Here is a 72,089-nt window from a genome sequence, read left to right as displayed (position 1 = left end):
CCTGGCACACAACCACCGTGCAAAGCACCATATAGGCATAACCAGATAGAGCAAAAAGAAATCCAGAGTCAAGTTGAGGAATTACTAAATAGAGGTTTGATTAGACCTAGCAGTTCTCCGTTCGGTGCACCTGTACTGTTAGTCAAGAAAAAGAATAATACCTATCGTATGTGCATTGACTATCGAGCTTTAAATAAGATCACTGTAAAGAATAGGTATTCTATTCCTAGAGTTGATGACCTTATGGACAAGCTGCAAGGATATGCTATATTTAGTAAAATTGACCTTAAGTCTGGTTATCATCAGGTGAGACTAGATAAGTCTGACATATTCAAGATTGCATTCAGAACACAGTTTGGTCATTATGAATTTTTGGTCATGCCATTTGGATTGACTAATGCACCTGCTACGTTTAGTAGAATGATGAACCGTATATTTCTGAAATATCAGTATTGTGTAATTGTTTTCTTTGATGATATTTTGGTGTTTAGTCAAAATGAGAAAGAACATTATGAGCATTTATCATTGGTTTTTCAGTTATTGAAAGAAAATCAAATGTATGCAAATCCTGAAAAGAGTGAATTCTTTAAAACAGAAATTGAGTATTTAGGTCATATTGTATCATCTGATGGAATTAAAGTTGATCCTAAGAAAATTGATGCAATATTGAATTGGCCTGTACCTAAAAACGTGCATGAGTTAGCTCATTTATTGGTCTTGCTAGTTTTTATAGGAAGTTTGTACATAATTTTTCATTACTTGCTTTACCATTAACCAAACTTCTGAAGAAAGGAATTGTTTATCAATGGACCGAAAATCAACAGAAATCCTTTGACTTACTGAAACATGCATTAACCCATGCCCCTGTTCTACAGTTGCCTGACTTTAATAGACCATTCTTTCTAGTAGTGACCGATGCTAGTGGATCAGGAATAGGAGCCGTACTTATGCAAGACAATCATCCTATAGCATATTCTAGTTGTAAGCTGAAACCCTCTGAGCTGAAATATTCCACATACGACAAAGAACTATTCGCAGTTGTACAAGCATTAAGACAGTGGAAACACTACTTAATGGGTTCAGAATTTATGATTAAGACCGATCAGCAAAGTATTAGACATTTACTTAGGCAACCTCAAATCTCTGACCGTCATATCAAATGGGCTTCCTTTATTCAAAGTTTTCATCCTATCATTCAATACCAACCCGGAAAAGAAAATGTAGTGGCTGATGCATTGAGTAGAAGACCTGCCATTCATCATATTTCTGTCATATCTTTTGATTCTTTGATTGCTATGAAAGATACATATCACCAGGATATTACTTTTCATGCTGATTGGAATAAATTAGTTCAAAATAATTTCATTCCTATTGATTCATTGTCATATAATGATGGATTTATGTTTTATGAAAAGAGATTGTGTGTTACAATTCCATTCCGATCTTTTGTTTTGAATGAAATTCATTGTCCCCCATACCAAGGTCATAGATGTATTATATCTACTTTACGTATGTTAACTGAAGATTTTTATTGGCCACATATGGTTGCTGATGTATCTAACTTTGTTTCTGAATGTTTGATTTGTCAAAGAGTTAAGAGACATCATGGTAAACAGTATGGATTACTTATGCCTTTGTCTATTCCATCTAAACCTTGGGAACAAATTTCTATGGATTTCATTACTGGTTTACCAAATACTAAATCTAACCATGATATGATTTGGACAGTTGTAGATAGATTTAGTAAACAAGCATATTTTATTCCATGTAAGAAAACCTTAACAGCATCACAAGCAGCACAATTGTTTTTGAAAACTGTTTTTACTAACCATGGATTGCCAAAAGTTATTATTTCAGATCGTGATTCTAGATTTTGTAACAACTTTTGGATTACTCTGTTTGCTAACCTAGGCACGAAGATTGATTTCTCATCTGCATTTCATCCAGAAACTAATGGACAAACAGAAGCTACTAACAGTACCATTCTAGATCTTTTACGTGCATATACTATCTCTAAACCACAGACATGGGATACTCATTTGCATTTATTATAGTTTGCATATAACAATACACCGCACACATCTACAAAGAAAGTACCGTTTGAAGTGATTTATGGATATAGATTATTTACACCTGTTGCATCTTTGTCTAATAGAATTCAAAGTGCTGATGATATTGCTAGTATGCATAACAGTATTTTTGATGAGGTTAAAGATATGATTGCTAAAGCCCAGCAATCATATACCAAACAAGCCAACAAAAAAAGACAAGCCATGAATTTCAAAGTTGATGATTATGTTTGGCTGAGAATAGAAAAACGTAGACTACAAAGTGTAGATAGACATCCATTAGTCAAATTAGCTCCCAGATTCTATGGACCATTTAGGATCATTCATAAAATTAATGACAATGCATTCAAGTTAGAATTACCACCTCATTGGAAAATTCACAATACATTTCACATTAGTTTATTGAGACCCTTTAGAGGCCAATTACCTGTACACCCTGTTTATGAAAACCCGCCTTTATTAGAGGAAGAGACTGAAATACTTGAACCAGAAGCTATCATAGACACTGACTTTATGACCACTAGAACTGGCCGAAGGTATTCTAGATATTTAGTTAAATTTAAGAACCATCCTATAGAGGAAGCATAATGGATGCACGCTAGAGACTTAAATGCTTTCCCCACTCTGTTAGCTCCACATTGAGCTAATAGCAATTGAGGTCAATTCCTATCCCACCCGGGGGGTATGATGCCAGGAGGCATATTTCACGGTGGATTGCGTGCCACGGTGGATTCCGTGAGGTTTTATGGTGGATTCCGTGCCACAGTGGATTCCGTGAGGTTTTACGGTGGATTCCGTAAACTTTGATGACTGGGGCTCATACACAAAGTGGATTCTTTGTGCGAGAAGTTGATGGGGATGCCTGTCCTTTTTGGGCGTTTCATTAATTTAGTGTGTACATGGGTGATTCCATAGCGGATGATTCCATGTTGAGGATCTTACTATGTTTAGAAAGATGGTTGGTAACTTGATCTATCTAACCATAACAAGACTCGACTTGAGTTATTCAATGGGAGTGATAAGCCAATTCATGCAAAAGCCTTGCAAGTCACATTTGGATGCAATGATGAGGAGAGTGTTGATGTATGTGAAGAAGACAATTAGTTATGGCTTGTTCTATGAGAAAGGAACCAAGCCTACATTGTTTGGATATATAGATGTAGACTAAGCAAGAAGTATTATGGATAGGAGATCCAGTAATGGTTATACTTTCTTATTTGGTTCTGCCATGGTAAGTTGGACCAACAAGAAGCAATCTAGAGTTGCTCTATCAAGTATGAAAGCAGAGTATAGAGGTGTAGCATTGACAGCATGGTTGAGACTACTTCTATCTAATACATGGATTGGGATAGATGGTGGAGTTATCATGTATTGTGATAACATGAGCAGCATTATTTTGGCAAAGAACCCATTCTACCATGCAAGGATTAAGCATATTGAAGTGCACTATCATTTCATCATAGAGAAAGTTATGGATAGAGAGATAGACTTGGTATACATCAAAACCAATGACCAAGTCACACACATTTTTACCCAAGCATTAGGTAAAGATAAGTTTGAGCACTGTAGAAGTGCACGGGGGGTACTGTATTTGCAAGCTCATTCTGAGCTTGAGGGGGAGTGTTGAGAAATAGAACATAGGGTAAGCATATATCCTATGTATGCACTAAATAAAAGAGAGCCTATGTGTAAAAAGACTTTACAATCAAAAGGTATCTATCACTTTAGTAAGATATCTTATGTGTATCCTATTGAATGGAAAGTAGAGAAGAATGCAAATGAAGAAGAAGTGCTTGTGCCCTTGTGCTTGGATAATATATTCACTTTGGATCTTGCTCTTGATAGTTGTTGTAATGAAGCATTCAACCAGGAAAAGAAATCTAACTAAAACTGAAGTAGACATAAAATAACAAAAGAACTATTGCACCAAGACATCTTGCCATGTATTAATGATGAGAGTTCCAAAAATACATGACAACCATGGCCGATGCTTCATCTAGCAAAAAAGAAGCTAACGTCAAGAAAGTGAACAATAAAATTTTGTGAATGAGCCAAAAGATCTATTCTCTTAGCCTCTTGCCTTCTTTATCCTAACTCCTCCTCTCCAAAGTTAAGGGTACATTTACATAGGCAAGGGCTAAATTTACCAGGGCTGGAAATTACAATGTATGGAATTAGCATGATTCCAAAGTAAAAAAATATCAATGTATTTTCTTTTATGACAAACCATCCTGTCCTAAGATGGTTTTATCCTCAAAACTATTGAAAAGCAGAGTTGCAGCATTGGAATGTGTGCACAAGAGGGAGAAAGAGGATCAAGTACAAGAACAAGTTCTTGTTTAATAAGTTGCTCAAGGTACAACTTGGGTACACTCTATCTCACATTTGATAGTGACCCATAGGCTGTTTATATAGCCTCTGCTAAGCTAGGGTTAGGGTTTCCCCTGCCCCTAGGGCTGTTCACACCCATCTGCCCTCATACTCCCTTGCTTATAGTGGGTTCCTATGCCTATCTTCTAACATCCCCCCTCAATGCCAGGGTGGCATTGGATTACAAGGCATGTAAGATGTCCCCCCCCCCCCCCCTTCTTGGGATGCCTTTATAAATCAGGCTTATAAGAGTGTTTTAGATAGATGATTTAAAGAGTCAAAACAATCGATCTTCAGATGGATTGGAGGCATAGTTGGCCACCAATTCTTTGGGTATATCAGGAGTGTTGGGGCATTTACTAGTGATATGCCCTGTCTTCTTGCATTTGTTACAGTTCATTTTCTCGGGATACTTTTTCCAATAGTTGTTTACAAGATGTCCTTTTTTCTTACAGAAAGAACATCTAGTGAGAGCTTTATGTACCAATACTTGATCACGGGAAGTTGAACATGCATGACTGTTGCTGCTTTCTTTGTGGTTCCTCTTTTCTTCATCCAAACAGGATTGAATGGTACTTGCCAATGTAGGATCTGGAATGTTGGTGAGAGTGTTTACAAGAGTAGGAAACACCTGTTTTACAGCTTTTAGGAGAATAGCAATAGCATCTTCTTCATGTATTGGAGCTTCTACAGAGGCAAGCTGTGCCATAAGTCCCTTCATGTGAGAGATGAATTTTCATACAAAATTGCAATTTGAAATCAAAATTGCAATGAAGAGAAAGGTTGAAAATCATACAGATGTAATATTTCAAAGTATGACTCTGGTGGTCCTTTCTTATGTGCAATCTTCTTCCGAGGTTTAATAGTCTTTTTAGGTCTTAATGAAGTAAACCTAGACTGGACTTCAGGCTCCTCCTTGTGGTATGGCTTACTGGATGAAGCTTGTGTTGGACAAGGTTTGTCTATGATCTCAATGCTTGTTGTTGCCGATGATTCTGAGGAGAGTACAATGACACTCATCCTTTTGATTTCATTGACTAGTGTACTTGAAACAAAGTCACTCACGATATGCAATACACTTCTAGTGTATGATGGTCTATGTGTTTATAATTGTACACATAACCTGACAACAATATACGAAGAGGAATAACACTCACTAGATTTTAGTAAATACCTAGCAAGTAAATGATTAGATGATTAATGATTAGTGTTTAGAAATACTAATGTCAAGCTTAGTGAAATGCTTGAATGAAAGTAGGTTGAGATTCGACTTCCCACGGCACTTAGTGATGTCCATCGAGCATGTCCGATAGCTTTTAGATTTCAAATAAGCTTCAGAGAAGATGCTTTAGTGATTAGAATCACTGTTCAATAAAGCTCAGAGTGAAAAAGTGAAAATGCCAAGCTTAGAGCTTACTGGCTATGGATTCCACAGGATACACAGTTAGGGTTTGTTAGACATCTCTCTCTGTAGGGAAAATTTCCAGGAACCCTTGTAGATGAGGATAGCCCACTAGGGGGGCTATCAAAGCCCCAAGATGGTTGCTGGGATCGCGTCGCCTGCTGCGTGCAGAGTAGTACGGATTCCGTGCTGTCAAAAAAGTGCGCCTGTTTTGGAAAACACACAATGTCAGCCACCGCGTTGACTAATGTCCTCCTCTGTTGTGCTAGGCCGAGTCGCCCTGAGTTGCTGAAGAGTTCCTCAGAAGGAACCATGACCTGAAATGGCCTCCTTTGTCCTCCCCAAGTCCTCCATCAGAGGTGGGTCTGGTTTGGCTATGGAGGCAAGAGGTAAAAGATGAAGATGATGGACTATCTTATGCACTTAGTGAGGCTGAGGGTATAGGAAGCTGAGGGGATCAGAGGAGGCTCCGATACCATGTTAGAAAGTAGAGTTGCAACATTGGAATGTGTGCACAAGAGGGAGAAAGAGGCTCAAGTACAAGAACAAGTTCTTGTTTAGTAAGTTGCTCAAGGTACAACTTGGGTACACTCTATCTCACATTTGATAGTGACCCATAGGCTATTTATATAGCCTCTGCCAAGCTAGGGTTAGGGTTTCCCTTGCCCCTAGGGCTATTCATACCCATCTACCCTCATACTCCCTTGCTTATAGTGGGTTCCTATGCCTATCTTCTAACAAAAACGAAGGATAAATTGACCACATCCAAACCAAGGATGATAGTAATCATGTCCATGTAGCTCCGTTATGATAGGAAAGCACTTTCCAAATAAGAGAGACCTTTATATATACCAAACTGTGAGTAAACTCGTTGTTGTCCAAACAGGGATGATTTACAAAAACTGTCATAACTTTTGATAGAGTGGTCCAAATGACATATATGACATATAGAAATGAAGTATACAATCCCTAGTATCACCCCATAACGTCAAAATCAATTTTTGATAAAGTCATGACAGTTTTATTGCCAACAGTAATATCTCACAGCAAGTTGTCCCTACATAGTTTGTCATGTATCATCTTGCAATAACCAAGGGAAATCATTCACATAAGTGGATGGTTGCCAAGAAGATTCCTCTATAGGTAAGCTCTTCCACTTAATGAGGTACTCAGTAAGAGTACGATTTTTTAGCACTTTTTCTCTCTTTCTAATAATACTTTCAGGTTCATATATGACAAGTCTTGCTTCATCCATTGGTGGCAACTCTTCCAATACCTGCACATCAGGTCCAACATACTTCTTAGGATATGAAACATGGAATACATCATGTATTCTAGTGGAAGAAGGTAGTTTGAGCTTATAAGCAAGCTCTCCAACTTTGTCCACTACCAAATATGGTCCATAAAATCTGTGAGCAAGCTTGTTGTTCCCACCCTTTAATGAAGCATAGTGTGTCTTGGGCACTAACACCCAATCTCCAACTTTGAAGTCCAAATGTCTTCTCTTCTCATTGGCATAGGCTTTCATTACTTCTTGTGCTTTCCTTATGCTGTCCTTGAATTGTCTCATGAGCGTCTCCATCCTTTCCAACTCTTCCTTTGCTTGGGGGTTGATATCTTCATGAAACAAAACTGATGGGATTTGGACTTTGTACCCATAAAGTGCTTCAAATGGGGACATACCTATGCTCATGTGATACGTGTTGTTATAGCAAAATTCAGCAAGGTGGATCCAACAATCCCATAAAGCTTGTGTGTCATGACAATAATGCCTAAGGTGCACTTCCACCCAGTGATTGACTCTCTCCATTTGCCCATCAGTTTGGGGGTGATAGGATGTACTAGGAGTGAGAAAAGTACCCATAGAAGATAATAGACTTCTCCAAAAGTTGCCCATGAATTTTGTATCCCTATCTGATACTATTCTGATTGGCATACTATGCAGCTTGAACACACCTTCCATAAATTGCTCAGCCACTTGCCTTGCTGAATGTTGTATTTTGGTTGGAATAAAGTGGGTTGATTTAGTCAATCTATCAACAACCACATAGATACTATTCCATCCATGACTAGTAGTAGGTAATCCCATTATAAATTCCATGGAAATGTCGGTCCATTTGCCCGTAGGAATAGGTAAAGGCTGAAGGAGTTCGACTGGTAATAAAGTGGAGTCCTTATTTTGTTGGCACTCTAAACACTTGGATACATGCTCCTTGACGTCCTTCCATAAACCCTTCCAATAAAAACTTTTATGGACCTTGTCAAAGGTCTTGAAAAGACCCAAATGACCAGCCATTGGTGATGAGTGCATCTCATGGAGCACTTTCAGCTTGAATTTACTATTAGGAACCAAGTATACTTTACCCTTAAACCATAAGAGTCCATTATGCACTTTGAAATTTGAAAATTCTTCATCATGTCCTTTCTATAATTTTTGTAAAATCTGGACATCATGCTCATCCAGCATATATTCTTCTTGGATATCATTTATCCAATCCTTATAAATTGTAGACACTGTAGATAAATTGCATGCCCACATTCTAGATAACACATCAGCCACAACGTTATCCTTTCTAGTCATGTATACTATTTCATAATCTTATGACCGCAAGGTAGCCAGCCATCTCTTTTGTTTGGGAGAAAGTTTGGGCTGTGAGAGAAAATACCTCAACACCCTATGATCACTTTTGACTTTAAAATGTATTCCATAGAGATAATGATGCCATTTCTTGATCGCATGTAGAATAGCAAGCATTTCTTGCTCGTACACATGCATCTCCCTCTCTTTATCATCAAATTTTCTGCTCTCAAATGCAATGACACCATGCTCTTGAACCAAAACAGCCCCTAAACCTCTACCACTAGCATCCGCGTAGATGGTAAAAGTCTTAGAGAAATTAGGGCAAACTAGTATTGGTGCTAAAACAAGTAATTGCTTTAGCTCATTAAAGCTCTTGTCGGCGATTTCGTCCCAAAAGAATGCCTCTTTTTTTAGCTGATCAATAAGAGGAGCTGTAACATGAGCATAATTCTTCATAAACCTACAGTAAAAAGATGATAACCCAAGAAAACCTCTTAAAGAAGTGGTATTAGTTGGGGTAGGCCATTCTTTGATGCATTGCACCTTCTTAGGATCCACTTTGATTCCATCTTCTTCCACTATATGACCCAAGTATTCAACTTCCTTTGTCACGAATGAACACTTAGTTGCCTTGGCAAAGAGTTTGTACTTCCTCGATATATCGAAAACTCCTTTTACATGTTGTAAATTGTCCTCTTTGCTCTTGCTATAGATCAAAATGTCATCAAAGAACATCAAAACTGTCTGAAATAGCAAGGGCCGAAGTATCTTATTCATAAGAGATTGGAATGTGGCTGAAGCATTGGATAAACCAAAAGGCATAACCATGAATTGATAGAGGCCTCTTTCCGTCCTAAAGGTTGTTTTAAACTCATCCCCTTCCTTCATGTGTATTTGATGATACCCTGATCTCAAGCCAATCTTGGAGAACACCTTAGTATCCTTCAATTCATCTAGAAGGTCATCTATTCTAGGTATTGGATACTTATTCTTGATAATGACCTTGTTAAGATCGCGGTAGTCGATACACATGCGAAAAGAGCCATCTTTCTTCTTTATAAGAAGGACCGGAGAGGCAAAAGGCGATTGGCTTGCCTTGATGAGACCCATTTCTAATAGCTCTTTCACTTGGCGCTCTACCTCTTCCCTTTCCACTTTGGAGAGGTGATATGGTGGTTTGTTAATAGGCTTGGTGTTGGGCAGCAAGTCTATAGGGTGATTCACTTCTTTTTTGGGAGGAAGAGAAGTAGGTGACTGAAAAATATCATCATAATCCGTCAGCAACTTGCAAAGACATGGATCTATGTCATTGGTAGGAGGAGACGGCTGATCCTCAATCTTTGAAAGAAGAATAGTGAACATGCATACCTTTGTATTTATCTCTTTTTTAATCTTCTTGAAGATGATCACCTCTATTTTCTTCTTCTCAACACCATGTAGAATTATTTGCTGTCCACACCATTGAAATTCCATTTCCAGCTTGTTAAGATCCATAGTAAATCTACCCAAAGATTTCAGTCAATTGCAGCCAAGTATAATGTTAATGGGACCCATTTCTAATGTGATCAAACTCATTGATGTAGTGCACAATGGAGATAGAGTAATAGGAATATTTGGGCAGCTCTTGCCCTCCCAGAGTTTATACCCTGCTAATTCTGCCCTGAACACTACAGATTCCTTCCCTGGCGTTTCCTATGCAGTTACCTTTGCATTTACTCCATTTTTCCTTTCGTTTCCTGTGGTTTTCCCCCTGTTTCACAGCAGCAGCCCTCTGCCTCTTCGTGTGTGATTTCCTACTGCTAATCTATCCTAAACACAACCTGAATCGAAAGCAAAACACTGAACTAGTTTCTCCATGTTTTTCAATCATTAATAACCAGATTATTCCAAAATACTTACCTGTTCTGAAGATCGAAAACACCCGACTTCCTACTTATCTCAAGCTCCGTTTCGGGGATGAATACCCTACTTCGATGCTCGATATGAGGCGCGCAAGTGCTCAAGCTTGAATCCGTTTGTCCCGGCAACGGAACCAAAATGTGGGAGCTTTCACTCAACCGCCAAGACCCACGGACCGCTTATTGTTTAAAGTGTTCCAAGCGAGCTCTAATGGCTATCTCTCACCTAGCCGACGCACCGTCGATCCTACAAATGCAGTGAACTTACCTTGATGCTCGATCGAGTACCCTCCTCTCTCTTGCACTCCGGTAGCTCCACGATTCTAGATGCTAGCTCAAGCATCCTCAAGCCTCCTCCATCTCCAAGCTCCATCCTCCATAGCCGCGCGCGCAAGAGAAGAGAAGAGAAGAGAAGAGAAGTAGAGGAGAGGAGATGGTGAAGAGCTTCACCCTCTTGATCCCTCACTCTCACACACACTCACTCCCTCACACTCTCACACTCCCTCTCTCAAGAGCACACACAAGCAAGAAGGAGAGAAGAAGAGAGGAAGAAGAAGACTAGTTTTGCCACACACCAAAGAATGAGCTCTTCGTTCACTTTTCAACCTTATATACAAAACCCTACTTCCCTTTTGGGCGGTCATCCCCTTTTCCCTTTTTTACATGGCCGGTCATAGCCTAGGCCCTGTTTTCCATTGTCCTTTTATCTTCCTCGTTTCCTTTTCACCGCCCTTCTACATTTACATATTGCACGGGTGAGAGCCCGGCACTCTTTTACAAGATTTTAGGGTGCGCTTTTTTATTCAAAAATGCGCATTTCCCTTTTTGTGTTTGCCTTGGACTTTTAAGGTTGTCCTGGCGCTTTTGGCCTTTTCTCCTTTTCTTTCTTCAGTCGGGCTACCTTTTTTCCGCCTTTGCCCTTCATCTTTTCCACTTTCTTTTGCTTTCTTCATGTTGGGGTTAACAGTTCAACATTAGAATCATCTTCAAAAATCATACTGACCTTCAAATTCTTAGCCTTACACTTGGACTTATGGTCGGGTGACCATTTCTCCCTGCACTTGAAGCATAGTCCTTTGGCATACATTTCTTTGAGCTTGTCATTAGACACATGCTTGCCTTGGATAGGGGCTAAAATTTTGGCACTAATATCAGTCCTTTTTCCATCAAACTTATTTTCAGCCTTAGATCTGAAATCGCTGCCCTGCTTTGGTCCATAAACAGTGGGGAAAGTTGATATCTTGCTGTAGGTATTGTTGTGAACATTTATTGGCTTCCCACCATGCTGAAAATCAGTCCTTACATGTCCATAATGGCTTGATGTCTTTGGGAACTATGTAGGCTGAAATAAATGCCCTATTTTTGGCTGGAAACTCTTGTATTTCTACCCATAACTCTCAGCCAATTGAATGGCAGCTTGCAAAGATATAGACTTCATGGTTCCAACTTCGAATGATAAGGTAGATTACAAACCAAATATATACTTGTTCAATTTGGCACTATGGGAGACTCCATGAACATACATTGAGAGGTTTAAAAACTGATTTGAATACTCTCTAACCGAGAGACCGCCTTGCTCAAGGGCATACCATTTCTTTTCCAAGCGCTCTTTTTCAATGGGAGAGACGAAGACTTCAATCATAGCATTATTTAGTGCTTCCCAAGATAAGAAGTCATGCCCAATTCTTCTCATACATCTCCACCAATATGTGCATAGCCTTCTAAATGAAGGGCTTCAAACTTCACTTTAGCATTTTCGGGCCTTGGATAAAGGGAAAAGTACATCTCAATTTGTCAAACCACTCCTCCAACTCCATGGGTGAAGGATTCTCTCCTTTGAAATTTGAGATAACAATTTTTTCTTTATACTCTCTCTCATATTGAGGTAGCTACCCATTGTGGTGCTACTGTCCATTATGGTGTTGTTGTCCAAAAGAGTTACCAAATGAGCCTTGTCTAGGGAATTCATTATTCCAAGTTCCTTGTGCATATGGGGTTTGCTGTCCATACTGCATACCATAACCTTGTGGCTGGAAATAATTTTCTTGAGGCTGAAAATGAGTGTTACCCATATTGGAAGGTTGTCCATGGTACCCTTGATGTTGTCCATGCATAGGAGTATTAAATGGTGGTTGCTGCCCATTGTTTTTTTTAGGCCAACCATGATTGGATAAAGGGCTTGGCCTATTAGGTTGAACTTGAGTATGAGGATTGTGTTGTTGTTGTCCATAGGAGTTTGGGGCTGAATTCACATGCCCTTGTTCATGCCCACCAATATTTAGTTGAGGATAGAATTGTTTATAAAATGGATTGCAACCGTGGATGTCCCCTTCATGCCTAGAGCTTGCTTGAACCCTATCGTGTGGATCTTGCCCATGTGGCCGAGAATAGGCCTTTGATTGATGGGGCTAAGGCTGAAATGAAATGGGTTGTATAACATCTTTAGCCTTTGATGATTCCCCAATTTAAAATTGTCCTACCACCTTTGGAGTAGAGGGTTTGGGTTGCTCTTCAGCCAAAGGAGGGTTTGGAACATTGGGACCAGCTGTAGACAACATATTTTCACTAAAGATAGTCACTAACTTGTCAATACCCATCCTCATACCATCAAAGCCTGATTTAATCTCTTTAATATCATTTGAGAGTTGTTGTAGGCTGTTAGAGTTCATGGAAGCATGGGACATCTCAACTCCATTCATTGGTTGATTTATAGGAGAATGAGTGGAGCTTACATCAACCTCTTCATTCTCATAATGCCTGTGGCATATAGCTTCTTGAGGGGTTTCATGTTCATGCTCATGTTGGTATTCTCTCAGCTCTTCATTGATGATCTCCAAAACAGGATCCTTTTTCTTATTTCTTGCCATGAGTAACTTCATGTCATATATATACATCAGAAGAAAAACTCAAATATCTTAAGTTCTAGTGCTCCGAGTAACAAGCTCTTTGGCTCTGCTTGAAGCTTGAGAAGCCCCTTTCTAACGAACTATCAAGTGTTGAAAGTAATTGAGTACAAAAAATTCTGTAAACAGTTTACTGTAGCTGTCTAGAAATTCATACAACTTGTGAATGCTCTGTTTTGATCATTTAGTGACTTGTACCTTCAATTTTTATGCATGTACCAACCGTATAGACCTGTAAGGGAACTCCATACATCTGCCAAAGCTGAAAATACCCTTTGCAATAACCAAAATGGTTGAATAATCCACTGTAGATTGCAATATTAATGGGACCTCATTTGTATACCTTGTCCCAAAACCTCAATGCTGATCCAATGTCAAAAATACCATGCTGAAAACTGAATTCTTGTTCCCTTGAGTTGTACTTGCTCCTAAACTTTAAATGTATGGGATCCGGGACTTGAAGGGTGTGAAAATTTCCCTCTCAAGCCGGTTTGTGCTCCCCTTCAGGGTCCTTGTCAGTAGGGGAGGGTCACCTCTCTTTTATCTTACCAACTCGCTCGGCATCCACTTTTCCTAGTGGGTATATACATGGCAGTTTAATGCTAGGCTCTAAAAATTAGCATGAAATGCATGGAATGAAAAGAATTTGATTGCCCCTTTTATGATATGCAAGAACTTGAATGGAATAGGTTGAAATTGAAATGGGAATAGGTAATGACTCACTACTTAACAATTTTTATTCCACTTACCATTGGGTAAAATTTTACTCATGTCAATGAAACAAAAAGAGCAAAACAATTCAATATCATGGTTAGGTAAATGAAATGAGAATTTGAGGCACTTGGAAGTGATTATGTCAGTGAATGAGAGTGATTATGCAATGATCAATCACTAAAATAGCTCTATGGATTTCCCATGAAATGCATTTGAAAGAATGGATGGGACTCTTTATCATTTTAATCCCTCTTTCATCAATTGGACTTAGCTCAGTAAGAGGATTTAAAGAGAGATTAAAAATGATTAGAGTACCTCTTAAGCTGATAGGAGAAGAGTGTTGTTGTTGATGAAGGAATCTCCCACAAATAGAACTTGGCTTCAGCAACAAATAGAGCTTGACTTCAGCTTCTATTAATCCAAGAAATCCCCATTTTAGCTTTCCAATGCTAATATCCAGCTTCTTGATCAAGAATCTTCATGAAGAGTGCTCCTATGAACCATTGGACCCAAAATTTGATGAAGAAGGCTTCAATAGAGATGCCACTTAAGTTGAAGATGCTAATTACTCTTCATTGTATGAAATAGGCTTCAAAGAAACTTCAAAATTTGAAAAAGAATCCAATAATTCCCTTCCTTCAAATAAGATTTGCTGCCCCTTCCATGAATCCTTCAAGAATCCACTCCATTCTTCCACAATGGTGGGAAATCCATGCAATGTTGGTACTATCCTTTGTGTAGAGGCTCCAGGAAGTGAAATTGACCAAAAGCCCCATGATCTTGATAAGAAATTTGAGATGATAAGCTTGCTGTCCAAAACTGTCCCAGTTAGGGTTTCATGAGAGAGGGAAAGATTCAAGATGGAAGAAACCTCATCAAAGCTTGGAAGAGACCAACTGCCAAAGAAAGTAGGAGCTTGGTATGGCCTGGCTAGAGCAGAGTGAATAGTGATGAGCCTTACCCTAAGCATTGTGCAAGTGCATGTGACTATTATTAAGCATCTAATTTCACTTGGAGTTGTCCAAAATTATGTTCTTATCTTTGACATCCCTAAAGTACTTTGTGGTGGGATTTGAGTGCTAGGTACATCATAGGAGAAGCGATGGGTTTCAGTGTTGTATCCCAAGGTGGTGGGTTACCTATCCATGTGTAGTGGCCTATATCCACCTATGTCTTAACTTTCCTCCTAGCATGAAGATGTACCTTAGTGGATGGAGTGCGTAACTTGTGCACTAGTTTCCTACCATCTATTTGGGGACATTCCTAGCTTAGGGTGCACATGTATGTCCTAGTAAGTTCTAAATGATGTGCTAACTACAAGTCAATGCCCTATGTGATTGAGTGTCTAATGTGTCTTTGGTGATCAAGTACATAAAACCCCTAAGTAGGTAGTGTCCTATTCATCAAAATGATTCAATGCCTAGTGCAATAGGAATGAGTGTCCTAAGTGACAAAGTGTGCCTAAAGTGTCGTGGGTGAGTGCCTTATGCAAAAATGAAAGTGCCAAAGTGTTGTCGGTGTGAGTGCCTTAAATATATGTACGAGAAACTCCTAGGTAGTGTGCATAACTAGCTATCCTATGTGTACAACTATGTGGTCTAGTGATGAGACGAGTGCACTATAAGTGTGTGCATGAGTGCTAAGCTAGAGGGTATGTGCATGCATGTGGGTGAGTCTCAAGTTCTTGAACCAATCTTCATTGAAGGGCATTTTCTTGACACTAGAAAATCCTAATCACTCTATTCATAAAAATATCCCACTATAGTCGCAAAAACCAAGATAAGATCTAATGTACTTGCGGATTCAAAGATGATGATACTACTCTTGTTCTTCCCTTCTCCCTTGCTTGCTTTCTTATCCCTCCAATCTTTTCCACAGTCACACTTTTCTTCTTCTTCCTAAGTGGATGATGAACATAAGCTCCCAATACTTACCTTCTCTCTTTTCCCTTATGCCTTTAGGCCACCATCAAAACTCAAATCTTGCACAAAAGCAAACATCATAGTAATTTTCCTCCTCTCTTCCTTACTTTGGTACAGTTTGTAGGGCATTTTTTCCCTTTCTTTTCCCATCACTATTCAATCAGCTAATTCAATGTAAGAAAACTCTACTCACTTGTGAGGATTCTTGTAATTAATTCACATCGTCCCTCTCTTGTTTTTCTCATTTATTCATTAAAACTCTTGTGCATATATGAGTTATTCCTATATGCATCAAAGTATATGTTGTGTGATGGGGTCTTGTGGGCTTCATAGTGAGTTATCCAAAGAAATTGTGAGTTGTATCTTTTTTCAAATATTTTTTTAAATTTTTATGTAGTTTTTTCCTCTTCCTGACATAAAGCTATCCTAATCCAATCAAAACACTAAGCAAAAATCAAATCATTAAGCAAAAAACCAATCCAACGTATGGATATTATCTTGATCCAACTTTCCTAAGCTAGCATTAGGGGAGTTTTAAGTTCTTAAAAATACATTTTACGATGTAAAGAGAGTACTTTAGACCAATGGAAGTAAATCCTCCGTAAGGAAAGTTTTATTTTTGAAAAATAAAAAATTATTTTATAAATGGATATGGATATAATATTACAATAGATTTTTATTATGAATATCTATTTTTATCATCTTGTAATTGTGATTATGATATTCTTTACATTAATGATATATCTAGGATTGGATGATAATGACAATTGAATCTTAATTCAAATTACCAAAACGCTTATTGTTCATCTTTTTTTCCTCCCTTGTTTTGTTCTTCTTGTCTCTTTCCTTTCTTGGTAATAACTTGTTTATCTCTCCCCATTCTCTTTGCCATGGATATAAAAATTTAACCTTCAACGAGGTACCCAAGCCCTAAAATCACATCTCTATTTGTGTTTAATTCATTCCAAACAAATGGAAGATGTATTTCTACCATTATTAGCAAAGGTAGCTAGATTATATGCAATAACCAAAATGTAGGAACAGACAGAGATGTGAGAGCTCTTTCATCTCTACTTGGAAGGGAAGGATCAAAGATTTCACATTTAGAGCAAACAAGAATAGCATGAAAGAGGTTTTACTACAACATGTATTTATGTGCAATATCTCTGCTTCCTTTGCCTGATTTTACAATCCTTGAGTGGTCTTTGCCAAGTCCAGCCACTAGTGAGAGTTACAAATATAAAATATTTTTTGAGATACAAAGAGTATTAAAATCTAATATCTCAAGTAGGCTAAGCAAGATTACTTTGTTTATGCCTATTAATGTATTTATTGATTTCTTTTCCAATGCCAAGATAAGAAAACCAAAGCCCATATTGTGAGTTAAGAGGCTAGCATATGATTCTGTATTACAATTTGTTGATAGGCATGGGATACCAGGATAGAAGGCAAGATAACTTGTAACATAGATCTATGCTAATTTTTAACATCTATGCTAATTTTTGTAGATATCAAAGAGGAGAGAGAATAATATACAATGCAAGGATATTAAATAAGAGCTCTCTTTACTTTCAAAATAAATAAAAGTTTAGATATTGTGGCAAATTTGTATTTGCTTTCTTGATTATCTATATACATGAGGCCTTATAATATACAAAAGCTATATTTCTGTGAATAACATTCATTTTGGGAATTCTTTTGCCTTTCTTTGATGCTTTGATTGCCTTAGGTGTGTTGAGAGAGCATCTCTCCTTCCTTTTCTACTTCCACTCTCTACGCTCTCCTTGTTTGTGCTCTTCTTGTCTTGTTGTTCTTCTTATATGAAATTGATAAGTATGTACTTGAAAAGCTTTGCTCTATATACCAAATATGCTCCACAATTGTAACAATCTTGGAAAACAATCACACATTTGAAATAAAATAATATTACTTTAGTGTTATTTTGCAAAGTGCTATCTTTTTAGTGAAACACTATCTTAAAGTTAAATATCTTCCACATTACCTTTATAAATCTATCATCATTAAGAAAAATATACTTAACCAATCTCCTGGCATTTACAATAATCCTTCAACCCCACAAGAATGACTATCATCTTACTAAGGGCTCTACAACCAATAACACAGACCAAAATTATGCAACTTATTTATGGTAGTTTATGAAATTAAATGTCTTAATATATTTTGATAAAAAACTTATCACAACTTGTCTATACTCTATTTGCGCAAGTAGATCAAAGGCATAAGAGGCTTTTTTTGTAGCACTTTAATCATTCTTTTTGCATCTCTAATCATTCTTTTTGCATCTCTATATCAAAAATAAATAAAATTTGAAGTACTTACAATAAATAAAAGTTCAAAATGATTAAGGAGCCTTAGATTATTCAATTTATATCTTAGCATATCCATGTATTTTTTTTAAAATTTTATAAAAAATACTTCTTATCTACACATTCTATGGCAATCGTGCTCCAACGAGATTTGAAAAAAATCATGGGCAAATAATTCACCAAGCAAGTAGTAATATACATTGAAACTTACTGGGTTAACTCTCTCAAGCATATAAAAAAGTTCATCCTCCAGTGGTCCTAGTTGCTTTGCTTCTTTTTCTTCTATTTTTTCCCTCTTATGCTTCCTTCATTTCTCTACTTGTTTCTTTGTAGCCTTTTCCTCCTTCTCATGCAGTCTTATGTCTCTCTTGTGTGTGATATCCTCCACTTTAGGACCTTTTTTTTCTTGTATGTTAGCACTTTAAGAATATTGTATGTCTTCTCATATGTAAGAGAAACCAGCTCTAAAACCTTGGAGAATCTATATCTCAATCTTCTTAAGATAAGCATATCCTTGTCTATAAGTATCACCTCATGTGCGTGGGTAGCACAAATGTATGCATCCTAAATTAACAAATCCTCTATAGCCTCCTAGATGTAATTAAGGGTACACCTTCTCCACCTATAACTATTGAGACTATGCTCAGACTATGCTTGTCACATATCTCCCTAGCCACCTTTTGGAATGGTAGCTTTGAAACATGATCAATCTTTTGCTTCCTTGTAGTAGCTTTAATTCTAGCCATAGCTTAACACCAATTGAAAAAAAAGTTGTGGCAATACATTTATTAACCACTCATATGCACATTGACATATGATACACGAAAACATAATCGTGTAGCAATAAGATGACTCTCAAAATTGTGTTTCACACGATATGCCTCAAAGTTTGAATCCAAAATATATGAAATGTGAAAATAACTTAGATGTTTTTTCCGCATGAAGAAGGTAGATCATTTTGTGTTTCATATGACAAAATGCAATGCAAGTAAGCAAGAAAATGCAAACATATGAAATGTGAGTAGGGGACTCTATGCAGAAGATTAACCACTCTAGTCGTGTTTCATTCGACAAGTTTGCATCAAAACACTAGAAAAAGTAGATCCTTTGATCCATACCTTATGACTTGATGAAGTTTCTACCTTGGAGGGTTGAGTCTTGCTTGGATACTGTTATGGAAATGAGGAGCTTGTTGTATTTGAAATGAGCTTCTCTTGGAAAAGCTACATTAAAATTAGCTTTTTCTAAAAAGGCTAGGGTTAAATGCTCGAGTTTATATCAATTTTTTTTAAAACCTTGAAAGTATCATTTACAATGGTTCTTGATAGCACATGGTCTCATTAAGCACTTTTTGTAGATCCCAAAGGCAGCATTACATGTGAAAAATTGCTTTTAAAAAAGCAAGAAATTAGGAGCTCTCTTTTCAGGTGAAAAAATGTCCTTTTGATATAACTTCCAAGAACAACAACTGTATCATTTCTTTTTTTTTAATTGAGTTTTTTAAGAGCAGCAACTCACATAAATCTACCATTTTCAGATGCAATCTTCTCTTCTCTCCATCAAAGTGAAGAAAAGTCCTCTTGTGCCATATTGCAAGAAAAAGCAAGAAAAGTCAAGTATCCATCACCAAATTAGACCTTGGAAGTGATCAATCCAACTCATGTTTTATCTCAATGTCTTATGAAACATGATTTTTTCAGCCATGACTGTGTTTATTTGACTTGTTATCATGTCTCATCTAAACTTATGGTCAGCCAAGTTATACTGGTGATGTCGTACGAAATGTGAGTCTCATGCTAGTGTTTTTTGTTGACTATAAGGCATTTCACATTTCATATGTCAAGATTTTGTTGTTTGTATCTCCACTTTAATTTTTTGATCTTTTTTTCTCATTGGAGTGTATTTTCCAATTGTCTATTTTTGCAAGGTTAAAATGTCAAATAGAAAGGTATCACTTGAGGCAATGGAGCAAGAGGAATTGGAGGACAATTGTGATTACAGACTCTTTAATTTTCTTTAGAAGACATGAAACTCATACAAGTTTATGTAAATCAGGGATATGCTGAATGTCTCTTTTGATTTGCAAGAGCTCTCGAGAGATCTTGAAGAGAAGCTTGAATATAGAAAATCTTATGTTGGACATGCACAATCTCTCACAATTGATTGCTATGTTCATTTTAATGATATGATCCAAGCAAGCAATGCTCCCAAAACAACTTTGATTATCATGTATGATCTTATTTGTTGAGGAATTTAGAAGGCATGAAACAAACTATTCTTTTCATAGAGATCAACAATAGTGTCTTTCAATCCAAAAACATATAGGATTTCTTGTGTATCTCCACAATATTGAAGATTCTTCTTCAGAGAAAGTGCAAGAGAGGAAGGGAGAAGATGCTGCATACATAGGTCAAGAGGTCGAAGAGAAAGCAGAGATGTTTCAAGATGATGTTGAGAACCACCTATTGCAATGTTTTCATCCTGCAATGTTTAAGAGTTAGAACATTACAAAGATAGAAGAAAATGAGATGGAATTGAGTATAGAGATTGAATAAGGCCCTCTTGATTGTATCCCTATATTTCTAGCTACTTTACCAAGAATATATATATATATATATATATATATATATATATATATATATATATATATATATATATATATATATATATATAAATGATATTCAATATCTTTTGTATCTTAGAGAATCTTACTACTTAGACACGCTAGTGGCATGGGACCAAATTGACAAGGATTTCATAAGTTATGAAGAACCATGGCTACTACTAATACCTCTGGATGTTGAGGCGGAGAATTTTCAAGATAGCTTCATAGCATCACATATACATATATTGATTAGATTGTGGAATATGAAAAGAAGGGGCTACCCCTAGAAGAAGAGTTCTTAGAGGCCCATAAAATTGGCATTGAGGGCATGGGGTCTAAAAACACAATGAATCCTCCATCAAAGGACAAGCCAAAGAACTCAATAAATCTATATCATGAGAGCCTTCTTGAAGATGATGAAAACCCAAAGATATGAAAGATATTTTCAAGATTTTCATAAAGCTTAAATAATTAGACTATTGCAATTTATTACAATAGATTCTCAAACTCTCCAAGTTTACCAATGATAGCTTTAAAAGCTATTTTCAAAGTCATTGAATTTGAAGTTTTCAACAAAGGAACGGAGAAAATAATTTTGGTGGAGAAGGAAAAAGTCATAAGGGTTTCGGGTTACATGCCTCATTACAGTGGATCTAGACACAGATATTTTGGAGTTCTTAGCTCCTATTTACTCTCCCATGTGGGAGATGCAAAAGATTTGAAGCTTCTCCTAGGCTATAGAAAGCAAGAGTTCTTGAAATGTAAAGGCCTTATTGAGTACCATGAAAGTAAAGAGTCCTCCAACAAAAATAGGCTAAAGGAACTTAAAGAGTTAAGGGTTTCTTAAAAACCATCTTTTTCCTTCTCTTTGTTTAGGTTATAACCATTATGAAAATCTCTGCTTTGCACAAGAGTTTACACATCCCTCTTTCCTTTTTTTGATAACCATTTGTATGGTTTTTGCCAAGGATAACACTCTATTAGGGGAATTAGGAATTTCCATGCACTTTGAAAACCCCCAATACCTTTATTATTTGACTGCATGGTCATATCTTGTTGTCTTACTTAAAGTGGAGTCTACCCTAAATACTATATAAGCTACCTTCCCAAATCCCACTTTCAAATATGGATCAAGATTTAGCCACTTGGTCAAATATTTATCACTTATATTAGAAAATGGTTTTATAAGAAAAATTGTGACTTTTTAACAAGTAAATTTTCTAATTTCTTTTTTAATAAATTACTTGCTAATAAATTTTCGATAATAAGGGAAATAAGAGAAGAAGGTAATAAGAGAGAGAAGCTTCACCCTCCAAGTCCCTCACTTGCACTACTCTCACACTCTTACTCTCCCTTACTTGCAATAAGACGCTCAAACGGATAAGGTGGAATCAAAATAGAAAGGAATCCACAAAGTCTCCATACACAATAACAGCCTATTCCATTATTTCTCAAACTTTTTACACAAAATTTAGGGTTACCACCCCTCTTGGCCATCTTGCTCACTTTATGTACTTGTGACATGTCTTCCTCTTTATGCATGCTTTCCCATAAGGTTATCAAACCTTGTTTAGGCTAAAATTTAATAGAACATATTGTTGCAACCTTTGTATCTTCTTTAGGTTGCCACTTATGTCCTTGAGGATTATTACAAGAGCTGCATGATGGGAGCAAGCCCAACTCTCAAATGATTACAAACTAATAATGCAACTAGATTAGTTGCATATTACAATTGGTGATATCAAAATTATCGTAGCACAATTCAAAGAATATAACATATTCAACTTAATATTAGTACATTGTACTCTTGATTGTTTTGTATTCTCATTACCTTTTATGGTTAGCACATTCCACTAATGAAGGTTTTTGTTGAGGCATTTATAAAATAGAGTCCTTGCCATGTTCTTGAAGTTCTCTCTAAACCCCATGAAGTCAAGGGTAGCGAGATTTTTAAATTCCGATTGATTTTGCCATAGGAATTTTCAAAGTCTATATTTAGCAAAACAAAATCCTCGATTGAATTAAGAGCCAAATGTATGGAGAAGGCTATATTTAGAATTGTGTCATGGTTCTCCTTTTATAGATGAGGTTTTACTACCCATGGTGCAATACTTTTGAGGAAGGATGTTGAATTGCTAACACCTAGGCAATCACATTGTACCTAGTGTTTAGCATAGTAAGTGGCCACCGCTTAGACAACCACTCTTTGTTGCTAAATGTTTTTAGAATAAGTTGACAACACCTTCATTTAGTGAGATAGGGAGAGATACTTGATTTCTCCAACATTAATTGGCCATTTTAGTCAAGTCCTCCCTACATCTCCCAAATTCTTTGGTAAAATGTTGCTAACATGCATTCAAGTATTGGGGATTTATTGGGTTTTAGGTTGGCCTAAGCATACCCTAGCTCTACTTTAGAGAATGTTCTCTCCAATCAGAGTAAACTTTGCCTTAGGGGGGATTCTTGGATGATCACCCGTGAAGTCCATCCACTTTGCATTGTAATCTTGAATCACATCTTCTTGACTAACAATTGCAAAAAGGTGGCCGTAGCATTCTCTAATAAGTGATTTTTTCTACTTTGTTTTAGGCTCACAAATAAGTACCAAGAAAAGGGAGATGTTGCTCTCATGTAGGAGGAAGAGTGGAGGATCCAATTTGGCCTCAAATCTATCAAGCCTAGTCAAGGCATCTGCTACCTTGGGTATCCAATGGGATTTCTCTAATGTGGAACCAAAAGTTCACATGGCTACTTTCTAAAGTTAAAGCCAAGGTAGCTACCTACTAGAAGCTGCTAAATGGAATGTGTGGGAGAATCTTCATCCTCAATGCAATCATTAACCCTAACGGCCGCCTTTGTGGCTGCAACAAGCACATTCTCCAAGGTGTGATAGAAAAAACTAGAAAAAAAGGGGCCAAGTGTTTATTTGGGGCTATGCTAGTACATCGAATTAGCATGTTGTGCCATGGGGATTGCTTTGTGAGTCCAAGATTAATGCTAGACTTTGCTTGGGACTATCCTAATACATCCAATTGGCATGTCATGTCATGGGGTTTGCTTTGTGACTCAAAGACTAATGCAAGACTTGGAGTTGAGGCCATGAAAGAGAAGGCATATTGCTTGGTTTTCAAGTTAGTCAACCAGCTTGATCAAAATATTTCATGGACGGTCATCATGAGAAACTAGATGATGAGAGACAAATGAGCAAAGGGAAAGCGGAAAGACCTCCAGTGGTGGGAGTATGCACTCCTACTAACATGGGATTCAAGATCCTTCTTCAAATACAACTAACTCTCTACTACAAAGTTGGAAAGAGACAATTAAGGAGTTTAGGTGGGTAGAGACCAATGAGAGAAGTGGTGACTCCTCTCTCTCATAACACATATGGTTGTGCCCCCATGCATATGATGTCAAAGGGGCACCGGTTAATAAATACTTAAAAAAAGCTAAAGCTATGGAGAAGAAATAATTGAAAAGATGGGTGGATATATGGACCCTCGAGTAATCACATTCATGGAAATGGCAAAGTTAGTTTAGGAGATTTTATCTCAATGACATGGAGTTTAATAGGATGAAAGCAACCTTTTTTGTCAAGAAGGGATGTTGGCTGATGTCATGGATATGCACCCAATCACCCTTTGAGGCCTTTGGAATCTAGTAAAGGAAATAAGTGACCATAGCTAAAAGAAGGAGGGATTTTAATAAGAAAAAGGATGACAATTTTGTTTGAATACATAAAGATTGGAAAGTAGTCTTCCACAAGGAACAATGGAAGACATGGAGGCATAGAGTGAGAGGAGTTTAGTGGAGCACACCCTTGAATAAGCTTAATACTTTGCTCTTGAAAGTTTGCTTGAAGAAGCTCAATAGTAAAGATTGCCTTGGGAAGTTCATGAAGGTGGTGTCGTGATGCTTGATGATGTGCCTGAGATTGAAGGAGACAATCATGCATGTATTGTGGCATTACTCGATGGCACGAGTTGTGTGGAGGAAGCTTAAGGCATGGGTTAATGCAGTGGACTTCGATGTGAGTATGTGATCGAAAATTACACTCTTTGGGGACAAAGGAACTCTAGATGAGGAGATCTTTAAGGTCTGGAATTATAAATATCATAAAGCATGGTGACCAGGAGTCTGGACGAAAAGAAATCTAGTGGCTGTTTCTAATGGAGTCAGAGCTAAACTAGAGCTAGAGTTTGAGTGGATTGTTAGGAAAGTGCTAGAGTTACTTAAAAATTTCAAGGAAAAATGTACGTGTATTTTGAATATTAAGCTACAAAGCTCCCTAGGAAGGCATGTGTATGACTTGACTTGAGGGGGTAAGAAACACCTTTTTTGGGTCGCGTCATAAAGATGAATGTGTGAATGAATGTGCATGACAGAAATGTCAAATGAAATTCCACAACAAGAAAAAGACAATGCTAAATTCGAATGCTAGCACATCTTGCTTGTTGCAAGAAGCCATGACAATCTTGGATGCTGGGTTCACATAACATGTTTTTGGGTAGGATAAATTATAATGTATATACTCTGTAAAAGAATATTAGAATATTTAAAAGAATGTTTTGGGTGCATTAGGAAAGAATATGTAAAAGAATGCTAACACATGCTTTGGCGGCTAAACGAATGGCCAAAGGATGCTGATTCATAATTTGTGGAGACAAAACAAGGTGCTCGGATAAGGGCCTTGGGCCTCTCGTCAAGGCTCAAAAAACATCTCACGATGGGAAAAGGCCTACGTACCTCGTAGTCCCGTCGCGATTGCCAAGGACGGCTAAGAAACGCAGTTACTATGGTTTTTTTTAAATGAGCTTTTTACTTTAAAATCATTTTTTAATGCGATTCTGGTTAATCCGCGCATTAATAGGAAAATCTGACCCCCTTGGGCCTTGAGGCTTGCGTCTTGTTCATGCTTTGCTAGCACGCATGCCCGTAACATTCGATTCATTTCCTTCAAATTTCATAGGATATTGAAACTTTTGACTTTGTACGAAACACGTGAATTTGTTGGTGTTTTTTCTTTATAAAGCCGAGCGCCGGTGAAAAGTTAAATGCGCATGATCGTGCACGAGATTGATTGCCCGAGAGTTTTTAAATATTTTTTTTAAAAAGCGCGGAAAATAAAAAACACCGGAATTCATGAGCCGGGTACGATTCCTTTTATGGCTTTCACGCGAGTCGCGGCTCCTCCAACTCTTCCCAAATAATCTTCCTGGGCGATACATAGAAATAAAGGGCCGGGGGGGCATATAAGAGGAGGGGTTTCACATGCTCTCTTTCTCAAACGCACAAAAGGCCAAAGAATCCCTCACAAACACTTGGGCCATACCCCGTGACAAAAAAACTGTGCTTCATTATCATCATCGACAAGATCACAACCATGCTAATTGATCGGTTTACTCTTGGATGAATCATTGTGAGCTGCAACACCACATCAACTATGCCTCACTGTCATCATTGATTATATTAGCTGACTAGCCATTGTAGTTGCATACCACCACCCATTGATCAAAATGAGGATATAGAGGGATAGTTTACAATTGTCTAGGGGGTAGACAATACATACATAAATGGCACAAAACAATAGCTAGAAAATCTATATAGTAGCCTTGCCTTTAGGTCTAAAGGCTTTTGGAAAACCCATCATCATTTTTATTAATCGCTCTTTCACAAGTAATGGTTGACATGTGTGTGTGTGTGTGTGTGTGTGTGTGTGTGTGTGTGTGTGTGTGTGTGTGTGTGAGAAAGGATCTTCTTCTTCTTCTTCATTCTCATCCTACATGCACACATAATGAGTATCTCCGAAAGTGGATAAATAATTTTGCTTTAGGACACTTTACATATAGCCTCTTTTTCATTTCATATAATCATAGGATATGACTTAAACCTATGCCATACTTCTCAATACTCCCCCTCAGGTGGCTCAGAATGAGCTTGTAACCACAATACTCTAAGTGCACTTCTAAAATACTCAAACTTATATTTACCTAATGCTTTGGTAAAGATATCATTGCCTTGATCATTGGTTTTGACGTGTATTAAGTCTACTCTCCATCCATGACTTTCTCTCTAATGAAATGATAGTGCACTTCAATGTATTTGGTTCTTACATGATAGACTAGGTTCTTTGCAACCATAATACTATCGATGTTATCATAGTACATGATAACTCCACCATCTATCTCAATTCCCATGTCATATAGAAGTAGTCTCAACCATGTCTACTCACATGCTGCAGATGATGTTCCTCTATACTCTGCTTCTGTGCTTGATAGAGCTACTATGGTTTTCTTCTTGCTACTCCAACTTAATATGGCTAAACTAAATGAAAAAGCATAACCACTAGGGGATCTCCTATCCATAAGGCTTCTTGCCCAGTCAGTATCTGTGTACCCAAACAGTATAGTCTTGATCTCTTTCTCATAGAATAAGCTATAGCTAACTGTCTTCTTGACGTACCTCAACACTCTCCTCATTGCATCCAAGTGTGACTTGCATGGTCTTTGCATGAATTGGCTTATCACTCTAAGTGAATAGCTTAAGTCCAATCTTGTTATGGTCAAGTAGATCAAGCTACCAACCGTCTTTCTAAACATGGTAATATTAACATACTTTCCAATATCAACCATCTTTGTATTTTGGTGTTTTGGTCCAATGGTGTATCAATTGGCTTACATGCTATCACCCATACTTCTCCAACATTTCCAATGAATATTTCCTTTGCACCAACCAAATTCCATGTGGAGTGTCAATAACTTCAATGCCCAAAAAACATCTCAATAATCTAATATATTTTATGTCAAACTCCTTGTGCAAACCATACTTCACTTCAATAATTTCTCTATCAAGAGTACCTATTATGATCAAATCATCAAGATAGATAACAACAACTATAGTTCCATCCTCCGTGTGAGTGAGTAATCAACCATGGTTTGCTAAAATCTCATGCTACATAGAAACCTACTGATCCTTTTATACTAAGCTCTAGGTACTTGCTTTACACCATGCGATGCCTTCCTTAGCTTACACACATAATGTGGATACTTAGGGTGAGCTTATGGTGCACATGTCCTTCATGTTGTTCCATATATACTTCCTCTTACAAAGTTCCATTCAAGAAAGTATTCTTGATGTTCATTTGATATAAATTATACCCATAAGTTGAAACCAAGGAAATCACTCATCTAACTATGGTCATCTTTGTAGCTAGATTGAATATCTCCTCATAGTTCAATCCACATGTTGAAGCATAACCCTTTGTAACCAATCTTCTTTGTATCTTTCCAAAGAACCATCCAGTTTGATTTGATCTTATACACCCACCTGTAACCAAGTGCTTTCTTGCCATAAGGTAACTCAACTGAGTCCCAAGTCTAGAGCATCCATTTCCTCGTCTATGGCTTTCTTCCAATCTTTGCTTTCAATTGCTTCATCAAAGCAAGTAGCCTCTACATATTGCACATAAGATACCATGCATGCATAATGCATTTTCATGAAGCCATTGTATGTCAAACCATCGTTAATTAGATACCTTAATCTTTCCAATCTTCTCAAGGTGCACTACACAATGTTTCAATTGATCTTGCATGTGGTGGTACATACTTTCCTACAATTTCTATGCCTGGAATTCTAACATGAGATATTCCAAACTCATCATTCATAGACTCATCCTTTAAACTCTCACCCATTGGCTTCTTTTCTTTTGCTATTTCTACCTTTTCTTGTGCACTCTTCAACATGCCACTCCATGGGCTATAACTCCCACTACTTTCTTCATTGTCTGGAGGACCAGGCATATATTCAATATGTTGATTTCACTGACTTTTGTTTGCTACAATTTTCTTTCCGTAACCATCATCATCATTGCTCTCATAAGCATCCATCATCTGAACTACAGCTTTAGGTTGATACCGTGACATATTCACTAAAGCTTACAACACTCCTTATATAGACCTCTCTAGCAACGGATCATAACATTTATGACATTTCTTCTCAAAATACATTTGACATCCTTTAGTCCCATTTTCCTCCTCAAGTCGTCAGCAACATGAACATAGTATACACAACCATTCATCCTAAAATATGCAATTGTAGGGGTGTTTCCATACATGTTCTCATATAGTGACATGTGATAAGTCAATGTTGTAGCACTGTTCATAATATGAACTCTAGTATGACTATCTCACTCCAATAAGTAAATGGCATGTGCATTTGGTTCATCATAGCTCTTGCAACTTCAACAATGATCCTATTTTTTCTTTCTACAACACCATTCTGCTGAGGTGTATATCTACATGTAACCTATCTCTTAATCCTATGACCTCTTAAGTAGTAAAAAAACTCATTTGACATGTATTCACTTCTATTATCCGATATCGTGCACTTTATGTCACATCTAAACTACTTTTTTGCCATAGCTTTGAACTCAAAAAACTTCTCAAAAGCTTCACTTTTATGTTGCAAGAAATAGACCCATGTCATCCTACTAAATTCATCTATGAATGTAATGTACAACATGTATCTCCCACTCAAAGACATGGATCCCAAATATGTAAATGTACCATTTTCAAAGGATAAGTGCTAATTCTCACCCTCTTTGGAAATGGAAACCTAAACTACTTACCAAACTGACATGCCTCACATACATGGTGAGTGACCATATGCAATGTATCATCTCCCATCGCAAAATACTCCTCAATTTTCATTTTTTGCTTCCTTTCAAACCATTCTACATGAGGTGTCATATTATTTGTAGCTCATGAATCATTCTCTCTTGGGGGGAGGGGGGGATGTGTCATGTTACCAAGTAATACTCTTGATGAACCACCTTTAGAGACATAACCTATGCCTCCATGCCCACCTACATAATGACCATACTAAGTCCTTCCACGATCTCTAGACATAGCATTCTACTTATGATAGCTTTCTTTCTCAAAATGACCAAACTATCTACAGTAATGGCAAACACCATCTCTATGAGGACTATATTATTCTCTACCTCTAGAAAAGGATCTCCCTTTGCCTCTAGGCATAAAATATCCACAACCAAAAGAGCAGCGACCACGATAAAGGCTATCTCCATGACCATATGAAGATCCTTTAGCTCTGGATGAACTACCGCCTCCTCTCTGATGGTAGAATACATTGTCTTGACTAACATTTTTCCCACTACTAGATGCATTAAGACCTAATTGTGTTTCTTCAGTTTTAAGCAACAAGGCAATCAACTCTAAAAGTCAAGCATAGAACTACCTCTCACAAAAGTAGAAGTGTCAAGGGACTTGTATGTAGGTCGAAGTCCATTCAAGGTAAGAGAAACCAAGTCATCATCATCCATGGGTACATTAATCAAAGTAAGGTCCTCCGCAATCTACTTATCTCTACAACATAATCACTAATGCTTCGATTTCTATGCCATGCACCATGCAATCTCTACTTTATCTATATATTCCTTGCCTCCGTGTAAGTACCATACATTTTCTCAATGATCTTCCATGCATCTTTACATGTGCTAGCTTTCTTAATGTGTAGGATCAAGGTCTCTAAAATGCATATAGAAATCCAATGTAAAGCCATCCTACTTTTACATGTCCAATATTTGTAGGCCTTCTTCTATTCCTTCCTAGCCTCTTTAGGGACCTCAAGACATGTGTCCTCACTTGTTATGAGATCCCATTAACCTCTTCCCATTAGAAAATTTTCCATGTAACAGGCCCACACACTATATTTGTCTTTTGTCAATTAGTCACCAAACTTTAGTAATTTGTGCCATTTATAACATTATGACTACTAAAATTTTAGCAAACAACAATATGAAATGTGATAAACCAATATTCAAGTGCATGAACAAGTCCCAAGCATCAACCACTCAATTTTCAAGGCCACAAAAGCATTAAAAATGCCCAAAAATACATGTAAAATGGATTCCAATGATATGGCTATCATACATGTGTCCAACTAGTATCCAATACATCCATACACCATGCTCACATGTCATACATCTACTATCCAACAAGAAAACAATGAAATTGGAGCTCAACCACAGTGCTACTGTATGGCCCCAAAAAATCAAAATTTGAGCCAAAAATAACCATTTTCATAGCTATTTTTAAATATATTTTTATGCCTAGAATGGAGTCCAAGATAAGCTTAAACAAGAGCAACTTTTCTAGATATTTTTTTATAATTTTCTGGCTCCAAATAGCCACCCAAATTTTGCATGGAAACCAACCTTTTTGATCTTTAAAACAACTAGTTCTTTCTTTTGCAATGTGAGCACAAAAATGTGAACCAATTCGGAGTTAAGTAATTCAATAAAGCCTAATGTGAAACCAACTTTTGAAATATCCAATGCATCTTTGCTCTAGTGTGAACATACAAAATTGAACCAGCTCAAGATTTCCAAGTGTGAAAAGGGATTAAATAGAGAAAGGACTTAATAAGATTCAAAGGTTTATTCTAACCTTTAGAAGGCTATTGAAGAAACATGTCGCCATGAGTTGCCACCTGTCGAAAATCTACGCGAGCCTCCTCCATGCTATGGATGTGATTGATTACTGCCACAACCTCCTTTTGAGTCTTTGAGCTTTGAACTCTCTCTTCTAATTAAAACAAACTTCAATTCTTCTCTATCTCTCTCTAATCAATAAGCCCCTTACTTCTCAAACAAGCAGGCCCTATGCTCAATTCATAAGCTCCCCTTGTGCTTTTGGGCACAAGCAAGTCCCCCTGGTTAAGTTGGTCATGAGCGTAAGTAGCCCCATGCTTCTGGCATACAATAGATGTTCAATCCAAGACCAAAAGCAGCCAAAACACTGCTATAATTTGTTGTTCATAACCTTTAATGGCTTTTGGAATGCATCCAAATCCGGCAATAATACCCCAAAATTTGAGCTTTAATAGTTTCTACCAATCCATGTACTTGATTTGAGTGGATTGGTTGAAGACATGATTTAATGGTGGACAGTAAGCTTTGAATATGATGTAGACCTCGATTAGATGTGCTCCTCAATTTGATTCTTCACTCCCACACTTCTGCTTTAATACCAATTGAAAGGAATCGATTTAGATATGCAACAATGGAAGGGAGATAGCACAAGTTATGAAGGCTCAATCCATCTTCTTCTTCTTCATCTTCATTCTACATGCACACACAATGAGTATCTCCCAAACTGGATAGATGCTTTGACATTAGGACACTTTACATATAGCCTCTTTTTCATTTCATACAAGCATAGGATATGACTTAATCTATGTCATATTTCTCAACACCTCATTTAGCATATTTATCCAAACGTGACTACATACTTGTTTCCTTCATCGTCATCCTATCCAATAGCCCAATCAATACCTACAGGGATCATATCAATAGTGATGATAACCTACATAATCAACTTTTCTCAAACTAGGTGCTAACTTCAACAATCTCTTTAACTTTCTCATCACCTTCATGTGCATTCTATCCCACTAGAATTTCTACCCTTTTCATCAATAATTGATAAAGAGCATCTGCAATATGCACAAAGTGAGATATCCAAATAAGATAAAGCACACAAGCTCCTAGAAATCTCCTATCCTCTAAAACTAGAGATCAAGTCTCTTGCATCTTGTCAATGCCATTAACTTTTGTTGATGATGGCTACCATATAGACCACACATATGTCCCACAATTGGGACCTTGTTCATTCCAAAGATTGAATTCCACCCTAAAAGAGTCAGATTTACCTCTTCCAATCTAGCCAATATCTTTTCACAATCAGTAATGTATTCAACAACAAAACTTCTACATCCCCTATTCATTTAATTCCTTATCTTTATCCTCTTCTACGCTCCCTTTTATTAGCATGTCATTAGAAAAAAGCATAGTTAGATGTGGTATCTAATCCTACAATACTTTATTCATTGCATTCATCACGTGTATAATAGAATTCATTCCCCCCAATGGTAAAGTGCACATTTGCACTAATCGCAATGGTGTCTTCATGGCAGTGAGATCCCTACTTTCAATTGGTAACTGGAACTGATCATACCCAGAGTATAAGTTACACAGAATATGTAGCTCTCCCCAACTAAAGCCTTTGTAAACTCATCCACACCAGGACCTGCTCCTATATTATTGATGGTGGTCACTTTCTTAACTAGCTACATATACTAAATGAATCTCAATGTCCCATTTTTCTTGGGCACTATAAACCACCTGTTAGAGTAAGGAGCTAAAGAAAATCTCATGTGGCTAAAATGTAAAAGTTCTTCCATGTCTTGATAAGATATCCACAAAGCATTGCTTCTCTGTAGGCAAAAGAAAGTTGCCATATCCAATTTTCAAATCTTTGAGAGCTTTTACAATAAATTGATGTTCAATTCCTTTTGGATGGCAAGAAGCAGCAAGAAGCAAAATCAATCATCTCCTCATTATTTGGAGATAAGGGTAATGCAATTGGTTTCACCTTTTTATCCACAATCTTATACTTCGTATTTGATTTTACTTCAACCTTATCGTCTGAGCATAGACATTCATGCTTTATGGACCCTACTACTATCAACTAGTACATATCCAAAAAACATATGTGTACTATGTTAATTTTAGATTTTAGTTCAGACTTCAAAATAGCTAAAAGCTTTGCCATTGTATCAACATAATACGGTCCATCATACATCCTAGTTATGCATTCTTCAACTTCCAATAGCCAATTTTCTTTCATGTCTTTTTTGCCCCATAAGCATATTGTTTTGCAACCCTATTCATGGTCTCAATCCTTTGAAAACGTACAAAACTTCCTATTGAAAATCTAACCAACCTTGTAGAAAAAACACACACACCTACTATACAAGGCGAGAGTTTTTTGCATCACCATTGTAGTCCCACTTTACAACACTGCCTGTTGAAAACTAAGTTCTCAAGATTCCCTCAACTCTTTCACATTCGGTGGCAAAGAAAATCCCTCGGTGTATCACAGTTCCTTGCATGATTCACATAAACAATCAAAAACTCTATATCCCTTTGCCATCATGGCTTCTAATCCTTACATAAACTAAGCCATTAAGAGTTTTTGAATGCTCAATATGTGAACAACCATTTGCATAGACAAAAAAGCCATACTTTTCACCACAATAACTATGGATATTCAATCATTAGTATAATCTTTTCGCATCATATGGAGTCATCAAATCCCAAATTTGAAGAAATTATTTGTTGCAACTTCTAGATCATGCTCCATTTCAATGGAAATGCCTTTTGGTGTACCCTTGGCATGATATTCAAGCACCCACAAAAAGGTTGTCTAGGTTTTGAGTTTACAAATTTGTGATATTCAAGCACCCACAAAAAGATTGTCGATGTTTTGAGTTGCAAATTTGTGAGAAGAAAGATGACACATGGTCATGGAGAGAATCGGTTTAAAAACCATTATTTGCTTGTAAATAAAATGTGGTTGAAAGGCTTTATTAGCTCTATTGCATAAAGGACTACAACTAACACAATATGAAACAAATTGATGTGACTAAAGCACTCAACCATCCATTGGTTTGCATTTAACAATATTCACAACATTTGGTTTCAAGCAAGAATGTAAAGTTTGGATCTATGAAGATAGCAATACGGCCTCTAAAAATGTATATTGAGCAAAGAACGATTGAGAAGACTTGTTTGTTAAGATGGCCTCTCAATGTACTACTCTACACTATAGCAACTCATCCACCTATTGTTACAAATGGATACTCACTACACAATGAAAACTCTATGGTCACAAAGTGTGAAATAGACTGAATTTGGATGCTCAAGCTCTTTTCAATTATTCATTTTTGTTCCTAGAAAATTCTCAACATGATTTACATGTTCAGATACTAATGTAGATGTTTGGAGAAGCTACAAGCCTTTTCATCAATTCCAAAAGTCCATTTTACTTTCACTTAGACAAAAGCATTAACATGCACACTACTCCACCTACTAAGTTTGTAAGATTTCTTTTTGTCATTTTGACGATATTTCTCAATGTGTGGTATTGACTTGGTGATGCACACAATTCATGTGAAATGGATTGATATGGCCTCAATATGTGCAATTGCAAGTGGTCCAATATCGATGGCATAGAGATTGTTTTACCACCAATATTATGGTCCGAAGGACAAATAGCGTATTTCACATCTGGAGTTATGGAATAGATGTGCAAGTATAAAATGTGATAAAAAAACTATGCTTGATAAGCATGGAACTATCTAATATGAAAATATCATATGCGAGCAAGAAAGCCCCAAGAAAGGTTGACTTAAATACTTTCCTAGCAGCACATACCCTAGTTTTCAAGTGAACTCTATTGGTGAACGGCAAATTACACAAGGGAAGAAATGACAACTTTTGACAGCTATTGGAATGTTCTTAAAGTTCTCTGCAAGGAAGGGAAGCTGAGCTCTTTGGACTATTTGGATTGATTTCATCAATCTCAGTAGATATGTTCTCCATGCTTTTATTTAACTCTATATTACGATTAGCCATACTAGTAAAACACAGCTTTCTGATTATGTAATTAAATCAGCCACAAGTAGCAAACTTTTTCAAGATACAAACATTGTTGAACTTGTCAAGCAACAATGAAACTCTTCAGATGTAAGCATTCATGTTCACCTCTTATGAATAGCCTACTATCAATCATTATACACTTCTTTTGCTGGCACGTCATGTGTAATTAACATTGCACATGGAGCAATCATGATTGGACACAATAGCCCAATGTAAATAAGCATGGGCATATCCCAATGGTGCTTTAGTTGGACCTATAATACATGTGTAGTTCATAGAACAGTGTGAATTCTTGAGTTCTTTTGTTGCACTGCCCTTGGCATGTTTAGACAAGTTGCAAAAATTAAAGGATTACAAATATGGAGATCTCAATCTCTGATCAAATTACTGAGAAGATACCCCAGTAGCCTCAGTAGGTATCAAATGGAGGAAAAAGATGGGAATAAGTGTACAGAGAGACTGAATGCATATCCCTGCACCGAAGTTGTCAAATTTGCCTGACGATATATCTAGGGCAGAGGCAAGTGCTGCCCCAAAGAATGAACTCAGGGTTGTCCCAAAATTATTGAGAGACATAAATAGAGCAAAAAGTGTTCCCTCAATTCCTGGTTGACACAATCTTCCAGACACAACCAGAAAGGGCATAAACCTACAAGTCAAAACAATAAATAGAAAAGTTAATTGACAAGGCCCAATATTTAGTAGTAGCAGTTCTGGAAATTGCAGAGGGAATAAGGGACATACTTGAACTGATTAATAGCATCTCCCAATACCGAAGCTCCTATAACAAAAGCTTTGCTTGGGATGTGTAACCAAGTATTTAGACCAGTCACAAGGATAATATCAGAAAAGGTGACACATGCTAATGCTATGTGAGTCCACCTGTGGAATGAAAGTTCAGCTCTCTCTCTCTCTCTCTCTCTCTCTCTCTCTCTCTCTCTCTCTCATAAAGAAGTCTGAATTAATGAATTGAAACATATACAAAGGGCCTTCTGGCCAACCAAGCACACTCTCAAAGACAAGTAGAGAACAGCACATGGAGCCAAAAGGCTATTAAAAACACAAGGCTACAAGAATAGAAGGGCCCCTCTCTTGCCGCCCCCCCCCCCCCAAAACGCATACTCATCCTAGTATTCTGCTGTATGCAAATGACACACTCTCATGTACCCATCTTAGTTCCCACTGTATGATGATGACACGTACTACTCCCTGCAGGTCTACATCAGTATTTGGATGCCTACAAACCTTCTGCATAGACAGATACCTTTGAATGGACCTTGAGAAGACAAATTTCGCAGTGTTAAATACCAAACCATTGGGTGGCTAGATCTGAGCGCCAGTTCACTTTTGGCAGTGAGCTGATTGAAATTGTTGGGTCGTATATCTAACTGGGTCTGACCTTCAAAGGGCCACAATTGTCCCTGCAAGGAGCTACAGAAGCCAGGCTAGCACGAGGCTTTGCAGCACCAGGTACACACTTGAGAGGATAGCAACAGGAAACTTTTCTCTTTATCTTTTTTTGCAAATAAAGTGTGGCTAATTATTTTACTTCAGAAAAAAACCTGAATACAAGGAAGTGCTCCTGCTCAACAGACTAGCTGGAGCCAATGCAGAGTCAAAGATATATTAGATGTACAAGCCTCTCGGGGCGGTCTAGGGGGGATAGGAGCAAGAGGCCATGGAGGATGGGTGTATCGCCATCTAAGGCTGCCTGCCTGCATCACGAAAAACAGGTCCAGGCCACCCCAACTGCACATGAAATGACAACGGAGCTCCTGACGAGCCCTTGACTCACCCTGCATTTGGTCCCATCGGCCGCAGAGGGAGTGGATGATGGAGGTCCAGAGCTCTGCTAAGGTCGCCTGTACCGAAAGTCTCTCTCTGCCAAAAGCCTCCTGACACTGCACCTTCCTCTAAGGCTAGGTGCAATACAGCAAAGGATGCGGCATGCTCCTCACATGACCAAAGGTAGTGCTTTGGGGTTTCCAGAGGCTGCTATGTGTAACGCTTACAACCTCTCTCCTGCATCTGGACTAGCCAACTTCCCACCACCAAGCCTCCATGTGCCACCAACCATAGGAAATACAATACCCTCCTCAACCCCCAGCTATCCCATAAACGCCGCCAGAAGGTCCGTCGAAAAGGCTCCGTGATGCTGTGCTCCGCCCAATGCCTGCTATGTGATGGTGCCCAATCCATGTCTTCCTACATCAATACGTGTTTGCCAATCCTGGTGGTATACTCCAAGAACCTCGATGGCTTCTTGGCGACCACAGTGGCCGGCCATAGCCACTCTCCTGGTGCCATTCCAGCTCATCAAGTGGCTTGCCCTCCCAGATCCAGAGACCCCCCTCCCTGAGATCCTTCCAGAAGACATAAGGGTCCAACCACCATGTCTTCCCCTGAAGGCCAATCACCCAAATCCTCCTCCATGAAAGAATAGCTATCCCCTCATCCTGTTGCCCTCTATGAAGGGTCAGACGCCCCCCCCTCCTGCACGATGAAGGTCCCAGGTGGAGCGCCGCCCACTCTACTTGCCACCTATAGGGGGATACTTGCTGGTGAAAACCTAGCGGCCCATACCTCCCCAGGCTCTATCAGCTCTCATATCAGTGGAGCAAGCCACTCCTAAGGTATTGCTACGTCTATCTCCCTTCTCAACTCCACTCCTCTGGCATCCTCATACTCACTGCAACACCTCCTCGTCCACCATCCTGTACACCTCCCGCCATGTCTTGATGGTACGAGCTAGGCCGGCCTTCCAACTAGCCCACTGGATGTGGGGGCACTCGCCAATCTGTGCCCCTTCCCGATCTCTGACTTGGGGGTTCCAAATGACCGACTAACAATCTATCTCCTCCTAGCAGTCTCTAGGGTGCTCTAGATTAGGGCCTTACAGAAGCCCTACAACACACAGAGCAAGCTGCATAAGAAGGGGGATCTGGGCTATCGTGAAGATCCATCCAACACCCAAAGGTAGCGGAAACTCTCCGCGCTTCGCAACTCTCAGGTAGGACCATGGGCCACTGCGAAAGAACTCCTGTGGTAACAGTTGTGTCTGTCTCGAGAAAGTGTGACGGGCGGCAAGGACAAATGAGCTGGTGGCTATGTGGGGAGGGCAAGACTGCTGGTGCGAGGAGGATGTAGACGTGTGTGGTTCATCACCTCAACTTACGTGCTCTGCTTAGGAACGGGCGCTCACCCTCCTACTCCCTGCTGTCGTGGCTATGTCTGAGGAGCTAATTACCGCCTTGGCTCCGAAACGCATGCAATCTGCTGCCTGATGCCCAAAGTCATAGCAACGCAAACACTGCCCTGGTTGCCCAGTCACAATGACCTGTTGCCTAAAAAAGTGGCCTCCTGCCTCAATCTCCAGGAACTTTGGTACGCTCTTTGTGTCTTTCACAAAGAGCGACAGCGCAGGATTTGGGGCCCCCGGGGGGTGGGGGGGGGGGGGGGGGGGGGGGGGGGCTGCTGGATGTCAGAGAGGAGCCAGGGCGGGAGGGGTTAACGAGCATGGGCAGCGCTGTGGGAGGCACCTCGATGGCACGACAAGCTAGCGGGGGGGGAGGTACAACGCGTCACGGGAGGGGAATAGGCGGGTGAAACAGTTGGGTCCGGGGGGGCACTGCGACAAGTCGACGGAAGAGACGGGGGAAGTAGCAGGAGATGCGGTGGCAGTCAGTGATGACGGGTGACGGAGTTTATGCCAATACTTTTCTCTTATCTACCTTTCCTCATGTACCAAAATTTGTTCTAGAGCCAGAATCTCATCCAGTTCCACAACTTTAGGCTATCTCATCGAGTAAATCCTAGGCACATCTCCCTAAAGGGTCTTAGAAGGCTCACATAAAAGGCACTAGGGATCTTCCAATGATCCAAGAGCTTTAGTCAATAACCTACTCCATTGATCTTTAGCAAAACATTTGCAGCACGAATCCAGCCACCCTCTGCAAACCTAAAGCATTGTGATGGTATCCAACTGTTCTCAGAGGCTGCTTTATGTTTTGCCTGAGTCCCTAAGAGTCCTTAAAAAGCATCCATCTTTTGAATCAGTGCTAGCCAGAGAAAGTCTTAACTGCTTTCATCTTAATATCAGAATGTCATCACCTTCAACTCTAGGCCTCAACTGCTTTGAAACACCAAAGGCGACCACCATGCATCATAAGGAATCCATCCTCAAAATTGTATAACACAAGTTACTGTCCCTTAAACAACTTATCAAAGATGCTTGCACAATTATTCTCTTATGTCACAACTACTTGCAGCACAAAGAATTATATCAAAAAGTATATCTACCTTGAGCATCTAAAGTTTGCAACATGGTAAATTCGAAAAACAGAAAGCCAAAAGCATTCATCTACTGTTGACATTATGACATAATTTGAACAAGAAAAACAATGATCAAACTTTGATTTGATACACTACCAGTATTTTAAATCACAAACATAATAGTGTAACTAACCAGAAAATCTTTCTCAGCTTAACATGCTTCAAGTATCGGTTGTAAATAAATGTGCCAAGCATCAAAGCTCCCCATCCAACTAACCGGGATGTCCCCAAGAATGATGCATCCAGATGAAGAAAATCAGTCTGGTAATAGAACATAATTGTTGAAAGGCTTGGGATGCAAATTTGAGCGAGAAAAAACCAAAGCATTGGCCTGCAATGACATTTAATTGTGTAAGAAGAAACAGAAGAAAAAACAAACGTCAAGTAGATCAAGCAGTGTTCATTAAAAAAATATACTGCTTACAGAGCAATGTTAGACCTTGAATGGCACTTCAGTACCTTTTTTTTTTAAATTCTAATTGAAGAGGGAAAGAAACCTACTGTAGAATGGCTGGTTGCCGTATGGTCTGAAAAAGTGTCCCAAATGTCCCACTTACTTTCCTTAGCAGGGATCTATCATGTGTGCTGGATTTACCATCATCTTTGTACTCGCTTTCTCTGTCAATTGTATCCTGGCCACCCTTACGTTTTCGAAGGCCATCTTGATGGAACTGCTCTTTTTGATCTGAGCTCTTCAAAAGAGTATCCCCTCCTTCGATGTTTTTGTGCAAAGAATTCAGTTCTTTGTCTTTAGAAACTCCAACATTTTTGGCATCTATCTCCACCCAGTCACCATCGTCATCAATCAAGTCTCTGGTATATGCATCATCCAAACTAGTGTCTTCCTCCATGCCACCACTACTTTTCCGGCTGTCATTTCCCATTATCTTAATCTTTTCATCTTTATTTGATTCTTCACATCCTTGAGATTCACCTTCAACTCTCTCTGAGTTGTTTGGATCACTCCCAAACTTGGACTCAATAATTTCTCCTTCAGCATCCTTACTTTCAGTTTCTGTTGCCCCACCCGTCAGATCACTTTCATCAACCATACCACTAGCAACAAGCTGTAATAGAGGAAACAGTGAAAAGAAAAGAAAAATGCCCTTTACATCAACTGCATATAGAGCATATCCGCCTGCAACACTGCCAGACATGCCTCCCAATGCCATGGCAAACCATGACAGAGACTGAAGATCTCCCGCATACTCAGCCCTGCAAATTCCAATTCAAAGTTCAGAGGCAACACCAAATTTATCATTAAAAGCAACTGAAAGATCCTGACTGTATCCTTAAAAATCTTGATAAAACCCTGAAACTCCCACCAGCAGCAGAGGTTGTTCAGCAGGATTGCTCCAATCAGAAAGGCACACAATACGGGCATTTAAGAGACCCAAAAATATCTCAGATATTCCAGACAATATAGAAGTTTGCTATCCAGTGATTGAAAGTTAACGAATTTCTTGACCATTGACATTTACAGGTGTAGTGGATAACTAAGATTGGGAGGTCAGTCATATTATCATCAAATTAAACTCGGTATGCTCCTGATTCACGACAGAATTGTGGGACAGACTAATTAGTCAACATAGCATCAAACTTTTACCTTGCTGTTCCCAACATGTTCATGAGGGGTAGATACGTACTCTGCTATGTTAGCTTGATTTGTCACCTGTCTCAGGCATGGATTTCACAGCAGTTCTTTGCAACACAATATCCATCACGATTTTAGAGAGTTGTCCCAGTAGATACAGGTTTCCGAGCAGTTATTTGAAACATCAAGATCAAAGGAGAAGAGTATATTGTAGAAGGGTAGTGCATTTTTATTATTAGTACTGCAGATCACACTCACAGTTGAAGTCTAAATTATGAATTTCCTCATAAACAACACCAAGCTAATTCTAACATTTCGGGTGGAAATATGGGTCTCCGCGAAAACAGGAAAATTTATGGTCATATTCAGCTGTTTCTTGAGAAGGATGTAAAGGTGTTGTGGGCTTCTCAGAGACGTAAATTGATTGCAACAAGTAGAGATTGGTTCATGTTTAAAAATCACAGCTTTGCACAGATAGATGATTTAGGTACCAACATAAGTAAAATAGGCTCCTTTTTCAATTGAATGGTGTGGTACCCATGTATTAACATATGAAGTAGAAGCATAAGATTCAAGAATCAAGTGCTCCCCTAAATAAATATGACTTCAGCAATTCTTTCTGAGTTGGATTGTAGACTAACTTTCTTCTGACATTTTGATCATCAAAAATGGCCCATTTGATTTGGATAATCCTTTTCTTTCACTCAAGGGGCAAGCTAATAGTGTTTTTTTACTAAACCTTCTGCTCACTAGTTACGACATTTGTCTTCTGCGTGTAAACTGAAGGAGTGTGCCTATGTCAGACAAATCAAGACAAGTAGAGATGAGCATGGATGTTGATTCATATGATCATTGATGAGCAGAGAAGGCCAATCTAGAGTTATGCGGTCCGATGCTTATAATTGCTCTATCATAGAGGCGTATTGATATGCTGATGTATACAAGTTGATAATTGGTCTAATTGCAACGTTACTTACTTGAGCCAAGTATGGACAAAGCCAAACTAAAGAATGGCACACACCCTGGCCCACAAACTGGCTTAATATCCTTATCAAGCTCCGTGGGGGAATCTGCTTGGATGGAAAGGTAATGAGGGATATTAGTGCCAAGTATCTTTATCACAAGAGAGAACAAATTCCTTGGATTTTCCAACGAATTCACCTTGGAATTTTCAACTCAGTTGGCATTTTGCATTTGTTGGCATGTGCTCATTTCATGTTAAGTAAAGACATGAAGAGGCGAATATTGTCTATGCAAACCACTGCACAGACACCAAATCAAAAACTGCCCACTGTACACATAATAAACACACACATGCACCCACCCACCCCTTTCTTTTCTGCTGAAACCAATGTTTTGATTGAGTTCATTGAAAAGGGGGGTGATGTTACCAGGCTGGTGGTCAGCACCATGAAAAGTTATGAGAAGCATTGGGAACGCACCCATTACTGGCATGCCAACACACAAGTGCGGACACATGCAAAACACATTTTTACTAGCAAGTATAAAGTGGAAGATGGAACCTTTCTTTTCTCGCTGCCTCTGCAATCATGGCATCTATAACGACATCCGCCATGGCTGCACCCAGGTTTTGTGCTGTCAAAAGTACCGTCAAATACAATGAAGACATTCTGATAGGCTCAAAAAGCCCAAGAAGAAGCCAAGGAATGAATGAAAGAATGCCAGAGATTATCAAATAAGATACTCGTCGACTTCCATTGATCGGTATGCAATCAGAAAAAATCCTGCAGCAAGTCATCAAATCAGAGGTCAAATTCTAGATTCTAGACTACGAGCCATATGAGCCATTGTTTCAAAATTATCTGCAGCACGAGCACATAATGCAACTATATCCAACCTGCATCCAGAATTCAACAAACAGTACATGCATGCATTGACAGGCAAAAGTGAAGCTCATAGTTAGCATCTGCAGCACCAGCACATAATGCAACTATATCCAACCTGCATCCAGAATTCAACAAACGGTACATGCTCATAGTTAGCAACACATTGGAGAGGAGAAGTACTAGCTTACCCATATATTGGCTTCACACTCCAGGGCATAAATGCTATTGATATCATAAACTGAGAGGCTGATGGGCTGAGTTTCAGGTGATCCTTGAGTAAATAAGATATGCTCATCCATGGTAAAGATCGAAATCCCTGTAAATGAACTTCCTTGATAAGGACCGCAAATCCATTATGCTTGAAGATAATTTTAACTAAATTTGAACTTTATGAAAATCCCTAACTTGTCTCTTATACAACATGTAATGGTAAGAGCCTAGAGGTCAAATGCATATGAGGACTTTCTTTTTCAATGCATAAAATCTTAAAGTAATCAAAGGGGCAAATGAAACAAACAAGAGATAACAAGCAAAAAGAGGGTTATTGGGTTGTTTTTTTTTGGGGGTGGGGGGTTTTTTGGTCCCTTACATGGATTATGGATGATGTTTTAGGTGGGTCCCCCGACCTTGAGCTATCTACTTAGCATTTGATTTAAGAGTGAATCAAATGAGCAAATGTGACTTGCACATGTGAGATACATGTTTTCACAATGTAGAACCTAGGACCCCAAGATATCAATTGTTGGTGCCAAAGGCAAAAGCGTGGTACCTAGTATCGAATTTTGGCCTAGACCATTTAATCAGCCCTTAGTGCTAGTGGCAACAGTAAAGAATTGGCATTAATTAATTCATTAATACATGTTCCAAGCTAATGAGTGCTCAAGATCACTTAAGTGATAAACTGGCCTAACCAATTTAATTGTTGGCCAATCAAATTATTATTTTGTGCCATAATAATTATTAAATTAATTTAATAAAGCTAGATAATGCTGAAAAATATTTTGGAAGGCTACCACTTGGCAAAACTTGCCCATACAAGTAGAAAAAACGTTTTTAAAGGCTTTTCTTCACCGAGAGAGAGAGTGAGTGAGTGAGTGAGAGCGAGCATTTTGACAGAGAAGAAAGTTGAAACAATGGAGGAGTTGTTTGTTGCAAGCACCATAGTTAGGGGGCATTTGCAACAGCCATCACGGGAGACTTTTGGACCAAGCAACTACAACCCAAGGTCTTATGGATGTAAGTGACAGCATCTAGCTCTAGGTGATAATAGTTTTGGGAGGTCTCGGTAGTTTGTGATAGCTTCCATGGCTATCTAAACAAGGCAAGAACTGATTTTCTACAGTTTCCCGCAACAAAAATCAGAATTTTCTCTCCTCTCAACATTCTTCTCTTTCTCCAACCTATTCCCATTCTTCCTCAGCAATTTCCAGCAAAATCATCCAACAGGGGTGGAGACTGATCTCTACTGTAAACCCTAACTTACAACAAAATTTAGAATTTGACAACCACCTCGGGAAGCATGCTTAGAATTAAGGCTAAGACACTTGAATTTCAATCACTGAAATTCAATCATTGAAATTCAAACCATTTCAAGATATTCAAGTGGCCATTCAGGCAGCAAATGTTTAGGACTAAATTCGTCACCCAAGGAGCACATTTGAAGGCCAAATCCCAAGCAAAGCAAGGGGCAAATTGGTTTGAAGGCTTGCTTGTGATTCTTGACAACAAGAGGCAATTGGAGTGCGAAGGAGATTCAAGGAATCTTAATGTATTCCATCCAAATTGCAACACAGGTTAAACAAATACCACAAGGGGCCAACTGGGTATCTATTGTCCAAGATTAAGTGGTAAATTATGCATTTCAATTTTATGTTACAAATTGCTTGTGGTAATTGTTGATTAATCAAGTCATTACCACCCTCTCCGAGAAGGAAGGCTGGTTTCATGAGCACCCTTATTGATGTGTTCATGCACCACACTTGGGGGCTATCCATTGTATCTCAGTTTTTGCCATCAATACAATTGACTTTTGATCATGTGTCCAACATAGTAGCAGATCTCTATGTCTTCCAATATGAGGAGAGATCCTATTGCAAAGAAGTGGAGGAAACCACTTGCTTTTTGCCGTTTGTTGCTGTGTCTATTTGGATAGCAACCAGTTCAAAGTTCTTGGAAGCCTCTATTGACAAAGAGACTACGTTTTAGAGCAAGCCTTCCACACGGCCTATTGACCCACCAAAACTTGCCTTTACATTATCCTTTTTTTTGGGCAATTTCTGGTTCACTAAAACAGCCCTAAAAAGGTGTTTTAGCCATTTTATACAGCAGTCAGTGTACATATCACTCATCATCCTTGTGCCCCACAATTGCATGAGATCATCTTCTAGCCACATCCACACCATCCCTCTAAAGTGAACCTACAGTCAATCATTACCACAACAAAATCAGAAACAGACCACAAATAAACACCAAGGCAAAGTACACAGCTACACTGGTCAATGGGAGTAAAGCACATATCACAAAACATTGTGTCAACGACATGAATGGACCACAGCATGTGGCAACATTAGAACTAATGGAAGCAAGCAAAGCAAATACACACACCACAATCATAAATACATATTGTAGATGCTAAGAAACTATGGGGAATAAAGGCCTCATGCCTTTAAATGTGCTCGGGTGTGAACGCACCCTTAGCACTTGTACTTACACATATATATCTAGATTCTATCTAAAAACCTAAAGGTACACACTCGTCATTGTACCTAAAAACGTGCTCACTCTCTACTCTGCTCGCTCTCGCACTCTCTGTCTCTCACTGCGCGTAGGACAATCTGTCTCGATCGTCGTGCTCAATTGGTCCCTACAAACTGGTATCAGAGCCAATGGCTCACTCAAGCTGTTGAGGGGTAGATCAACAGGTGTAACAGTCTTGTGGACTGTTGAGAGGTGCTGGCGACACGCAAAGTCTCGTGTAACAGTCTTGTGGATTGTTGAGGAGCAAGCGACATGTGGCAAGTAGAAGAACAGACAATCGAGCTGCGTGACAGGTAACGGGTGACAGTCGCCAGTCGGACAGAACGGGCAGTAGCAGGTGTGACGGGCTGCAGCTGGTCGGGGGGCCAGCATGGACCACGGCGACAGCAGGCATAACGCAACGGGGCTGCACAACAACAGCATGTGTAACGCGACGGGCGACGGGTCATTCCGTCACATGAACAGGACAAAAGGTCAACAGACCCCCCGTCACGTTCCTAATTTTTTTCTTTTTTTAAAAAGAAAAATTCAGATTCTACCCCTTTCTTGATGGGGTTTCGCGCACGCAAGCACAAAGTCTCAGATCTGTGCAAAATTGACCCAGAAATTTGGGGCTTTTCTTGAATTTGAGGATCTCAACACAGAATTGGACAATCTGACTCAGAAATTGCAAAGTCGGTGCACATTTGCCCAGGAATTTTAAGGCTTTTCACATTTTAGTGAAATTCTTTCAATTTCACTGAAATTAATGCACGCAAGACTCGAAAAATTTGGGGATTTGTCCAGATTTGGTGTGAGCAAGATGCAACAGTGATATCTGTCTCAGAAATTGCAGTTTTGTCCTCGACATTTGGGGCTTTGAATGTACATGTGCAAATTGGGCTGAAATTAACCCAATTTCTTGACATTGAGGCACATTGGACCCTGTGCAATTTGGGGCTTTTGCAGTTTGGGCAAAATTCATGTAGCATTTGGTCATTTTATGTACATGTAGGTTGAATTCCGCGCAATTTGGACATCAACACTTGGTAAAATTTGGGCGTTTTGCTGAAATTGCTTTATTTTGGCAAAATTGGATTGTCCTATGCATGATAGAGGAAATGCAGATGTGTGTCTGACGCTTTGAGCACAAAATTTTGGGGCTTTTGACTATTCATGTCAAATTTTATACCCGTGGGTACATGTACAACAAAAATTGCAGCTGAAATTTCGGGATTTCTCATGTAATGTGATGCACATGCCCTTGGAACAGCTGTAATTAGTTGGATAATGCTGAAGCACATGGTTTGGTGCTTTTGAAAATTTAATTACAGATCTGAAATCTGTACTTTTGCGTGGTCATTTATTGCTGATTGGTACTTGTTTGTACCTTGGTCACTTGGGTGACGGTTTGGGCTTGCATTTGCTGGTTTTTTTGTCACATTTGGGCTGAAAATCATGGCTGGTAGCAATGACAGCAGTAATCCGATGCACATAAAGAAGCTTGAAGGCACACATAATTTTGCAGTGTGGCAAAAACAATGCTACAATATCCTGTTACAAAAGAAGCAGGCAAAGCCGATCAAAACCAAAGGGGCAGAGCCTACGGACATGGATCAAGACGATTGGGATGAGTTGAATGAGCTTGCACGCTCAACCATAGAGCTATCGATTTCTGATGCCTTGCTCTTCAACATTGAAGGTTTGGATTTTGCATATGCTATATGGACTAGACTGGAAGAACTGTATGCGCAGAAGAGTGCTGCAAGCAAAGTGCATTGGCTGAAAAAGCTTATGGATTTGCGTATGCAAGAAGGTACAGCAATGTCTACTCACTTGAGTGAGTTTAACTCCATTTTCAGCCAACTGGTTGCCTTGAAGTTCATGATTGATGAGGAATTTAAGGCTACTTTCTTGCTTTGCACTCTACCAGAGAGTTGGGATACATTCAGGACTGCTATGACCAATTCTAATGTGATCCTTTTGTATGCTGATATAGAGAGTGCTCTACTTATGGAAGAGATGAATCAACAGAACAATGCATCCAATAACAATAAGTCTTCCAGTGCTTTGCATACTTGGGGCAGATCACAGCAAAAGGGCAAATATGATGGCAAGGGACGCAGTAAATCACATGGCAAAGATGTTGTATACCATCATTGTGGCAAGAAGGGTCACTTTAAACATGACTGCTACAAATGGAAGAAAGAGAAAGGAAAAGGCAAGAAGACAGATAATAGCAAGGAAGAGAAGAAAGACAGTCAACCTAAGAAGAGCAGTGTAAAAATTGAAGAGGTGAATGTAGTCACTCATAACAGTGACAGTGGGAGTGACGTACTCTTTGTCTCTTCACACTTTGGTGCACATGCTTTACTTACAGATACAGATGATGACATGCATACTTAGATTCTTGATTCAGGTGCTTCCTTTCATGTCACCCCTCATCGTGAGTGGTTTTCCGCCTATACAGAAGGTCGACATGGTGTTGTCCATCTTGGGGACAACTATGCATGTGAGATTGCAAGTATTGGGAGTATGCAATTACAGTTTCAGCATGGCTCTATCTTTACACTTCAACATGTGCGGCATGTACCTCAACTCAAGAAGAGCTTGATTAGCACAGGGCAGCTAGATGATGATAGTTTTCATACCACCCTTGGTGATGGAAAATGGAAGATCTGTAAGGAATCTAGGGTTATTGCCAGAGGTTGCAATAGTGATACTTTGTATCCACTTCATATATCTAGTGTGCTGTCAGAAGTGGTGCAGCAATGGGAGCATAAACAACATGCTGAAATAAACTACTGAAACACAAGACAAGAGAAAGAATAAACACAAATACAGATGAGAACCCAGATGTATGCCCGGGAAACGGAATCCGTATCGAACACGAGACAGCAATACACAACAGTGAGTCACTGGCTGTGTGGGCACCCTGGCACCGGTTCCTCTCTCCTCAGAAGAATCCACAAATGATGGCTGAAGTACACAAGAGAAGGAGGAGCCCTAGCAATATATAGGCATAAAATGGGGGGGAGCATTAAATGCACTTAGCCAGTATTAAATGCTCCCTAGCCCTAAAAAGGGCACCAGAAAATGCCAGAAAAAAATACAATAAAAAGGCCACAGCCTCTACAGCACAGACTCACCCTGAGCTAACTAATCTGCTAATATCCTCTCTCAGATCAGGGGTGAGTTGATACAATTCATTAGTACAATGATAGGGAATCATAAACTATACAACATAGAACCACCAGAAGAACCATGGATATCCAAGCAGTGAGTGACCAGCCCACCACCAAGATGCCTCGAAGAGTATCTAACGTCGATGTCAATCATAACAGTACCACCTGAAAATAGAAAAGAATCATAGCAGCTCTCTGTGTTATGTCACCTATGTCACTCAAGACATACAAGACTAATCTACCAAACATATCTATGAACATGTGACCATGGAATCCTAGCCTTCGGCCAAAACCGCCAAAGTGTCCTCTCATGTGGGCTCCAGACGAAAGCCTCCCGCTCTATGTCAAGTAGCCAGCCCATCATGAACCTGGATGGCAATCCTAGCTCCAGGATTTGTACCTGCCAGACTTAGATAATGCGTCAGGGAAGTCCCTCTCTGGATCCTGTGCATCTGTATAGACATATAGATGAAGCACAGCTGCCCCATCTCACCACCCTCTCACACTCCCTCTCTGGGCACTGGAGAGTTGTGAGGGATATCCGCATCACCACCACCAGAAAGCAACTAAGGAAGGGGCCACTAAGCCCTTCCCGCGATCCGAGAAAGAGGATCCCTTCCGCGCCTTGGATTCCGCCTTGGCTAGAGGATCAAAATCGAAATCTGAGGCAAATGATGACTCGTCGGAGGAGTCTGCATCTTGCTTCGTCTTTTGCTCCTTTGTCTTCCTAGAAGCCGCTAACTCTTTGCAATCCTTCCATAAATGACCTTTCTTGCCACAATGGTAACACTGAGCCTTCAACTTCTTCATCTTTGAACCCCTCTCTGAAGCTGTAAAAGCCTCACCTGGACCTCCATAATGTGACGAAAGCCTCCCTTGTAGTCGTAAAGTAGCCTCACGCTCAAGTAGCATGGAGGATATGTGAAAAAAATTGACAGGAGTCGTAGATGTCTGCGCTCGTAAAGCATTCGCCACTCCATCAAACTCCCGAGGAAGCTTGTAGAGTACTGTACCAACAAGATGTGCCTTTGATAGGGCAGACTGCATAGTACGAAGCTGGTCCTAGAGTTGGGTAACACGAAGTAGGAAGGATTGAATCATATCTTTGGATTCAAACTTCAGTTGCTAGAGCTATCCATAGAGAGTAACGGCCCGCATGGTGGAAGGAGCCTCGTACATCAACTGTAACCTCTTCCGCGTCCTAAAGCTTCTTCACCCGCCGGAGGCGATGAAAAAGCAAAACCTGCACTTTTAGGTTGAAAACTCAAAACTTTCTCCGCGTCAAACAGCAGCAAATCCACCACCTGTACTCCTTTCCTGTGCGCCCACACTCGTTTCAGCCTTGTTCCAAGGCGCAGCCCTCCTGTCTGCCCTTAAACGCAAAAAATGCAAATTTGTGTCGCGATGGAAACTCCACTTCAGGTTGATTATGCGCTCAGTCAGCCCTCAAACACTGCTCTGATACCATGTCAGAGTGCAGCGGTGCGGAAGCGTAGGACTGAGAGAGAGAGAACGCAAAGAGAGAAGGGATAGAAAGAGACAGTGTACAATGAAGATCTGCTGTATAAAGAATGCTGAATACAAAGATATACACGGGCGCAGTGCGCTGGACTGCGTGTCTCCACCTCGACGATGCGACCTGCTGTCCACCTCGAAGTCTGCTGCAATCTGCACTATCTGCTGTCTGAAATCTGTGAACAGAGACAGAAAACTGCACAGCACCGGTCTGTAATCTGCGACAGAGAAGAGTGGGCAGACTGTTAGAAACGTCGGCAATATATAGCTGAAAAACTGCCTGAAATGGGGCGCCAGAAAATAGGGCAGGTCGGCTGCATTAAATGCAGCCGACTGGGCTGCAGGCAGTCGGACTGCCACGTGGCAGTCCGACTGCATAGTCCGACTGTGCAGCCCAGGATTGCCAGTCCGACTGTGCAGCCCAGTCCGACTGTGCAACAACATGGTCACGCACATGTTTGTTAGAGATCATTGCCAGGCAGGCAGGATTGCCTAGGCTGCACAGTCCGACACAGTCCGACACAGCCCAGGATTGCTAGTCCGACTGTGCAGCCCAGGCAATCCTGCCTGCCTGGCAATGATCTCTAACAAACATGTGCGTGACCATGTTGTTGCCGTGACCGAGCAGCCAAGCATTTCTTTGTGGCATGGCCGGTAGGGACACATGAGTCAAACAAGAATGAAAGTGCTTTCTCGTTTGGGTTACTTGCCTTGTCTTCGTTATGCTGCATTACCCCATGGTTTTTGGACAAAGGCTATTATAATAGCCGTTCACTTGATTAATCGGTCACCAAACAAGTCTTTTGGGGAGGGGGAGGGGAGTTCCCCAAGAAGTGTGGTCGGGCAAGCCACCTTCATATGCTCATCTGAAAGTGTTTGGCTGCGAGGCTTTGGTGTACATTTGTAAAGAAAAACGCAACAAACTTGAGTCAAAGTCCTGTAAATGCATTTTCCTAGGATATGGTGACGAGGGTGAAATGAGATATAAATTGTGGGATCCCGAGAAAAGGAAAGTAGTACGTAGCAATGACGTTATCTTCCAGGAAGATCGCATGCACAAACAACCCGAAAAGACTGAGGAGGTCCGTAGGGTTGTATTCCGGGAAGAAATACCTTTTGGACAGCAAAATGTGCCCGTTGTACAACAGCAAATACCTGTTGTAAATGAACCTGTAAATGCAGGAAATGATGCTAGAAATGATCAGCCAACTATTGCCCATGAAAATGAGCCATTACATGTGCAGGAACAGCCAAGACAGCAAGCTGTTAATGCTGATTTGCAGGCTGAAATGCCAGGACAGCATGCTGAAAATGGAAATTTGCAGGAACAGCCAGCAAACAATGACCATTGGATTAGGAGATCATCTAGGACTACTAGGCAACCTGACACGTTTGTTCCTGGTGCAATTAATGTGGCTGATTATGTTATGTTGACAGAGTGTGGTGAACCATCTTGCTTCAAGGAAGCAATGGACAGATAGGACAGCAAGAAATGGTATAAAGCCATGCTGTCAAAGATAGAATCTCTTGAAAAAAATGGCACTTGGGGCTTGGTGCAGTTGCCTAAAGGATAGAAAACCCTTCCATGCAAATGGGTTTATAAGATAAAGGTCACTTCTGGTTCCTCACCAAAGTACAAAGCAAGATTCGTTGCAAAAGGGTACAAACAGGAACATAGAACTGACTTTGATGAGATTTTCTCTCCTGTATTCAAGATGACTACATTGAGAACCATTTTGGACTTGGTTGCAGTTGAGGATATAGAGCTCATACAGATGGATGTAAAGACTGTGTTTTTACATGGTGATCTTCATGAAGACATATATATACAGCAGCCTGAAGGGTTTGTTGAACGAGGGAAAGAAAAAATGGTATGTAAACTCAAAAGGAGTTTGTATGGGCTGAAACAAGCACCAAGAGAATGGTATCATAAGTTTGATACATTCATGCAGTCCCAAGGCTTTCATAGAAGTCAATTGGATCACTGCTTGTACACCAAGAAGGCAGCCTAATTATCTTGGTTTTGTATGTTGATGACATGCTGATTGCTAGCAAGGATACTCATGCCTTGGATTCATTGAAGCAAAGTCTTCATGGCAGCTTTGGCATGAAGGATCTTGGTGATGCAAATCACATTCTTGGCATGCGATATCTCTAAAGTTTTGCAGCGTTTTAATATGGAGGGGGGGAAAATAATTGGGGTTCCATTGCCTCCATATGTGAAACTTAGTGTAGAGGATAGCCCTACATCTGATGATGAGAAGGCTGAAATGGCCAAGATACCATATGCTTCAACTATTGGCAATTTGATGTATGCTATGGTTACTATGCGTCCTAACATTGCCTTTGCAGTGGGAGTGGTTAGGTATTATGAGATACCTCAAAGGCACAAAGGAGTTGTGCATCTGCTTTGGAAAGTAGAAGGCGTCTGTTGTTGGCTTTACGGATGCAGACTATGCTGGTTATACGGACTGCAGGAAGTCCACTTCTAGGTATGTGTTTACTTTCACAGGAGGAGCAGTCTCTTAGATCTCCAGGCTACAAAAGTGTGTTGCATTGTCTACTACAGAGACAAAGTATGTGGCTACCACTAAGGCATACAAGGAGGCTTTATGGCTTTCATGTCTGATGGGAGAGCTTGGCATCACAGAGTTACCTGTTCTCCATTGTGATAGTCAAAGTGCTATCATGCTAGCACGGAATCCTGTCTTTCATACAAAGACAACACACATACAGGTGAAGTACCACTTTATTAGATTTGTACTTGACAACAAAAGCATTGAGCTTGTCAAAGTGCATACAAATGATAACCCTATAGACCTTCTCACGAAGGGTCTTCCAGCAGAGCAGTTTGCTCATTGCCGACAGATGATGGGAGTTGGATAGATATATGTATTTCAGCTTTGTGCATACCTAGACTTAGCCTATTCTTTTTTCTCCTCTTAAGGCACATTGCCTTTAGGTGGGAGGTTGTTGGAAATAAAGGCCTCATGCCTTTAAATGTGCTCGGGTGTGAACACACCCTTAGCACTTGTACTTACACATATATATCTATCTAAAAACCTAAAGGTACACACTCATCATTGTACCTAAAAACGTGCTCACTCTCTACTCTGCTTGCTCTCGCACTCTCTCTGTCTCTCACTGCGTGTAGGGCAGTCTGTCTCGATCAGTCCCTACAGAAACGTAGCCACCGGCCAAGATAGATAGAGGTACTGAAGACCAAATGCCAAGTAGGCTTCAAAATGCCACCATAGGTTTCAAAACGCACAACATAGGCTTCAAAACACAAGGGTAAATGGAAGACAGCCCCACTATCTATATTCAAAACACAAGGGTAAACGGAAGACAGCCCCACTACCTATCAGCATGCACATCCAATTGACAAAGCTTAATGGACCAAACGTGCACAGAAATGCAAGACCTATTCACACGGAAAGGATTACACGAAGTTAGTCCCCGATCACAAAAACACAATCATAACTCCTTCAACCAACCTAAACATCTGATACAATGTTAGAAGAGCAAAACAAGCAACGGGTCACTAGGGATACATGAAGCTTTGTCCAAACTAGGCACCTTAAGGGTTTTTGATAAATGGCCAAAATTTATACACACGTGCAAATGGCCAGTCAGACTGATAATTTTTTTCCTACAATCTCTACATAGGCCTACTTATCAGCACTCCATGGTCAACCCATTCAGCATTCATTGTGTCTCACTTCTCTTTCACTGTCCACATTCAGCTTGTTTCTGCTCTTTTGACATTATCCATTCATAAAATTCCTTCTTTGTACAAGTTATTCCTTCCTCCCGAATTCCCAATAATGTTTTTTCCCAAAATGCATGGAGTATCAAGACTCTTCAAGCCCAATGGCTCCAAATGCAGAGGGTGTTCCTAGCCATCAAGGCTCTCCCATACAATTTCATGCTTTCAAAGGGTTTGAAAGGAACCTGAGGAAACAAACATTGATATTTCACGAGCCAAATGGACAACTTAATTCAAGGTACTTGTTCAAGGAATGGATGCATTGAACAGAAGTCTATGATGGTCATCATATGTGGACCAAGCTGGCCACCCCAAACATCAATTAGATTTACTACGGGATTTCACAAGAGCCAGTATTAGTTTGCTATGTGTCAGTGTACTTTCCAGGTGATATATGTCCCTTAGCAAAAGCTTTCTAGATTTTTCAGGGCCACTTAATCATACCACCCAGCTGCTATGGTCCCGCTCAATATCTGGCTCCCCTTGTGGATCATCGTGCATTGTTTCCAGCAAATGTGCCATATCCAAATACCCAAGGTTGTCTGCTAAGAAGAAAAGATACTCCATACCTTGGTGATTGGTTGCCTATACCAGACCATCAAGCACGCTCTATCTGGATTACTCAAGGATGATCCACGAATGAAGTAGGCCATCCCTCGTGGCATAATTTAATCCCCTCCCCAGAAGATTGTGTGAAAAAAATGTGGAACGGCTCATAAGGGACAGCTGAGCCAAATAAGGCGCAGCTGATCTACCTGTCGAAGTCGATAGTGCAGCTTTAGGGTGTACATGAGGAGGTGATCTCTCACGCTAAACCAGGTAAAGAGCAACATTTCACAACCCAAAATGAAAAGAATGTTTACTCGAGGTATTTTACTGATCCAATGCCTCAACCCAAAATGAAAAGAATTTGTATTCTTTAGCCTTGCTGTAAAGGAGAAATCAGCAAGGCTAAAGAACGGAAGAGAAGCCAATTCAAGGCATCCAGAACCTCACAAGAAACACAACAGGAAACTAGAAATCCAAATAAAGAACAAAAACAGGAGAGAAAACAACAAAACCCACCTGAGTCCAATAAACAGTGGCGATGAGCAATAGAAAGGGTGTCCCAAAGCTCCTGTTGAGTCGCCCAACCCATCTCATGACTCGATCAAAGAAAACGCAATAATGGCTGAGAACTGCCAAATGAGATGATGAGAACTGATAAGAATTGAGACTATTATGAGAGGCTGATCATCATGAGCCTTCGGCTGACAAGCTTCTGTGACAAAGTGATTGCCGCAGGAAAGAGAAAGGGAGAGATACAAAGACAGAATGCTTGGTTTGAGAAGTCGGCGAACTTCAATTCGTTCCGAGAATGCTCTCTTTCTCTATATATATATATATATATAAATATATGCACATATCGCTAATTACTTTTCTTGTCTTTTCTTTCTTGCGTGTAATTCATGGAAAGCATTTTCGGCCAATTCCACTTTCGGCACCCTATAAAATTGGAAGAAGGGCCTAAGGGTTCCTTCACATAAGCTTAAATTTTCACGTGCGCAAAGAACGTGAGTGACGCTTCGTAGCTTCGTGAAGGAAACAAAGTTGCTATGCGCTCACTTCTTCCTCTGAGATCTCTCTCTCTCTCTCTCAATTTTTTATCTACTTCAATTGCAACTCGAAATCTTAATTTTTTTCCAATAAACTCTCTCTCTCAATTTTTTTCTCTCTTTCTTTTTACAAGTACAACTTATGTGATATTTGGTTTAAAAAAATATTTTTAAAAAATATATAAGGGACACCCAAAATTTTAAAAAAAAAACTTTTTAAGAAAAGCTTAAACATTTGAATGCTTTTATGTTTTTCAAGTTACAAAAGCTTTAAAAAGCTTAAAGGAAATATTTGAAAGTTGGGAAGCCTTAAACCTATATCAAGGGGGAAGAGTTAAGTAGTATGGATCATTCTCTTCATTACAAAATTTATCTCTTATTTCAGGAGAGAGGAAGGTCATACACAAGTGTGTGGAGATGCATACGTCACTTCCTCGGTCAATGCTTTTGCAGGCTAAAAAATTAGATTCGAATCTTCGTCATTCATTCTTTTTAAGACTAATTTTAACAATTTTGTTCTTTAACTTTTTAGTTTATTAAGGTCAGATTCAAATCTTCGTCATTCGCTCTTTTTAGGATTAGTAAATAGTAGTGAAACAAAAATGAAAGAAAACGATCTTTTGAACTTATGGCGAAAAAAACGAACTTTCGAACATACTAAAAAAAAACAAAAACGTAAAACTTCAACAAACCGAAAATTTTGAATGGATAGGGAAATTGCACATTTTCCCATAATTATTTAATTACGAAGAGATTTGTGTCAACTCTTCGGCATATTATATAGTATGTTTTCTCATTTCATTTAGTTTTTTTTATTTTTGAAGTATTGTTATTTTTTATTTATTTTATTTATTTATTTTATTCGAATTACTATTAAAAAGATAAAAAATCACCATCCTTGCACGTCGAAAAAATAAACTATCTTTTTTTAAAATAAAATTACGAACTATAACATGTTTTTCCGTGAACAAGTATACTACAATTTTATGATAAAAACATATTGTTCTCATCAGCATTAATGGATGCTACAAAGAAACAAAGTCACAAGGCATCCTTTAGGACTTTTAGAAAAAGGAAAACTATGGCTTCTAAAAAAACATCATTAAAACCATTTTACTGCAACTTGGTACGACATAGAAAAATTCGAATCATCTTGGGGGACAGAATGTGAAAGCTTCATTGGAAGACTAACAATGTGTGCATCCTGTGGTATAGTCACAATGCAACATCATGCTGTCAACTTGCAAAAGAACGATCCATCTACAAAAGAAATACAAGTTACAAGAACTTTGTCAAGCCCTATTCTCATCCTTGCATACCAACAACACGGAGTCAACATGATGATAACTAAATGCCGACCATGTCTTGTGAAGAAATAGAGAAACAAATACATGGTGTCACTCTTACTAGACTACACAAAATGAATTCTCAATGCAAAGTCGTTACAGCCTCAACTATTGAGCATCATTAATGCATGATCCATCTCAATCTGCAAAACGACAAGATCGATTGCGAACGGAATCTTGGACCATTGATCTATTCTTGATAAACCTCTAGTCTCTTAGAATGATGGATTGCTTCAACAGCAGCCATCTACTAGATTTGGCTTGACTACATCCGATATTGTGGATGTATTTGCTTTCAACATGCTACATAATCCATTGATCCAAAAGTACATGGCTATAACAAAACATCCACATCCAAGGACAGGGCTTTGCATCCTCAATAGGCAATCCATCGAAAGGATTGTAGAGCTCCATCGTGAAAGCTCTTCATTCGACCCAATGCTCCAAACAGATCACGAGAATGAAAGATATTACAGTTTGCTTGAAAATGTAGTTGAGCCAAGCCAGGCATTCCAAAGAGCTTATCAACACGAATTCACATACATCATATTACAGAATAATAACAGTCTCGTTGAAAGAGCTGTGACATTCAGGAGTAAAAACAATCACTAGGAAAAACATCCCTTTTGTCTCCATGGCAATCAGTCATCTCAGACCCGGTCATACAACCATCAAACACACCCCACTTGGGTTAACATCCAAAGCCACATTAACAAACAGTTGAATGCACAACCTCTTGCTTCAAGGCATCGCAATCCCATTGCTTGCACAATTAGAATTTAACTTGGATGCATCAAAACACTTGCTCAAGGGATTTACAACCTTTTCAAACAACCAAGCATAACTTGGGTCAACAATCCATTTAGGGTTAGGTCACCAGCTTCAATTAAGCTAGGAGCATGTCCATTTCCGATAGTCCACAGCATGATCAATTAACCAATTCGCAGGCAATTATACTTATTCCTAAAGCACCGGATCTCATGAAGGTCTAGGTTTCTATCCATTAGAAACTATCATTTCACGTGTTTATTTTAGTCATGATCGCGAAGCATGAATTCTAAATGACTATTCATGCACTAAACTGGTTTAAAAGCTATTATTTTATGTGAAATAATACGAAAACCTTATCATTTTATGTGTGTAAAAGCTATCATTTCATGCATATAAACTTATGCGAACTCCATACTCTACCATTTCACGCATGCAACCGAGCGCTTAGAGTAAAAAAAAATCCTACGACTCATCCTTGTTCCATGCACGTAGCTAACCCTTTTATCTCTTCCACAAGAAATAATACATAATTAACTATAATGCTTAAAGAACCTAGGTTTGATTCGTGTTCATAGGGGCGTTTATTGCGTTGGTCGCTCCGCTTGCCTCTCCCGCATTACCGGTACCAACAGTAGGTTTGGCATCTACGCTTCCCGCGATTTTCTTCTTGGGAGCCATTTCTACTCGGGGTTTGGATAGTCCGGGCCTTAGCGGTCTTCAAGATGACCGGTTCGGGAGGGAAAGGTCGCGGGCAGGGGATCCCTTGCCGATGAGGAGGTGGCTTGAGTGTGGCTTCTCGAACCGTCATCACTCTCCAACTCTCTTCCCCTCTCTTTCTCCTTCTCTCTCTCTCCCTCTCTTCTTCCTCTTCTCTTCTCCTTCTTTCTCTCTCTCCTTCCTCTTCTTCTTCTTTTTCTACTTCTCTCTTCTCTCCTTCTACCTCTTCTGCTTCTTCTTTACTTCTTCTTCTCCTTCTCTCTCTCTCCTCTTTCTCTCCTTCCCTTCCTCTCTTCTCTCTCTCCTTCTCTTCTTCTCTCCCTCTCTTCTTCTGTTCCTTCTTCTTTTCCTCCTTTGCTCCTTCCTTCTCTCTCCTCTTCTTCTCTCCCTCTCCTCTCCTTCTCTCCCTCTCCTCTTCCTCTTCTTCTTTTTTCTTTTTCTCCTACTCTCTCTCTCTCTCCTTCTCTTCTCCTCCTCTTACTACCTCTTCTTCTTCTTCTTCTACTACTTCTCTCTTCTCTCCTTCTACCTCTTCTTCTTCTTCTTCTTCTACTTCTCTCTCTCCTTCCCTCTCTCTCCCTCTTTCTCTCCTCTTCTTCCCTCTCTCTCCCTCCTTCCTCTTCTCTCCTCCTTCTCTCCCTCTTCTTCACTTCTTCTCTTCTCTCTCCCTCTCCTCTTCCTTCTTCTCTTCTCCTTCTTTTCTTCTCCTTCTCTTCTCCCTCTTCTTCTCCTTCTTCTTCTCCTTCTTCTCTCTCTCTCTTCTTCTCCTTCTTCTTCTATCCTTCTCTCCCCGTCTTCTTCCCCTTTTTTCTCTCCCTTCTTCTCTTCTTCTTTTTCTTCTTCTATTCCTCTCTCTTCTTCTCTTCTCCTCCTTCTTTCTATGCATGGTGATCACACGAGGGGGGAAGGGCTGCCGATTTGGACGTCAAAAGGGGGGGGCGTATTGTTTGTTGTTGGAGGGGGGGGCCTGTGATGCAACGGAGGGGAGGGGCATAGTGTAGAATAGTGGGGGGAGGTCCTGTGTGTCACGGCTAGCAGGAGGGATGTGTGTACCAAGGAGGGGGGGGGGGCAGCTATCCGCCGCCATTTGGGGTGTTGCATGCCTCCCCTTCTTCCACTTCACTCCCTCTCTCTCTCTCTCCCCGATGTACTGTTGGCGGGGAGAGGGAGAGGGAATTTTTTTTGAACTAAAGTTAAATAAATTTTAAGGGGGGTTTCCATGGGGGGGAAAGTACGAGGGTTGGGCGGGGAGATATTACATCCTCTCCCCCTTAGAGGAATCGAGATGTCCTCATCTCGAGAGAACTGGGGAAGACAAACACTAATGGGCTTATGACCTGTGGGTTAAGACCCACCATGCATCCGCTGCGCTACTCTTAATGTTTCAAGTAGTGCACTCATATTATTTGAATTGACCATAGGTACAAGAGTAGGATTTATTCCAAGTACAAGACTTATTACTTCAAGAAGATCTTCATAGGATATCTAGTCATCCTCAAAGGTTACAACAGGCTCCAAGCCTTCATCATCATATGGTTCATAATATGAGCCAAAAGTAGAGTTTAGACAGCTTCGTTTGACAGCACATTCCTGATTCTCAGGGTCCAACTCAGGACAATTTGCTTGGATGTGTCCTAGTTCATTGCAGTGGAAACATCGGCGGTTGGGGCATCTCTTATAGATGTGTCCTATCTCTCCACACTTGTGGCACCTCTTGTCTTGATCCCGTGAATCATCTTCATCATAGTTGCCTAATTTAAGTTCTTGGACGATTGGATTCGCTCGAAGTAATGCGTCTTGCAAGTCCGTTGGGCGCATTGATTCCAATCGAGTGTTTATGGGTGGATTCAACCCAACACAGAACTTTGACACCTGTTGTGTCATATCCATTAGGGGTGCATACTTTAGGAGTGAAACGAACTTTGAATAATATGCTTCAAGGGATAATCCTAGCTGCTTCAAGTCATAGAATTCATTCATCTTTTGTGTGTGGTAGACAGGTGGCAAATACCTCCCTCGCACAGCTTCCTTAAGCTTATTCCAAGTGACTGTCCCCTCCGAGATTGCTTGGTCTCTGCACCACTGTTTTCACCAAAGTCTCGCTTCACCTGTAAGCTTAAGTTTGGCGAGTATGGCTTGGTTAGCGGGAGCAGTTCTTGCTGCCTCAAAATAGTCCTCCATGGACTCAATCCAGATTTCGGCGTTAGCTTGAACAGTCCTTCCTTTGCCATCAAACTCGGGTGGCTTATTTTGTTTGAGAAGGAACTTCTTCTCTTGCATGTCAGCATTTGTGGGTGCAAAAGGTGCCTAACAATCAAGCCATACCACTTAGGTTATTTCTGTTTAGGATATGTCTATGAACCGAACATTAATCAATCATGTATCATTATGAAGTTTTGCTCTGATACCGACTATAACCTGCCCGCTCTTCAAATCGCGGGACATGTCTTAGCAGTCCATCGAGAGATATATCTAGAAGATGCCGCTCGGCACTCCCAAGGAATGACACAGGTTTACCAGCTAGGGTCTCTCGAGTCTGCCCCGCAATGGAACTTATCCGACCGTTCCCACTAGGATCGACCTGAAGTCCGGGTTCCTAGTCAACATTGTCTAAGATCATAGATCAACTTTTTTCTAACATTTCCTTTGAGAAAAGCTCTCGGCTAACCGAGACCACCCTTCCGTAGGATAGACCCATTGGTCACATCCACCACGCTTCCCTCAGGGGTTGTTTTAGTTATCTAATTATCTACCATGTTATGTTTGACACATAAAAGCAGCTTCCTTAATTAACCCATTAGTCACAGGTTCCTTTACGTAATTTAGGACATAGATATGAAGACAAGGATAAACAAGGTCAAATACTTCCTTAACTTATCTTCATATTAATGTTTGTCTCCTGCCCATATAGGAGAATTAAGTGTTCCTTTTTGCCTCCGCAAAAAAATCCTTCCGTCTCCTAGCAACAAAACCTGAAGGTTTATCCTACCAAGATTCCGCCTTGTTACTAGTATCAAGGCCTCGAGATCCCATCTTGAGTCACGTAGAACACTTGTGTAGGGCCCGGAGGCATTGGGATTTACGGCCAGAGCCCCCATTGGCACCCAAGCGTCCTCCTACACCAAGTAATTTCAACGGAGAGACCTCTCACGGCGGGTTCGGTCCACATTCCCAGCGCGGATTCACAACCCCCTTGGTTAGGGTTTGGCGATTCGCGGGGGGTAGCTAGACCCTTTCTTAATTATCCCTTTAGAAAATCAACCATAGCTGAAGTACCCAGCTTAAAAACAATCACTAGGGAAAACATCCCTTTTGTCTCCATGGCAATCAGTCATCTCAAACCCGGCCATACAACCATCAAACACACCCCACTTGGATTAACATCCAAAGCCACATTAACAAACAGTTGAATGCACGACCTCTTGCTTCAAGGCATCGCAATCCCATTGCATGCACAATCAGAATTTAACTTGGATGTATCAAAACACTTGCTCGAGGGATTTACAACCTTTTCAAATAACCAAGCATAGCTTGGGTCAACAATCCATATAGGGTTAGGTCATCAGCTTCAATTAAGCTAGGAGCGTGTCCATTTGCGATAGTCCACAACATGATCGATTAAACAATTCGTAGGCAATTATACTTATTCCTAATGCACTAGATCTCATGAAGATCTAGGTTTCTATCCATCGAAAACTATCATTTCATGTGTTTCTTTTAGTCATGATCGTGAAGCATGAATTCTAAATGACTATTCATGCACTAAACTGGTTTAAAAGCTATTATTTTATTTGAAATAATGCAAAAACCTTATCATTTTATGTGTGTAAAAGCTATCATTTCATGCATATAAACTTATGCGAACTCCATACTCTACCATTTCACGCATGCAACCGAGCGCTTAGAGTAAACAAAAATCCTACGACTCGTCCTTGTTCCATGCACGTAGCTAACCCTTTTATCTCTTCCACGAGAAATAATACATAATTAACTATAATGCTTAAAGAACCTGGGTTTGATTCGTGTTCGTAGGGCCGTTTATTGCGTTGGTCACTCCGCTCGCCTCTCCCGCATTATCGACACCAACGGTAGCTTTGGCATCTACACTTCCCGCGATTTTCTTCTTGGGAGCCATTTCTACTCGGGGTTTGGATAGTGCCTTAACAGCCTTCAAGATGACCGGTTCGGGAGGGAAAGGTCACGGGTAGGGGATCCCTTGCCGATGAGGGGGTGGCTTGAGTGTGGCTTCTTGAACCGTCTTCACTCTCCAACTCTCTTCCCCTCTCTTTCTCATTCTCTCTCTCTCCCTCTCTTCTTCCTCTTCTCTTCTCCTTCTTTCTCTCTCTCCTTCCTCTTCTTCTTCTTTTTCTACTTCTCTCTTCTCTCCTACCTCTTCTACTTCTTCTCCTTCTCTCTCTCTCCTCTTTCTCTCCTTCCCTTCCTCTCTTCTCTCTCTCCTTCTGTTCTTCCTTTCCTTCTTCTTTTCCTCCTCTTCTCCTTCCTTCTCTCTCCTCCTCTTCTTCTCTCCCTCTCCTCTTCCTCTTCTTTTTCTTTTCTCTTTTTCTCCTACTCTCTCTCTCTCTCTCCTTCTCTTCTCCTCCTCTTACTACCTCTTCTTCTTCTTCTTCTTCTACTACTACTACTACTACTTCTCTCTTCTCTCCTTCTACCTCTTCTTCTTCTTCTTCTTCTACTTCTCTCTCTCCTTTCCTCTCTCTCCCTCTTTCTCTCCTTCTCTTCTTCCCTCTCTCTCCCTCCTTCCTCTTCTCTCCTTCTCCTTCTCTCCCTCTTCTTCACTTCTTCTCTTCTCTCTCCCTCTCCTCTTCCTTCTTCTCTTCTCCTTCTTTTCTTCTCCTTCTCTTCTCCCTCTTCTTCTCCTTCTTCCTCTCCTTCTTCTCTCTCTCTCTTCTTCTCTTCTCCTCCTTTCTCTCTCTTCCTCTTCTCCTTCTTCTTCTACCCTTCTCTCTCCCTCTTCTTCCCCTTCTTTCTCTCCCTTCTTCTCTTCTTCTCTCCCTCTCCTCCTCCTCCTCTTCTTCTTCTCTTCCTCTCTCTTCTTCTCTTCTCCTCCTTCTTTCTATGCACGGTGATCACGTGGGGGGGGGAGAGGGGCTATCGATCTGGACATCAAAAGAGGGGGTGCATCGTCTGTAGCTGGAGGGGGGGTCTGTGATGCAAAGGAGGGGAGGGGCGCAATGCAGAATAGCGGGGGGGGGGGGGGGGGGGGGTCTTGTGTGTCATGGCTAGCAGGGGGGCTGTGTGTACCAGGGAGGGGGGAAAGGCTTTATAAGGGGGGGCGCAGCTATCCGCCACCATCTGGGGGGCTGCATGCCCCCCCTTCTCCCACTTCACTCCCTCTCTCTCTCCCCCCGATGTATTGTCAGCAGGGAGAGGGAGAGGGAAATTTTTTTTGAATTAAAGTTAAATAAATTTTAAGGGGGGTTTCCATGGGGGGGAAAGTACGGGGGTTAGGGGGGGAGATATTACATGAAGCTCTCTGTCCCTCTACTTACCAGTGACATGCCTTCCACCGCAATGCCTACCTCTAATGTCACTATGTTCTGTTGTAGTTCTTTCCTCTATCATCTTCCACTACATTGCCCATTGTCCTTCCTTTGAATGCAACTTCTATAGAGCAACCACAACCACCACTGCATTCACTATACTCATCGCCTTTCACTATTGGTGGGTCTACAGGAGCCATGACCACCAACCCCATCACCCTGAGAGAGAGAGAGAGAGAGAGAGAGAGAGAGAGAGAGAGAGAGAGAGAGAGAGAGAGAGAGAGAGAGAGAGAGAGAGTGTGTGTGTGTGTGTGTGTGTGTGTGTGTGATCTTTTGCCATGGCCACCTTTGTGTGTGCATGCACACATGACCTGTTACTTTCTTTGGAAGAAAGAGATATGGGAAGATATGGGAGAGGGAGAGAAAATGAGAATGACTCTACAAAGGCATTTAACAATGGACTCTAGGGAACATTTTAAATTTAGGTTTGGGAGCTTGTGTCAAGTTTGAAATCATTTTGGTCTTTCGATTATCACTAAACCCATAGCAAAAATAATAATATAGTATAGATTATCCATGTAAGTGGATGGCATTGAACGTAGTGGTGATGAGACAGCTAGGGCATGGAAATATTCACATGTCTTGTGATCAAGCTGACATTTTTTTCTAGCCTATTGGAATCGAGCATAGAAAACCTAGTGGCATGATGTATTCATTGTAGTATGTTTCTAAGAGGCAATGCATGCATGATTGGTAATTATGTATATCAATGGCATAAGCATGAGTGTTACATTACAATGTTGAATCCACACATACTTAGATGGCCTATCAAATGGTCTTAATGTGATCATAAATGCATTTAGCTTATGAGATACTTTTAGCATCAAGCTTGAATTTCTTTGCAATGAACATAAGAAAGCTTTCCATATATACTTTTCTCTCTACTTCAATCAAATAAACATGCGCTAGGCACTCCATGCTAGGATTCTTCTAGTGCTTTATGCTAATGTTATAGTAGTGCTTTTGTACTGGTTTTAGACTAGTGCTTTGTGTTGGTCTTGGTAATAATGTGTGAGGGAGAGGGAGAGGGAGAGGGGAGGAGGAAAAGTATATAAAAATGTAACACATTGAAGAGAGAGAGAGAGAGAGAGAGAGAGAGAGAGAGAGAGAGAGAGAGAGAGAGAGAGAGAGAGAGAGAGAGAGAGAGAGAGAGAGAGAGAGAGAGAGAGAGAGAGAGAGAGAGAGCTTCAAGCAAGAGAAAGAAAGATGATGTGCTGGAACTCCAATAGTCTCACAATGTGTGACTTGCCTTCCCTTATTATAGTGTCATAGAAAGAATAAAGAATAAAGAATAAAGTGATAGTCATAGAGGTGGTAGCCACTTGTAGTGTATAGGTATGAAAGTAATAAGTACAAGTAAATATAAGCAGCTAGGCACAAGTAGCCTTTAATCCCTAACAAATTCCCAGTTAAAGGTAAATGTGCCTAAGTGTGGAAGAAATAAGAAAAAACGGTGACAAAGTACAACATGTACATAAAGGTATAACTAGATGAGAAATAGACATCAGCTCATCCTATGCCCATCACCTTTTTAAGGAAGGCATAATGTTCCACTGGAAGACTCTTATTGAGAGATCTGCAAGGTTCTCGTCAGTCAAGATCTTGACAAGCTCTATCTACTTGCCATCAACCACTCCTCTAATAAAGTGGTAAGGGACCACAATATGCTTGGTCTTTGCATGAACGACCAGATTATGTGTCAACTGAATGGCACTCATAAAGTCCAAATACAATGTAAGAGCCACAGTCAAACCAAGATCTACGAGATGGCTTGGCCATATTGCCTCCTTGCAAACCTCAGTGGTTGCAATGTACTTAGCCTCGGTTGTAGTAGACAAGGCCGAGCACTTTTGCAAAATATCCAAGAAATAGTACCTCTAGCAAAGGTGAAGACATAGCTAGACATGGACTTCTCTTTTCATATCCTACATAATTAGAGTCTATATATCCCACAACTTTAGTGTCCTAGCCACTATAACAAATGCACATACTTGTAATGCTATTAAGATCTCTCATGATACCCTTCACAACATCCTAATGTCACCTACCAAGTATGGCCATATAACAAGCCACAACTCCCACTGCAAATGCTATGTTAGGTCTAGTGGCTATCATGGCATACATCATGCTACTCACCACAGATGCAAATATAATCTTAGCCATGTTCTCTTATCATCTAACTAGAGACAAACTACCTGATTGACCTTTATATGAAAAGGTAATGGGTAGCCACAATAGGCTTACTACCCTGCACATGGAACCACTTGAGGACTTTATGAATGTACTCTTTTGTGTTGACAAGTAGAGGAGACCCTTAAAGAGATTGCCCATAATGCCCATATCAAGTATATGAGAAGCACACGCTATGTCCTTCATCTCAAAACTCTTCTTGAGCTGAGCCTTCAAAGCATCCAACTTATCATCATAAGCAGTCCTAGTAATCAACATCTCATCAATATATAGCACCAAAATGATAAGACTACCATCATGATCTTCTTTTGTAAAGACAAGGATCCATATCACTATGGGAATAACCTTGTGAATGCATAAAGGCATCAAACTTATCATACAATTCCATAGGTGTCTACTTAAGTCCATAAACACCTTTCCTAAACTTGAAAACTAGGTGTTCCTTGTCCTTTTCCTCATAGCCCTTAAGCTACTACATATAGATATTCTTATGTAGGTCCCCATATAAGAAAGCTATTTTAATATCCATTTGGTACAAATCTAAAACCATCTACATAACCAAGGCCAATAACAAGCAAAGGATAATCATCTTAACCACAAGGGAGAATATCTCATCAAATTCAAATTTCTTTTCCTGCTTAAGACCCTTAGCAACAAAACATGCCTTGTATATTTGCTTAGGGCATCGAGGGGTGCCCTTCAACATATGCACCCACTTGCATGGCAATGCATGTTTACCATTTGGCAAGGAAATCAAACCCCATGTATGATTTTTCTACAATGAGTCAAACTCAAACTGCACGGCTCTTTTCCAAGAGTAATTATCACCTCTGCACATAGCCTTCTCATAAGTGAGAGGCTCACCTAAATTTGTTTCGATGACATAAAGCATAGAGGGCTCAAAATGATAAAAAAGATGTAAGGCTCTAGTGGAGCATCTCAAGATCAGATGTGGGGCTTTTATGGCATATCCTCTCTATCCAACATCACAATCTTGTACAATGGGATCACTACATCATCATCAATAGTAGTTGCTCCAAGCTGTCTAATGGTGATTGGTTGCACTGTAATAGGAGGTTCCTCTTGAAAGATTACCTTGCATATCTCAACCACTTACTTAGTTTGCTTATGTATCTTATCCTCATGAAACACAACATCATGGCTGCAAATAACCTTTCAAGCTTGCAAATCCCAAAGTTGATAGCCCATCTCAACCATATCTAAGAAAGATGCAATTGATGGAGCTTGTTGCACCTACCTTTGGGAATATTGCAAAATGCATCACATCCAAAGACTCCCAAATGGCCATATAAGAGAGGCTTTTCAAACCATACCTCCTCAGCAACTTGACCACCAAGAGTTGTGCATAGGGATCTATTTATTAAGTAAACTACAGTAGTAATTGCCTTAACCCAAAAATGATGTGGTAAGTTTACTTGACCAAGCATACTACAAACTCTTTCCTGAATAGTCCTATTCATATGCTCTATAATACCATTCTAGGGTGGGGTGTAAGGGGTAATCAACCGATGCTTAATACCCCTAATCACAAAAGTGCTCAAAAGCCTTAGAGACATATTGACCCCCATTATCAAACCGTAAGAATTTCAACCTATACCCAAACTCATTCTCACCTATAGTGAGAAAGTATTGAAATAAAAGTAAAACATTCGACTTCTACTTAATAGAATAGGCCTACAATTTATGTGAGTAATCATCAATGAATGTCACAAAGTACTTAGTAAGGCCCAAGGACTAACAGGGCATGGGACTACAAACATCTGAATGCACAAGAGTAAAAGGCTCACCCATATACATAGAACTAGACTTCTTATGCAAGTTATGAGTCTGTTCAACCATACAAACAATGATCACACAAATCAAAGCATGAATAATCCAAGGGCTAGAGATACTATAAATAGGTCAATACTTTCATTGCTTTGAGGGGCATATGCCCAAGATGGTGATGCCAAAGAGATACATGTGGAAGATAGATAACAATCAAAACATAATGAACATATCTAAATACAAGTAAGGGACAGGGGTTGGCAACCTTGGCATCTCGAGAGAAAATAAAACTACCACAAGTAATCTTCCATGCAAGCTCACCAAAAGAGATATGATACTTCTCATCATCCAACTATTCTATAGAGATCAATCTTTTAGTCAAAGATGGGACATGGTATACATCATGCAAAATAAATGAGGCACTAAACTACAAGCTCATGTCACCTACGACAATAATATCCAATGTAGTATCATCTCCTAGTTTAAATCAAACTTGTGATAATATGGTAGGTATAAAACTAACAATAATGCAAGGTAACATGAAAGGAAACCCACGAATCAAGAAGATAACACTGAGAGTAAGAAAACCGAGCATCAGTCAACTGAGAAGCATCAAGTGAAGAGGTTGCAAACGATTTGGTACTATCATGTACTTTTTTGTTTTCTTTTTCGCACCTTCATTACACATTTTATGACATTGTGGCCTTATGTGACCTTGCTACCGACAATAATGAAAAGTATGAGAGGACTTAGGACCATGGGACTTATTGCATTACTATCCACACGACTCTACCACAGTGGTTATTCCCTTTACCGTCATGTCTACCTCTCACTGTAAGCACATGAGAACTATGGCTACATCAATATTCTTCTTATTCACTTTTTCTATAAGCAAACTACATCTTAGAGCTTAAATCCATCTTTAAGAGGGTTGGCACTTGTAGCAGTATGGAATGTACTCCAAGACTCGAGTTGTAGGACTTTGTTGATCGTAGAGATCACAAACATTCTTCCATAACGGCCAAGCACCAACCTTAGCCTCAATCACATTGAAGTATACTTGCTTTGGCAAAGATAGTATGATAGTAGACTTGCACAACTCATCAATCTCTTCCCAGTGCTCTTAATCAAAACCTTTTGTCTTTACTTCCTTGCATTTTAATGGCTTGACTTGCTTCTTTTGGACAACACCTACCAAATTTGTGTTATGAAATTATTGCCATCCAACTTCTCTATGTTAAAGATAACATTACAAGCATTTGAAGCACCTACCATTTTTTTGCCAAAGAAAGAAAATATGGGCTGATGTAATAATAGTAAATCAGTCCCAAAACCAATCCAAAAAGTGTGAAATGGGAGAAAGATTGAGCTAATTCACTGTTGTCCACAAGTAGGAAGTACCAGAGTGTTAAATACAAGTGTCTACTCTCATTAAAATTACTCAAATTTGATTTTTAGCATGGCTGTCTATAAAAATGTAGTAAACGAACATGTAAGTATAGGCAAACATGCAAATGAGTAAGCTCTCATTACTAGGGAAATTCGAAAAGCAATTGGGATATACAATGCAAGTAGTAGTGTAAAGATAGACCATAAACCACCATGTACCAAAGACTGTTAACACATCTAAGGTATTAGGTACATGGATGCATACCACAATGCATGAAAAGCATATATCCACCACTGACAACATAGTGACAATAGGAGATACCAAGCTCAAGAGAAAATTAGCCCACAATCATCAAAGTCTACAAGAACAATGGATGCATAAACCAACTGAGCATGTACATAAGTAAGAGACTTCCATAGTCTCGAATGAACCAAGCTCTGCAAAGAGAAAATACCAAAGTACTCCCAATAGAGCAAATCGAGAGTATTCAAGTAGGAAAGGAAGCTAAATTCATAAAGCTCATATCATCCAAGTGTCCAAAATACATTATGCATATATCCTAGATCATATACATACAATATGTCTTCAAGCTTGCAAGTGAAAACCACTGAAGCAAATAGCCACTACCTAAATTCAACCAACGGAGCTCAAATCCAAGGCTCAAGGTTACCATCAACATATCCAGGCATAATGATCAATGCCAACAAGCATCAACATAACCATGTAGCGCACTCAAATAGCATGTATGCATTCCATACATAAACATTCACTATGAATGTTTATTATTGTCCAAACTTTGCTATAAAAAAGAACCCTTCAAATGTTGAGCTATTCATGCTCTAATCAATTCAGAAGGCTGTACAAGCATCAAACCAACATCCATGTGTTACAAACTTGCCCCATAAGCCATAGACATTCAAATATATGCTTCTCAAGTAGTAGTACATAGTAAACCGTATTCATTGTCAATGGATGAGCTCAATGGTTCCAGATAGCACTTAAGACTATGGGAGCTTTCACTCAACCGCCAAGACCCACGGACCACTTATTGTTTCAAGCGTTCCAAGCCGAGCACTAATGGCTACCTCTCACATAGCCAACGCGCCATCCATATCTACGGGTGTAGTGAGCTTACCTCCGTGCCGCTCGAGTTACCTCCTCTCCCGCGCACTCCGGTAGCTCCACGATCCAAGTGCAAGCTTCAAGCAAGATCCATCCTCAAGCTCCACGCTCCAAGCTCCATTGCTGCGAGCAAGAGAAGAGAAGAGAAGAGAAGAGAAGAAGAGAGGAGAAGATGGAGAGCTTCTCCTCCTCGGTCCCTCACCCTCACCCTCACACACTCACTCCCTCACACTCTCACACTCCCTCTCTCAAGCACAAGCTCAAGCAAGCAAGAAGAAGAAGAAGAAGAAGAAGAAGAGAGCCACTTTTGGCCACACACAAGAATGAGCTTCTCATTCACTTTTCAACTTTATATACAAAACCCTAAATCCCTTTTGGGCGGTCATCCCCTTTTCCCCTTTTTACATGGCCGGTCGTAGCCTAGGCCCTTTTTCCCATTGTCCTTCTATCTTCCTAACTTCCTTTCCACCTCCCGTCTACATTTACAAATTGCATGGGTGAGAGCCCGGAGCTCCTTGAATTAAACCATGATGCGCTTGCGCTCTTTTACAAAAGTTTTGACTTGCGCTTTTCCTTGTGCGCCTTTCTCCCTTATTTAGGACTCTTCTCCTTGTGCGTCTTTGTCTTCCATTTCTCTTTGCCTTGGCCTTTGTCTTTGTCTTCTTCTTTAGATTTTTCGGATTTTCCACCTTCATTCGTTTGAGGGTTAACATTATCCCCCTCCTAGACGAGTGCTAGTCCCATGGCACTCACCGTCGTAGGTAGTAAGCATTTAGCATGCACCGAAGATGTGGGTGACAAGGACACCTGTGGTTTCCATGGAGGGGTGTTGGTGGTGGTGTGGCAGAAGGTCCTGGGGGCCTGTTGGTGGCCAAATTGCCCGGTGGAAGGTTGTTGGAGCTGGTGGTAGGGCTATTCTGTGTTGGGGATTGCATTGATGGCCAGCACAAGTGTTGGTTTGTTGGGGATTCTACACATGACGATTCTTTGCGGGCTTGTCGGATGGTAAGTGATAAGCGTTCAAAGTTGGGTGTTGATGAAGAGCGAACGACCTTTATGTTGGAGTCTTCAATACCTGCAATTGAAAACCTCTCATGTGGTCTCTCCCTAAGGGGTAGTGCTAGTCTTCTTATTGTGCACAAGACATATTTGATTAGTTTGGGAGACATGTCAAACTCTAAGCAAACTGAGAGTATTGTCCTGCACTTAAGGACCCAAACTGTGTATATACTTCGGTGCAGATATTATGTAAGTACTCGTGCATACTTAGATATTACGTAGTTAGAAGACCGTGGGCTAGTTTCTCGTAACAATATAGGGATGAA

The 72,089-nt window shown here is 39.9% G+C and overlaps 1 protein-coding gene across 1 annotated transcript; it reads right to left on the bottom strand.

Moving 5' to 3' along the window:
- Positions 1-35,303: 35,303 nt before the first annotated feature.
- On the bottom strand, positions 35,304-55,632 carry LOC148037722 (Major facilitator superfamily protein). Its single transcript, XM_087676676.1, has 7 exons — positions 55,350-55,632; positions 43,268-43,395; positions 42,756-42,977; positions 40,140-40,853; positions 39,772-39,969; positions 36,051-36,188; positions 35,304-35,955 (listed from the first exon to the last, which is right to left on the bottom strand). Exons 1-7 carry the CDS (start codon positions 55,425-55,427, stop codon positions 35,691-35,693), a joined length of 1,743 nt encoding a protein of 580 aa, XP_087532802.1. The 5' UTR covers positions 55,428-55,632; the 3' UTR covers positions 35,304-35,690.
- Between the last annotated feature and the right edge of the window lie 16,457 nt (positions 55,633-72,089).

The sequence above is a fragment of the Lygodium microphyllum genome, chromosome 4 (genome assembly GCF_053477565.2).
Source record: "Lygodium microphyllum isolate KBCC chromosome 4, Lygodium_microphyllum_v1.1.10, whole genome shotgun sequence".
NCBI classification, from domain to species: Eukaryota; Viridiplantae; Streptophyta; class Polypodiopsida; order Schizaeales; family Lygodiaceae; genus Lygodium; species Lygodium microphyllum.
The sequence above is the reverse complement of the archived record's forward strand: the minus strand, read 5'-3'. Positions and strand labels throughout refer to the sequence as shown.

What these genes read in the sequence shown, in the direction of transcription:
- LOC148037722 (XM_087676676.1), bottom strand. Translation starts at nt 55,427, where the DNA reads ATGAGATGGGTTGGGCGACTCAACAGGAGCTTTGGGACACCCTTTCTA. An exon ending in GAGGCAGCGAGAAAAGAAAG is followed by an intron (nt 40,854 to 42,755) that starts GTTCCATCTTCC and finishes TGGAATTTGCAG; the next exon opens with GGCTGAGTATGCGGGAGATC. An exon ending in GATGCTATTAATCAGTTCAA is followed by an intron (nt 35,956 to 36,050) that starts GTATGTCCCTTA and finishes TTTGACTTGTAG; the next exon opens with GTTTATGCCCTTTCTGGTTG.